This window comes from Carassius auratus, unplaced genomic scaffold, assembly GCF_003368295.1.
Source record: "Carassius auratus strain Wakin unplaced genomic scaffold, ASM336829v1 scaf_tig00028633, whole genome shotgun sequence".
Taxonomy (NCBI): domain Eukaryota; kingdom Metazoa; phylum Chordata; class Actinopteri; order Cypriniformes; family Cyprinidae; genus Carassius; species Carassius auratus.
In genome coordinates this window covers 23,492-94,924 of record NW_020525710.1, presented here as the reverse complement: position 1 = coordinate 94,924, position 71,433 = coordinate 23,492, and the positions used below count along the sequence as shown (strand labels likewise).

General features: G+C 38.0%; 5 protein-coding genes and 1 long non-coding RNA gene across 10 annotated transcripts; 3 read left to right on the top strand and 3 right to left on the bottom strand.

The window, feature by feature from the left end:
* Positions 1-11,541: 11,541 nt before the first annotated feature.
* On the top strand, positions 11,542-13,677 carry LOC113079598 (uncharacterized). The gene is made up of 5 exons (XR_003281729.1): positions 11,542-11,755; positions 11,859-11,906; positions 12,145-12,218; positions 12,297-12,345; positions 12,474-13,677. It is a non-coding gene; the product is annotated as an uncharacterized LOC113079598 (long non-coding RNA).
* Positions 13,678-17,720: 4,043 nt separating this feature from the next.
* LOC113079597 (E3 ubiquitin-protein ligase TRIM39-like) lies at positions 17,721-22,407 on the top strand. Of its 2 annotated transcripts, none has more exons than XM_026251842.1 (8): positions 17,721-17,853; positions 18,421-18,504; positions 18,786-19,339; positions 19,452-19,547; positions 21,078-21,311; positions 21,391-21,529; positions 21,631-21,657; positions 21,794-22,407. In XM_026251842.1, exons 2-8 carry the CDS (start codon positions 18,441-18,443, stop codon positions 22,294-22,296), a joined length of 1,617 nt encoding a protein of 538 aa, XP_026107627.1. In that variant the 5' UTR covers positions 17,721-17,853; positions 18,421-18,440; the 3' UTR covers positions 22,297-22,407. The 2 variants fall into 2 exon arrangements, with proteins under 2 accessions (XP_026107627.1, XP_026107626.1); XM_026251841.1 differs by having other exon boundaries at positions 21,622-21,657.
* A 9,121-nt stretch (positions 22,408-31,528) lies between these two features.
* Positions 31,529-39,461, bottom strand: LOC113079594 (uncharacterized). Of its 3 annotated transcripts, none has more exons than XR_003281728.1 (3): positions 39,267-39,461; positions 31,876-39,056; positions 31,529-31,665 (listed from the first exon to the last, which is right to left on the bottom strand). XR_003281728.1 is itself a non-coding variant. In XM_026251837.1 (3 exons), the coding sequence occupies exon 2, from the start codon at positions 38,243-38,245 to the stop codon at positions 32,285-32,287; it is 5,961 nt and encodes a 1,986-aa protein (XP_026107622.1). In that variant the 5' UTR covers positions 38,246-39,056; positions 39,267-39,461; the 3' UTR covers positions 31,584-32,217; positions 32,251-32,284. The 3 variants fall into 3 exon arrangements, 2 of the variants coding, with proteins under 2 accessions (XP_026107622.1, XP_026107621.1); XM_026251837.1 differs by having other exon boundaries at positions 31,584-32,217; positions 32,251-39,056; XM_026251836.1 differs by having other exon boundaries at positions 31,584-39,056.
* Positions 39,462-49,130: 9,669 nt separating this feature from the next.
* On the bottom strand, positions 49,131-50,767 carry LOC113079593 (uncharacterized). Its single transcript, XM_026251835.1, has 2 exons — positions 49,662-50,767; positions 49,131-49,219 (listed from the first exon to the last, which is right to left on the bottom strand). The coding sequence occupies exon 1, from the start codon at positions 50,682-50,684 to the stop codon at positions 49,863-49,865; it is 822 nt and encodes a 273-aa protein (XP_026107620.1). The 5' UTR covers positions 50,685-50,767; the 3' UTR covers positions 49,131-49,219; positions 49,662-49,862.
* Positions 50,768-52,711: 1,944 nt separating this feature from the next.
* On the bottom strand, positions 52,712-56,448 carry LOC113079592 (uncharacterized). The gene is made up of 2 exons (XM_026251834.1): positions 56,289-56,448; positions 52,712-55,846 (listed from the first exon to the last, which is right to left on the bottom strand). Exon 2 carries the CDS (start codon positions 55,631-55,633, stop codon positions 53,216-53,218), a length of 2,418 nt encoding a protein of 805 aa, XP_026107619.1. The 5' UTR covers positions 55,634-55,846; positions 56,289-56,448; the 3' UTR covers positions 52,712-53,215.
* Positions 56,449-65,306: 8,858 nt separating this feature from the next.
* LOC113079595 (E3 ubiquitin-protein ligase TRIM39-like) lies at positions 65,307-71,176 on the top strand. Of its 2 annotated transcripts, none has more exons than XM_026251839.1 (7): positions 65,307-65,404; positions 68,465-69,018; positions 69,131-69,226; positions 69,580-69,813; positions 69,893-70,031; positions 70,133-70,159; positions 70,296-71,176. In XM_026251839.1, exons 2-7 carry the CDS (start codon positions 68,467-68,469, stop codon positions 70,841-70,843), a joined length of 1,596 nt encoding a protein of 531 aa, XP_026107624.1. In that variant the 5' UTR covers positions 65,307-65,404; positions 68,465-68,466; the 3' UTR covers positions 70,844-71,176. The 2 variants fall into 2 exon arrangements, with proteins under 2 accessions (XP_026107624.1, XP_026107623.1); XM_026251838.1 differs by having other exon boundaries at positions 70,124-70,159.
* Positions 71,177-71,433: the final 257 nt, after the last annotated feature.

Sequence of the window (71,433 nt, the reverse complement as noted above, 5' to 3'; positions counted from 1 at the left end):
ACTGGGTTTCCGATCTATTCGATCTATTACTCATTTTCTAGCTAAACTGACAGAGACATTTACAAGTGAAGAGAAGTTGATTCTGGAGGATTTTTTTTCAGGGAATAATATTCCTGATAGCGAGGACCCTTTCCCCTGTTTGACAGTTCAACCAGTATTTGAAGAATGTTCAGGTATTTTTTTTAAACAAAAGAACATTCCGGTTGATTTTTTTCTTGTAAAGGAAGGGGTTTGTACAAGTTGTGTGTTCTTATCCTTAATAAGAAAATGTTTGACAAAAGAGTTGATACCCCATGGCGTTCAGTTTTTAAATTATGTGACGATGTAAAACCTGAATGGAGAGTGTTATTTAAACCACCATTATCAAAGAAAACAGGAGATTTGCAATGGAGAATTCTCCATGGAGCCATTGCGGTTAATTCTTTTATTTCTGTTTTGGATTCTAATAAGAACCCTGGTTGTCCTTTCTGTTCTCAAAAGGAAACCGTTTTTCATGCTTTCATGTACTGTTTTAGACTTAAACCTTTATTTGTGTTTGTTCAAGAAATGTGTGTCAAGTTCAATGAGATTTTCTTTCCTGAAACTTTTATCTTTGGTTTTAAGTATGCACGGAAAAAATGTATTGTGTTTCAATTATTGAATTTTATTTTTGGGCAAGCGAAATTGGCAATTTATATGAGTCGGAAAAGTAAACTAGAACAAAGGTGTAATGACGATGTGGTTATGGTTTTTAGGTCTTTACTCAAAGCAAGAATACTGATTGATTTTAATTTTTATAATGCCATGAATGATCTTTCCACTTTTAAATTGAAATGGTGCAGTCATGAGGTGTTATGTACAATAACTGAAGATGATTTAGTTTTTTTGTTTTTGAGTGTCTTTACTAAATATTTAGTTGTGGTAAATGTACTTTGATTTGTTTTGGGTTACTTGTAAATAAAGTTTTCTCAATCTAATCTCTCTCTCTCTCTCTCTCTCTCTCTCTTCCGGTGAGGGTGAGGTCCATCGTGTGTGGTGGCGTTGGAGAGCGTCCTTTCCTTTCCTTTTTTACCCTTCTTTTTCTTTGATTTAGTTTCTCTTTTTTGTTTCTTTCCCCCTACGTTAATTGTTAAAAACCGAGTGTCGGTATGGTGTCTGTTCCGGTGCAAGAACGGCCTTCTTCGTAATGGCTGCAGGTGTGTGCCGGAAGCAGGTGTAACGGTTGAAGGTTTGTTGGTGGCGGTAGGACATAAGATTGGGTTTGATAACATCATCTCTGGCTCGCGAATGAACAAAGCGGTCGTAGTATTTTTGAAAGCTGAAGCGTTAGTCAATATTTTGACTGTGGATGGGTTGTGGGTGAAGGAAGCTTTTGTTCCGGTTTCACCGCTGTCTGGCCCAGCTACTAAAATAAATCACAATTTCAAATGTCCCGCCGTTTGTTTCAAACGATGTAATAATAAAATAAGTTATGCGATATGGGAAAATTGCAAGCCCCATGAGATCGATTCCATTGGGGTGCAAAAATTCGGCGCTAAAGCATGTATTGTCTTTTCGACGTAAATTTTTATGTTCTTAAGCGCCCAAGATCGAACCTTAGAAGTTTCTTTTCGAGTCAAACACGAAGATAATTCGTACATGGTGTACGCGAGCACAGAGAGCTTGAAATGTTACGATTGTGGAGTTGTCGGACATAAACGCGACTCGTGTCCGCATAAAGTGCGCGATGAACATCTGCCTTTAACTATTGCATCTAGAGCTGAAGAATCAAATGGAGAACTTCAAGCGACTGAAAGGAATAAAGACACTGCGCAGATTGATAGAGTGACGGAGGAGGTGAAGGAACAAGATGAGGTGAGTGGATTTGTTTCTAAAACTGTGAGTGATGACCAGCCTGGATGCAGTTATACTGTTGGAAAGCCTGCTAGTGCTCGTGGTGCTACGGATAAGATGGTGAATGAATGCAGTGTAGAGGATGTGATACAACGCTCTCTAGTGACTCAAAATGTTCAGAGGAGGATGTAGGAGATGAAATGGATGATTTATCTCAGAGCACTGAAGATAGTGAGAGAGAGGAACAGTGGTCTGAGATGGAAAGAGAAAGTGATTTGTACACTGTTGAACAAATTTATAGTTTTCTCGATGAAACAAAAGGGAAAGCAGGAGTAGAAATTGGTGACTTTTTTCTTGATCTTGAGAAAAATGAGTAATTGTACTGAGCTCTCTCAACAGAAAAGGTTTCGGATTAAGAAACACATCACATCTGCTAGACAAAAAATTAAAACGTTTGGAAAGGAGCAATTAACGAAGGGGAAAGTTAAAGACTCATGATGGGTTTTAATTTTTCTTTAATTTTTCTGTATTGCTTTCTTTCCTCTCTCTTTCTGATGGAGATCTTACGAGTAGGATCACTAAATGTGGGATTTGAAAAAACGTGTATTTCTTTCTGCGATTATTAATTTGAACGAGTTAAATGTTATCTTCTTGCAAGAAACTCCCAGTAACTTAGACAATGAAGTTGAAGGGAGACACTTTCTTAGTCATGGGAATAATCTAAGTACAGGGCTGGGAATTTATTTTGCTCCTTCTCTCAATTTCAATATTTTGTGGAAAAATGAATTGGGACCTGGAAGACTCTTGATTGTTAGAGCTGAAATACATAATATGAATTTTACTTTTGTGAACATTTATGCTCCAAATTTAGTCATTGAGAGAATAAGGCTCTTTTCTAAATTAGAACAGTTTTTAAGACGACAACATGATGGAGATTTTGCTGTTTTCGGTGGAGACTGGAACTGCACTTTAGATTTCGTTTTCGATAGGAATGGAGAAGAACCACATCAAGTGTCAGACACTTGTCTTGCTAGATTGGTAAATAATTTTCACTTATCAGATGTATGGAGAGAAAACAATCCTTTAGTTAAACAGTACTCTTGGGTGAGTTTTAGTAATGACACACTTTCTGCTCGTTTAGACAGGTTTTATCTATCTCATAATATGAGGAACAGGAGCCTGAATTCAACGATTACTCCTGTCTCTTCTTCAGAACACAAACTAAACACAGGTGAATGTAGTCTCATAACAAAAACCTATAAGAGTTCTTATTGGCATTTTAATGTTAAATTGTTGGAAGACACATTCTTTTGTGAAAATTGTAAGAATTGTTGGGAAGTTTGGAAGACTGAGAAAGGAAGATATGACAATATTATTCAGTGGTGGGAGATTGGGGAAGTGTTTATTAAGGAGTATTACCAACAATATTCTTCTCACTCTACCCTGTTTTTGAAGAAAACATTAGAGAGTTTGGAGAAAGAACTTAAGATTATTGAAGGGAATATGATTGTAAACACTTCTCCTAAATTGAAGGATATGTGGACTGAAAAGAAAAACTGTTTGAATTCAATCCTTGATGAAAAAGTCAAAGGAGAACTTATAAAAAATAGTTTTTTAACAAAAAGAGACATAGATGCTCCTACATCCTTCTTTTTTGATTTAGAACGGAAGACTAAACATGGAAAAAAGAAGTTGTTTTTAAAAGATAAGGATGGACACCTTGTTTCAGACACGGAAAGGATGCGTAGGCACTAGGCATGCAGTGGATTTTTATACTCAATTATATTCTGCTGAGTCCTTAAATGAACAATGTAGACATCAACTTTTACAAGATCTTCCTGAGCTATCTATAGAGAAAAAACAACTTTTGGAAGCACAACTTCCTTTTAATGAACTGACCTCAGCAGTAATGGATCTCTCATCAGGACGGGCACCAGGGATTGATGGACTTCCTGCCGAATTTTATAAATGTTTTTGGACTATTATTGGTCCTGATTTTTTTGAAGTTGCTCAGAAATGTATAAGTGAAGGATGTTTAACAAGAAGTTGTCAGCGTGCTATTTTAACATTGCTTCCAAAGAAGGGAGATTTGACGCTACTAAAAAATTGGAGACCTGTAGCTATCCTATGTTCAGAATATAAAATTCTCTCTAAGTGTGTTGCTAAAAGATTAAATGATGTACTGCATGAAATGATTCACAAGGATCAGTCATATTGTGTAAGGGGCAGATCTATTGCAGATCATTTACATTTGATGCGGGATCTGTATGACTATGCTTTTTACAACAATGTTGATGTTGGGTTTTTGTCAATGGACCAAGAAAAAGCCTTTGACAGAGTTGATCATATTTTTCTTTTTGAGACTCTGAAGGCTTTTGGATTTGGAGAAAAAATTATTTCATGTATAAAATTGCTTTATAATGAGGCAACTTGATAAAAATCGGTGGCGGTCTCAGTGTCCCCATAAAGGTTCAGAGGGGTATTAGACAAGGTTGCCCTATCTCAGGGCAGCTTTATAGCATTGCTTTTGAACCGTTACTCTGTAAATTAAGAAGAGAATTAAAGGGACTGCAAATCAGAGAAATAGATTTTTCCCAGTGTATTAAAATTTCTGCATATGCGGATGATCTTACAGTCTTAATAAGAGGCAATCAAGATGTTGATGTTGTCAAAATCGTTTAAAAACATATGAAAAAGCGTCCTCTGCAAAAGTCAATTGGGGCAAAAGTGTGGCAGTATGGTGTGGACAATAATGGTCCCATCCTTCCTGGAGAGCTGAAATGGGGAAGAGAAGGTTTTAAATATTTAGGGGTGTTTTTAGGATCTGAATATTATAGAAAACAGAATTGGGAGGGACTAGTGGAGAAAACATGTGCTCGGTTGTCTCGATGGAAATGGTTGCTCCTTCAGTTATCCTATAGGGGTAGAGTTTTGGTCTGTAATAATCTCATTGCTGCTACTTTATGGCATAAAATGATGATTTTAGAACCTCCAGAAGAAGAACTGATAATGGACATTCAGAAAAAACGAGTTGATTTTTTTTGGTCCGGGTATCACTGGCTAAAAGCACCAGTACTTTATCTCCCCAGGACGGAGGGAGGTCAAGGACTCATTGACATCAGATCTAGAATCGAAGCTTTCAGACTTCAGACAGCACAAAGACTCTTGTATGGTGAAGAAGTGAGCTGGCGTGTGGTAGCCCATGGCCTCCTGAGAAGAGCAGGTAAAATGGGTTATGATCATCAACTGTTCTTAATGGACATCAATAAGCTGGATTTAACTGGTTTGTCTTCATTCTACAAGTCAATGTTGAGAGGGTGGACTCTTTTAAACGTTTGCAGAGATCTAAACGGTGAACAGAGTCAGTGGTTATTGGAAGAACCCTTGATCTTTAACCCAAAAATCAATGTGGATGTTCTAAAATCAACGTCTGTAAGGAATGCTTTACAGTCTGCAAATATTGTAAAAAATTAGAGACTTAATGACTGATGATGGATGGATCTCGGCAGATACTCTGGCTACCAAGCTTGGAATAAGATCAGTCCGAGTTGTGCCAAGGCTGTTGAACCATCTCTATGAGAGCATGCCGTGGACTACAGAGACTCTTTATTTTTACACAAAGAAGAAAATGCTGGCTCTTCTTTCCCAGAACTGGATATTACAGCTGTGACTGGTTTGTGGCAAGAAAGTGAAGGTGGTATTCTATCCTTTAAGACACCTAAACTTGGACGTTTCAGAGACATTGGGAAAAAAGCTACTTATATTTGTTATGCGTAAAAGTTCTTCATTGTTGTGCACCTGAGACTGTAAAAGAGACTAAATGGACAGAATTTTTTTGGATAAGACTCTTCCCCGAAAGGTAGCTGGAGGACCATGTACAAGCCCCCCATTGAAGAAAGGTCTGGAGACCTGCAGTGGCGTGTTGTACATGGTATTATAGCTACAAACAGACACGGAGCACATTTTGATCCACTAGCGGGGATAGGGTGTCCTTTCTGTGAACAGCAGGAGACAGTTTTTCATTTGTTTGCTGACTGTAGCAGGTTATTGCCTCTCTTTCAAATTCCTGGAGGTGGTGTCAGACATTAGGAGAAGTTTTCACACTTGAGTTTTATATCTATGGACCTAAATACAAACGTAGCAACAAGGAGATTTATCATTTTCTCAATTTTATTTTCGGACAAGCAAAGTTAGCTGTTTGGCTCTCTCGTGAAAGTAAAATAGTTGGTGTGGGACAAACTGATGTGGTACTGATTTATGAGGGTTTGATGAAGTCAAGGTTAAGAATAGAATCTGAATATTATCGACTGAATGAGAATATTGAAGATTTTAAGTTTAAGTGGGCTATAAATAACTGTATTTGTGATGTTGACTGCAATGGCAATTTACAAATTCATGTATAATTATATATGATGATAATGGTTGGAAAAAGGGTTATGGGTATTTGATATTTGTTTTTCTTTGTTGGTTAAATAATTGATTGAAGATTGTTTTAAAATTTGTGTAATAAAAGCTGTTCATAGGTCTCTCTCTCTCTCTCTCTTTCTTTCTCTCTCTCTCCCTACCGTTTTGTGCATGGTTTTATTTACTTGTTTTTCCTGACCGAACTACAATCTTTCCAGTGATTAACTGTATATTCACTCGTGCTTTATCAGCTCGCGCACCTCAGCTGTACATTGTCCTTGTACCTTCATATAATTCGTTTTTTTAATTTAATATTAAAATCTGAAAAATGAAAAACAGTAACGCCCCTCTCCGCTGATTGGTCAACCGAACATTACAACATAATAATAGTCCTAAAAACATAATGAGAGTCCTACCTTCTACGGATTCTTAACGTGTTTATTTCTTTACATTTTCTCTTTCTCTTCATTGAACAGCCAGGCCCGGGTTTCCCAAAAGTTTCGTAAGTCTAAGAAGTTCGTAAAAACGATCGTACGACTGATCTTAATATTACGGTCTTTTTCCCAAAAGCTTCTTAACTTAAGTAGCACTTGAAAATCATGGTAGATCTACGAGTGCTCTGGAGTAATCTTGAAGCCCTAAGTGCATCGAAGACAGATTTATGTGATCACAGGACAATCTGCAGATTACACCTTTAACTTGATTCAAGTGCAATGTGATTATAATTAGGGCTTGAAAACGAAAAAAAAATTAAATTGGTTCACTCCGAGCAGAATCGATATTTTAACGTTTCTGTTCTGCGTTCCTCTGATATTATTACCGTTCCGAAACCGGTTCGGGAGGAAGAAATACCGGTTAATAACCTTATTTTAAAAAAACAATATTATTTGCCTATACTTTGCCTAATAATAATTTAATAATAATAATAAAGTATAGAGTTTTCCTTACTCAAAAAAAAAAGGAAAAAATAGAGATCTAACGCTTACAGTTTACAGCTTGCATCAGATTTTGTCTAAATGTAAGCTAGGCCTAGCTACTTAAAAAAAAAAAAAAAATCTATCAACACTCTGTCTATCAAGTATTTTAAGACATTCAGCATCAAATGTTTCCATGTTCCCGATGTATCTGGATGCTAAAATGTTATTTAATATAAAGAATATAGAATAATAGTAAATAATAAGTAACGCTGTATATGCGTCTGACAGTTGGACTCCAAATTTCATTCAATTATTATTTTGAGGTTAATAGCAAATGAAAACTGTTCAGCTTCTGGGAAATTTGTTAGGCTAATTTTAGTTTTTTTTAGAAAAGAACAAGAATTACAAATATAAGAAGCTATAGCAATATTAACGACAAACCAAAACTGATTAATTTAGACTAAAAAGAAACTGAAACCAACGTTGGGTTTCTCATTCGACACCAAATCAAAGTTTCCGTATTCCCGATGTATTTGAATAACAAATGATTATTAAAAGAAAAATAGCCTAATGTTTGTAAACCTTTTGTGTTTGCATTAGGCCTATGTCTATTTTCTATAAAAAACTTATATAGGGACTACTACAAATTTCTCTTTCTCTCTAGGCTATATATATATATATAAACCATGCAGGAAAACATTTTAAAATATTTATACATATTTTAAATACAGAAAATAGTAAGAAATGTAAATATATACATATTAGGCTATAGTATAGCCTAATGAATTATATAATAATAATAAACCTGGATTTATTTAATGTTCAAAGGAAAATTAGCATAAACTGCTTAAGAATGCCTTCTTCAAACATTAAACGAAAAAAATAAAAGATAAAAATCCTCTAACAAAATAGACCCATTTTAAATATTTAGCAAAATAAATAATTAAAAATAAACGGAATTAAAAAATATATATATTGTAGAATAGTCTGAGCAGGAATAGCATGTCGTTCATTGATGAGGGCTTCAGATGAATTCATCTCTGCGCATTTATGCGACCGTAATTACTGAAAGGCCTCTCCAATGGTGCGCTGGGAGCTGGAATGGAGAGTAACCTACATGGCGTGTTACTTTGCTTCATCTCGGCCTTTTCCACCTCTGGATCTCTCGCTATCTCGGAATGGAATTACACGTCGCTGTCCATGGTTTCATCAGCATCCTCTCATTCCGCAAAGTCTATTTTATTTTATTTTAGTCTATTATAAATAAAGGTTTATCTGTTTTTAGTAATCTTATTTTGCTAGATATTTCCACTTTGCGGGAGTCCCGCAAATAACTTTATTTTCCCGCAACCCGCACACAATAATATCCCGCGTCCGCATTCACCGATCAAATATTGTCCCGCGACGCATTCGGTTGCGCTGAGTCCCGCAGGAATGCAGGTCTCTGAGTGTTGAATGCACATGCACCAATGGCTGGAAAAAAAAGGCCCTTTTTGCGCTGCGTCATCAGGCCCAATTTGGTCTTAATCCGGCCCTGAAGGCGGTGCATTGCCATTGAGACTTGACTGTTCACAGCTGAGCGGACATTTCACTCGCTGCTTCAGAGTCACATTTGCGTATGATGTAGGCTACTGCTGGAATTCCTGATTGGTTGACAGCAAATGTCAAATATTAAACGGAACGATAAAATAACGTTATTAACCGGTTTATGTCCATTTCAAATTTTCGATTCTGTTCGGAACTAAAAAAAAAATAATTTCGTTCGTTTCCGGTTTTCGTTTTCGTTCCTTGAACCGGTTCAGAGCCCTGATTATAATATAAGGATTTGATTGTGTTTTATTGCACACTTTATAACTCGTTTTCTTTGCTTTTTTAATTACTGTATAAATTACTTAATTAAAAAAGGAAGGTAAATTAGAAATACACATTTAAATTAAATGACTGAAAAAAAAGACTATATAACTCAACAATAACTTGTTGAAGTGCACAAATCCCAGCTATGTATTGGACCCAGAAATAACGTATCTCTCTCTCTCTCTCTCTCTCTCTCTATACTCTATATAAATGAATAAATGTAAGTAAATTTATGCATATAGCAGATGCTTTTATCCAAAGCGACTTACAGTGCATTAGGGCTAACATTTTTTTCCCTAACATAATATATAAGTATGCAAAGTATATTGTATATTATTATGTAAATTATAATATTGTACACTATAATATAATATTGTTTTATGGTTATTATATCCAAGTTGTCTGTCTGGAACGCAGTATTAGGTTAACTTCAATAAATAATTGTATTCTACAATAAAGAGTCAATCTATAATGTGACATTTCAGCACTTGACAAACGGACAGCGACTCCTGAGCAGCACTTAAAGCACAGCTAAGTGCGACTGTGTTAAGTGCATTGTTAGGAAACACAGGTGAAACAATAACGCACGATTGTAAGATTACTCGTAGAAAAGGCTCTTCAGGTCTAAGATCAATAGTTATTGAGAAACGCAGCCCAGAATAAAGAATGGCTTGACAGAAACCGCACTGAGGCAGAGACTGAAAAGCTTTCTTTTGTGTAAGCATAAATTTTGCAACCTTCCAGTGAAACATTTAGTTTATCTCGTAAATATTAATTAAATTTTCACCTGAACTCACAACTACCTACTAACCAGCCTAGGCCGGGTTTCTCGATAACGATTGATCTCAGCGATTAAGAACGTTTTCTCGAATAACCCCAATAACGCTCACTCTTAACGCGCTAAGAAGACTCGAAAGAAATATCTTACCAAAGTTGTTAATGTTCCTAAGTGTGTTCCCCGAAGTGTCCCTTAGGAAGCTTCTTAACACGCTGTCTCTTACGCCCGACGTCACAAGAGCGCTGTCCCGAGTGAGGGTGCTGAATTAGTTGGCATCGATTGCTCATGAATCGATTTTCCACTTCACGAGAAGGTGCAATACAGCGTTAAGAAAGACAACACGTTCTATGCAAATGATACATTCCTCAAATTATAACAGTAACATTTATTTTAACATCGTTTAAGTTATCAGTAGAATATAGACTATACTTTTAATTATCAAATGGTCAGTAATATGTTCACACGATATGTTGTGACGGTTAGACGAACCGGGGATCCCTCGCTAATCATCCACCCTCATTATCCCGTTGTGCCACTTGTGCCGCTTTTTGACATGGGTTTAACGACTTATAAAATTATATAATACACTTTTATATTAATGTATTGATTGCAATTTGTTTATGTTTTTAATAAAAAAACAAACTATCTACAATGAACAGAGAGAGAGCGAATTAGATACAAAATATGCTGGGGAGGCAACGTAAAAAAGGGCACCAAGCTTCTCGTCAGAGAACTTAAAGTATTGCTGGACCTTGCCACCGGGTCAGATATCACACCCCTGTGGTCCACTATAACCTGCACGTTATTGCCGCGTATCCCTTTCGTGATATGTATGCCTGATCAATCACTGATGGATTGGCGATAGGGATGAGTGTGCCACCAGGATGTAATCCCCGGCATGGCACAGAAGGGCGTTGGTGACAGTGTGAACGCACCTCCACACCGAGGTCTTGATTAGACCGTATCCCTCTCCCACGACCTCGATGAAGCTCCCTGTAGCAAAAAAATAAATAAAATAAAAATAAAAGTAGCGCTGGGCTTCAGGGCTTAAAGCAGAATTCCGCCGCGTTATCCTGACAAGCGCAGGTCTGGGAAGGTCCAGCAGCTACATAATGAGTTGTCTTGGGAGGCGATTTTTTTTTTAATATAGCCACGTCGGGCAAAATGTGAAAAGGGCTTAAGTTTTGCCGAATAAAAATATTGACATGGACTCTGTCCGGCTCCGTCTTTGATTCAATAAAAGGACACGTTGGATCGCTGCTATGGTCGCTTACTGGACACCACCATGCTTACCCATTTATAGATCTTAGCCATTTAGAGCCAAATTGTTTGCCAGATTTTAATTATCAAAAAATTGATTGCCAATTCGCTTTAATTACATTACGAAAAAGCCTAATTACCATATTAGTTCTGATCACACAGATCTAGTCAACTTCATAAATATGCCTGTATCCATTGCGAACATAATTTATTATGAATCTTAAAAATAACAGAAAATCATTGTTGAGCCACAACATTGACAACATACCATAGTTTGACTTGTACTGCGCTGCGCTGGTTTCTAAAGACTGCTGTACAGAGTCTTGAGCTCAAACAACCTTACGAAAGTGTGACTTACAGAAGATATACTTACGAACGTGTCGGGAATCGTGCCATAAGGTTAAGAGAGAAGTTAAGGAATAGATTAAGAACTGCTTAGCGATAAGAACGTTTTGGGGAACCGGGCCCTGACTTTTGAACGAATTGCATGAATGAACGCTAGAAGTGTCTAACTCATTAAAACAGTGAAACGCATACTGGCGGTTTCAATACTTCATTTCTTTCTTTTGATAATCTCTACTATGTTAGAATTTTATGAATGATGATTATACACAAATGTCATAATGTTATGAGGTGTATAATCTCTTAACATGTTTTTATAACAGATTCGAGGTAAATGTAGCAGCAGGGTAGAAAAGTCAGCAGAGAGAGAGGATGAGCAGGTGATCAGGTAAAGAAGATGCCATTAATCAATAAAATTAAATAGGAAACAGTATAGAAAAACAGCAGCTTTGTAAAGTTAGGTTTTACAGTCCTGCTTTTCTCCATCACAGTGAGGAACAGGGAGAAGACAACAGACAGCAGCTCTTTCAGACAAACGGGTAAGAAAACAGAGAAATGTTCAAAAATGTTTGATCATCAGATTATTATACATCTTTAAAAGTATGCTGTGATTTTTATGAGTTTTATTAAATGAGGATTACTTGGTCAATTAAAATAGAATTTTAAATAGAGAATTTTAAATAGATATTAAGAACAGATTGTATACAGTGCGGTTTAATAATTTGTTCGTTTTTGGTGTTTTAGTTGTATGTCTTAGTGGTTTTGTTCTTATATGAGATGATTCAGATCCAATGTGAAAGTAGCAGCAGATGAAACCAATCAAAAGAAGGACGGGAAGAACATCTGATCAGGTAATGACATACAAACACTAATGAAAAGTTCATTCAGTCAATAAAACTGGCTAAAACTGTAATATGTGTACATCACAGTGAGGGACAGGGTGAGGACAATAGTCAAACAGCAGTTTCAGATGAGCAGGTAAGAATAAAACATTTCTGATAGGGAACAGTTTTTGATATGACAAACTAAATGTACAATTTTCTTTACTGTACACAATATACTAGGGAGCTATTTGGTGTGTAACAGTGTTGTAACGTCCGTTTCAGAATGAGCCTAATGTTAGAGACAAACTGAGCACAGAAAACAGAGACAGAGAAGATTCAGAAATCATCACTTGCTTAAATCCTGCACATCCTGATCCCAAGTTTATAAAAGTACAGACGAGAGCAAACTATGTGCTACACTTTCAGCAAAAATGGTTTCAGATGTTCCCATGACTGCATTACTGTACCACATTAAAAGGGGTTTTATGCTTTTATTGTGCAAAAGTCCTCTCAAAGAAGACAATGCTTGTCTCTAAGATGGATCCTGTCTTTGTGAGTACTGGTTTTAGAAACTGGAAAAAGGAGTTGAAAAGTTTACAGCCCATGCTAAAAGCCAATCCCACTGCCATGCAACAACTGTGTATGCTCAGGAAACAAAGAGCATAGTATCACAGCTTTCCTCAGTTGTTTCTAGACAAATGTCAAACAGTAATGCTCCTAGTGCTCCATCGCCAATGGCTTGCACCAACAATTTCTCAAAGGCCAGGTCTTGTGTTGGCAGGAGCTGTGACTGGAGAATTGAAGTGTTTGAATGCTTCTCTCCAAAGAAAGACACAGACTATCTCTGGCATGAAAGCTGCCATTTCTTGTGTTCAGTCTGTCTTGAAAGACAAAAGAGATGAAGTTGCCTTTCAAAGTCTTTTTGAGCAAATGTGATTGTGGATTCTCTAAATCTAGAGTCTATCAAAGTTCCAGAACCAAGGTGACTTCCTAAGCGTTTTAGCACAGATGCAAGCACATACAAGCCAAAAACTGCAACAGAGTATTACAGAGTTGAGTTTTATCAGGTGCTTGATGCGGTTTTCATCAGGAAGATCTGCTGACCTTACAGAAACTAGAGTACACTCTGCTCACTGGACAAACTGATTCAGTGTGTTGTGAGTATCCTGAGATCAGTTCAGTTACCAATGTTTAGGCATAACTACCAATTTGGATCCAGTTTGGAGGCAGCAAACATTCTTAAAGGTTTGTCAGTGGAAGTCCGTGGCCTTTTCAGTGAAGTGGAAACTCTGGTCAGGTTGCTTCTGGTTGTGTGTCAGGAATCAGGACAGCATTTAGTAAAATTGAAAATCAATTGGGAAATCTTTAGGATAAGCAATGCACATGGATTATATAAAACTATACTGTCAGTACATCATAGTGAAATGAAATTGTTAATGAAAAGTCTATTCAGTGACTAACATGGAGTGTCCAAATATATTCACAGTTACAATTTAAATAAAATAATACAGTAATATACAGTAAAATAATATATGCTGATTTTAATCTGAGCACATATTAATTTACTGGTAATAGTTAATCAACACATCTCTAAAGAAAGAAATCACTAGATTAGACCTCATTTCTGAAAACTAGATAATTGTATGATCAGCAGATGTCTATTATTTCAGAGTCCAGGTTTTGTTTTGTTCATGTCATACAGCTGCTTATTACAAGAGCAGTGTCTTGTAGGCTACACTACATGTTCAGATTAATAGTCTATATATTGATAAATAAGTAATATGTTTATACATTTGCCTATTTGAAAATGTTTTGAATCTGGTCTACCCAGACACATTTTAATGTTCAAGTGTTATGTCTATTAAAATAAGTCTGTAACTATATAGTAGTCTACTTTTCATGTGTTGATATCTACAGAACTGAAGCCTTATGATCACAGTCGTAGAAGCTAATGCTTGGAAATTATGTTTAAAGTTTTCAAATCCATCATTATTAATTTTCATAGTCATCATAGTCAATTTTATGATAAAATACAAACAATAAACGTCTTTTTTTACACTTTAATTTGTAGTGAGATAATTCGTTCAGTAGCTCCATATGAATCAGTGATATTTTCCTCTTTAATATTTGCAGTACGAAATAAACATGAATATTTTAATGCATGTTGAAAATAAAAAGTTCGTTCAAAAAAGTTAAAAGAATTATGGATGCCACATACTTTTTTTAACACTTCACAATATAACATAATTTTATTATCGTAATTTTTACTTTATTCTTAAAACATTATGACATTAATCTTATTTATTAGGTTATTTTTCAGCGTGGCACAAAAATGCTGCTTTATATGCTATTGAATGCAAACACAGTTTAAGCATAGTGGTACAAAAACAAACAAACAATAAATAAATAAAAATTAGAGGCGGGATGTTTGTCTTCGGAGTCAATGTTGCAAAAATGAATTTGAAAAAGTTGCCATCTCCTCATTGTACGTGCCTTTAGAGATAAATGCATCTTTCGGATTACATAATGAAAGAGTTTTTGTTTGTTGAGTTATTTCGTTTTAAAATAGTAATTTAAAATGCAAAAAGCATTCTCTAGATATATTTATCATGTCGGTGAAGTGCTCCTGCTCAAGACCAAGAGGACAGAAATCGCATCCTGGGCCGGGTTTCTCAATAACGATTAATCTTAGACCTTAAGAGCGTTTTCTACGAGTAATTTCACGATCGTTCGTTATTTTCACGTGCGTTTCCTAACAATGCACTTAACACAGTCGCATGTAGCTGTGCTTTAAGTGCTGCTTAGGAGTCGCTGTCTGTTTGTCAAGTGCTGAAATGTCACATTATAGAATGACTCTTCATTGTAGTACACGATCGTTTATTGACGTTAACCTAATGCTGTGTTCCAGACAGACAACTTGGATATAATAACTATAATACAATACAATATTATATTATAGTGTATAATATTATACTTTACATAATAAATATACTTTAAATATATATTATGTTAGGTAAAAATGTTAGCCTGAATGCACTGTAAATCGCTTTGGATAAAAGCTTCTTCTAAATGCATACTTTTATTAAAATGTATTTATGTATATACAGTAGGCTATAAAGAAAGAGAGAGATGTTATTTCCAGGTCCAATAGGCTACTTAGTTGGTATTCGTGCACTTCAGCAAGTCATTGACATATTTTCCCCCCAGACTTTGAAGCATTTCCTACATTAGCTACTTCTTTTATTCTTTTTTTTCAGTCATTTAATTTAAATGTGTATTTCTGTTCTTTTTAATTATTTAACTGATCAATTAATAAAAAAATAAAGAAAAATAAAACGAGCCATAAAGTGTACAATAAAGCACAATCAAATCCTTATATTATGATCACACTGCACTTGAATCAAGCTAAAGGTGTAATATGCCGAGTGTCCTGCAGGTGATCAAATAAATCTGTCTTCTTACGATGCACTTAAGTGTTTTATGATTACTCCAGAGCACTCGTAGATCTACAATGATTTTCAAGTGCTAAGTTACGATGCTTTTGGGAAACAGACCGTAACATTAAGATCAGTCGTACAATCATTTTTGCGAACTTCTTAGGCTTGCGAAACTTTTGGGAAACTCAGCCCTGATTGTTTTCCTTATTTTACAAAAGCATAAGGTTTAGTTAATATTGTGAGTGCACACAAATACAAGTAGACCATTTGCAGTTCCGAATGATGCATAGGCTACTCTTACATTTATGAGCAAATATGTCGGCGTATTTATTTTTTATTTTCACTCTCATAAAAAAAATAAAAAATAAATGCAAGCTGACGCCTCCATGAACTGCAAAGCTCTCACTCTCCTCTGTCTGTTTATTTTAGGCAAGTCGGGTTGGTTTGAGAAAAATACAATTGATCAAACATAATGCTCTACCCACTGTCTGCCGTTTGCTCGTTCCTTTAAAAAAACTAAAACTTCAATTTACCAAACACAAAATGTTACAAACATATTTCTAAATTAACTTAATCAACAAACAAAAATAAATACTAGATTAGATTCGATTAAACTTTATTGTCATTGCACATGTAAGGTACAAGGCAAATAAATGCAGTTAGCATCTAACCTGAAGTGCAATAAACAGGATATACAGTGTCTACAATATGTTACAAATGTACAATAAATATACAAATAAGGCAGTATTATGGACATAATTTACAGATTTTAAATACTATCAGCATGATATACAGATAGGTGTACTATGAACATACTATACAGATGGATTATGTAAAAGTGTATGTACACTACAGGCAGAAACTATGAACATATGAACATCATTTACTATAGTGCAGTGGACAGTAAAGTGCATAGAAAATATTTCATTGTGCAAATGGATTACTCATTATTCTGGATGAACAGACAGTAGTGCAAGTAATAACAATTTAACTGTTTTTTGTTTGTTTGTTTGTTTGTTTGTAAATCAGATGTAGTGATGAGGAGGGGTGAGGAGTCTGTGTGTGTGTGTGTGTGGGGGGGGGGGGGTGTTGAGGGGGGTCAGAGGGCAGAGTTCAGCAAGGAGACAGCTGTAGGGAAAAAGCTGTTCCTGTGTTAGAGCAGGAAGTGTTGTCCCTGTGATGCGTTGGGCAGTTTTCATCACCCTCTGCATCGCCTTGTAGTCAGCCACTGAGCAGTTCCCATACCAGACTGTGATGTAACTGGTCAGGATGCTCTCGATCGCACACCAGTAGAAGTTCACCAGGATGGCTGAAGACAGCTGGTTCTTCTTCAGTGTCCTGAGGAAGAAGAGGCGCTGGTGAGCCTTCTTGACCAGACTGGAGGTGTTTGTAGTCCAGGACAGGTCCTCCGAGATGGTGGTTCCCAGGAACTTGAAGCTGGAGACACATTCAACAACCATCCCGTTAGTGTGGATGGGGTCGTGCGTACCTCCTTTCTTCTTCCTTAAGTCTAGAATGAGCTCCTTTGTCTTGCTGGTGTTGAGGAGCAGGTTATTGTCAGCACAGCATGTGGGCAGGTGCTGTACCTCCTCCCTGTAGGCGTCTAATCATTGTCTCTGATGAGGCTAATCACCGTGGTCTCATCTGCAAACTTGATGATGGAGTTGGATCCATGCACAGGCTTGCAGTCGTGGGTGTAAAGGGAGTTGAGGATTGGGCTCAGCACACAGCCCTGTGGTACTCCGGTGTTAAGTGTGATCATAAGATGTTGGACAAGGGCCGGGCCCATGCAGGGGAGACAAATGTGTACTTTAGGTACTGTTATCATGATCATTACAACCTTAAAGCCTTCCTTGGGGAAGAATTTGACAATCCAAATGATTATTAATGTACCTATCATACGTACGTTATCCAGACATTTATCCACACGTATGTTATCAAGACACAAAGTTAAAAAAATGCAAAAAGTTCACCTCTTATCACCTAACAGTGCTCATTTAAATGCTGTTTAAATATTGAATGTGGAAAGCATGTGAATTCTGACCCATTTGGCTTTCCATAGAACACACCCTGAGCAGCTCTGACATCATTGTAGTTCAGTGAGAGACTCCGAGAAAGAGAAACTAACTCGATCAACAACATGGACGCCAGAAACCATCGAACTCTTTAAACAACAGAATATTGAGTCGTTCAGAGACCCTTGTGAACACATCTGATACTCACAGGTAAGTGATAGAAATATAAGAGAGATTGTCCTGAACAGGTTTCTAATGACTGTGGTCTGGTTTAGTAGGGTTTATGTCAGACTGGAATGAGTTGAACAGAAGCAGGGTTAAGCGTGTCAAATACTCCGATACTTTAGTTGTTTACTGCACTGAAATGATTTCAGAATTATATTAACAGTATGTCATTAGATCGGACAAAGTTTGGTGTTTCTGTCATTTTGTCACGCGACATAAAGACAAACAGATAAAACAGGAAGTAAATGACCTGCAGACAAACTGAACACAAACCTGCTTCACTGCAGCTGAAAATCACTTTTACATTACACAATAACTTATGATCATATAATATATTTTGTGGAAATATTAATCAAATTTTGGATAAGGAGATATATATGTTTGTTGGAAAATATAAAGCTTGTACTTTGTACTCTCTTTCAACAGCAGGTCATAGTTCAGATTGCGCAGTAAGTTTACGAGTCTCTCACTTTGTTTCAAACGAATGATTGTGTTTCCATCACTATCAGTTCTCACATTTTAACAAGTTAAACTATCATTTTTCTTTAAAAGGCTTTAAGAGGGAAAGAACAATGGCAGAATCTTCACTAACAGCAAGAAAAACCAGGAGAAAGAGTATTGAACATGATCCTCCATGTAAGTCAATAACCCAGAAAAACACTTTGACTTTGACTTTTCTTTTATAATATTGAATATGTACAGTTCAGGAATGTAAAGATCAAATAATTTAATCTTAACAAGAATAAACCTTATACATATATTTATTTATTTAGGTAAGTGGTTATGTAATGTTTCTTCAGCACTCTTTGTCTCTAAACACTCTTTACATTCAACCAGCTTCATGAGGTGCATCATGGGATTCTTCATAAACAGTATTGAAGGAGTTCACACTAATCCTAAATAATGTCTCTTTCCAGCAATGTCATCCTCCATGAGTTCACTGTCTGAGGAGATTCAGTGCTCTCTATGTCTGGATGTGTTCACTGATCCAGTCTCGACTCCATGTGGACACAACTTCTGCAAGATCTGTCTGAATAAGTGCTGGGACAACAGCCAGACCTGCAGCTGTCCATACTGTAAAGAAACATTCAAGCAAAGACCTGATCTCAAGATTAATACCACACTCCGAGAGCTCGTAGATCACTGTAAGAAGAAAAGTCCTGAGAAAACAACTGAAGTTCTGTGTGACTTCTGTGAGGAAAGAAAGCTGAAAGCGCTGAAGTCGTGTCTGGTGTGTCAGAGCTCTTACTGTGAAACTCACCTGGAGCCTCATTTGAGAGTGACACGTTTGAAGAAACACAAACTGATGAATCCTGTGAGTAATCTGGAGGACTATATATGTCAGAAACACGAGAGACCTCTGGATCTGTTCTGTAGAGATGATCAGACATGTGTGTGTTCAATCTGCTCTGTGAAAGACCACAAGAACCACAACACTGTTCCTATAGAAGAGGAGAGTCAAGAGAAGAAGGTAGACGTTATTATTCTTTTAAAGGACTGATATCATGAGGAATCAGATTTTATTTCATATTGTGAGTTTAATCTGTGTTATGATAAATGTGTCTGTGTTGTTCTCTCTATAGACTGAATTGATGAAGACACAGAAAGACGTGCAGCTGATGATCCAGAACAGAATCAAGAAGATTCAAGACATCAAACACTCAGCAGAAGTCAGAAAAGTGAGTTTAAAATAATAGAATAAAAGTAGATAGTTAAGTTTGTGGAAAGACTTTTAGGTTTGAAAAGGCCTAGCCAGAATGTTTAAGTAGTTTTAAGAAACTTAAAATTTGAGATCTTTCAGTTTAAAGTAGTTTGAAATTTTGAAGGCAATAAAACCTATCAAAAAAATAAATAGAAAAATAGACAGACAAATATCTTTATATAAATAATGACTACCAAGTTACTATCATTTCGTTAACATGTTTCCAGCATTATTATCATTTCACTAGCATGTCATTAGCATGATTAGCGCGTTGTTAGCATAACACTAGCATGTTTCAAGCATGATAAGAAAGTGACTAGCATGTCATTAGCAAATTTCCAGCATGATTAGCAAGCAACTAGCATGTTGTTAGCATGACTAGCAAGTGACTAGCATGTCATTAGCATGATTAGCAAGTGATTAGGATGTATGTAGCATGTTGTTAGCATGTTTAATACGTGACTAGCATTTTATTAGCATGATTAGCAAAGTGACTAACATATTTTTAGTATGATTAGCAAGCGACTAACTTGTCATTAGCATTATTAGTGATTAGCATGTTATAAACATGTTGTTACCATGATAAGCAAGTGGCTAGGATGTTGTTAGCATGTTTAGCAATGAACTAGCATGCTGCTAGCATGACTAGCATGTTGCTAGCATTATCAGCAAAGTGACTAGCATGTTGTTAGCATGACTAACAAGTGGCTAGCTTGTTGTTAGCATGACTAGCAAGTGACTAGCATGTCATTAGCATGATTAACAAGTGACTAGAATGTAATTAGCATGATAAGCAAGTTAATAGCATGTTGCTAGCATGACTAGCAAAGTGATTAGCATAATGTTAACATGACTAACAAGTGACTAGCATGTCATTAACATGATTAACAAGTGACTAGCATGTATTCTCAGTAGAGAGTTTTTAAGCTTTGCTATGGCAGTAGACAGCTAAAATACACCTTAAGTTTTATTGTATAAAATGTTCACCCCCTCAATGAAAGTCTATGGGATTTTAGGTAGTTTTAATAGTCTGGTTTATGAAATCCATAAACCATCCATAAGACCAGTCTGAAGCTCTGACCCGAGTTTGCCGGTTTTAGCTTGAAAGCTCTAGGAGGAGATACATTTTAAAATTTAGTCTCAGAAGAGGATTTCAGTAAGATCAACTTACTTTTTCAATAAATAATGAATTTAAATGTTTTAATAAAGAAAATAAAGAGGCAAGAACTGACAGACATAACAATAACAAAATAAACAAACAATCAAACGAATGACAGATGACTATCAGACTAAAATATCCAGCAACAGCCAATAAAACAAGAACTAAAATGTCCAGGGCTTGTTCTGCTCTCGTCCAGGGTGCAGAGTGAAGTTTAATTCTTCATTTGAGGGATTCTGAAAACACATGTAGCCTATGTATGTGAACAAAAATGTGTGAGCAATAGTTACACAGATTCTTCTGTTAGCAAACACTGCTAATAATGTGTTGTCTGTCCTGGTTGAGCAGAGAAACACACAGAAGGAGAAAGCAGTCCGTGTGGAGCTCTTCACTGATCTCATCCGCTCCATTGAGAGACATCAGACTGAACTGCTGGAGATGATGGAGGAGCAGCAGAAAGCAGCAGAGAAACAGGAGCAAGAGCTGATTGAAGAGCTGGAGCAGGAGATCACTGAGCTAAAGATGAGAAACACTGAGCTGGAGCAGCTCTCACACACTGAAGATCACCTCCACCTCCTACAGGTCAGTCAACATGATCTCTCTGATCAATCATAATGCAGGATATGACATGCTGAAGGATTTCTCCTCTCTCCTGCTGTAGATTCACTCATCCCTGTGCAGCTCTAGAAACACCAGGAACTGGCCTGAGATCAGTATGAAGACTCATGAGAGTCTGGAGACTCTGAGGAGAGCTCTGACTCAACTGAAGGACACTATAGATGAGAAACTCACACTAACTGGTACATCAATACACACTGATCAGATAGAAACATGATAGTGTACTCCGTTCTTTAAATATAAGCTTCAGATCTGATTGTTTTCTTGTCATTAGTCTCTACAGAGCTGAAGTGGATGCAGCAGTATGCAGGTACAGTGTGCTGTCTGCACTACACTAGTTTACATTCATACACTCACTGCTTCATTACTGCACTACAATCTGATTCAACACTGGGTTAACTAAAATCATCAGCATCACAGAATATCTGTATTCTCTGTTTTCTCAGTGGATGTGACTCTGGATCCTGATACAGCTCATCCTAATCTCACTCTGTCTGATGATGGAAAACAAGTGAGATGTGGAGACATTGAGCAGAAACTCCCAGACAAACCAGAGAGATTTGATACATGTCCAGGTGTCTTGGGAAAGGAGGGATTCTCCTCAGGGAGATTTTATTTTGAGGTGCAGGTGAAGGGAAAGACTAATTCGGATTTAGGAGTGGCCAGAGAATCCATTAACAGGAAGGGAGAGATCACACTGAGTCCCAGAGATGGATACTGGAGTGTGCGGCTGGGGAATGGAGATGAATATGAAGCCTGTGAGGATCCTCTCATCTCTCTGTCTCTGAGAGTGAAGCCGCAGCGGATCGGTGTGTTTGTGGATTATGAGGAGGGTCTGGTCTCCTTTTATGATGTGGAGTCCAGCTCTCATATCTACTCTTTCACTGCTCAGTCTTTCACTGAAAAAACTCTATCCATTTTTTGGACCATCCTTAAACTATGGAGGTAAAAACTCAAGCCCACTGATCATCACACCTGTCAGTTATAATAAATGAATTTACTCCGTTATCAAATGAAAGATTAAAATAATGCATTTATAATTAAAAATCTGGAAACATTATGTGCTGCTATTTTTTTTATCATTTGCTTTAGTTTTTTTAAATCCAAAAGATTGTATCACATATTTTAATGTAAATATATAATCCTTGTTCAGTTAATTATTATTTGTTCAACTTTTCATAAATATTCCTGAAATTTTTCTCCCTGACAAAGTGAAATTGCCAAAACAACAAAACTCTGATAATGTCTGTAGAACTGAGATGGCTGTGATCTTTCTGTTATAAGGAGTGAGACAGCAGAACACAATACACAATAAATATCACATAACATCACAAACGAAGGTCATAAAACATTTATTTCATAATATTATACACAATATTTTCATATTATTCTATAGCTTTTGTTTACCACATGTAAATCTGAAAATAATTAGGACAAATCCATTGTCAATGTTTACCACGTGTTTTACACGAATTTGGGCTTCTTTTTTTGTTAAGTCGTGTTAAAAAAATCATTGGTTATGGTTTTGGGATTATTTAAAAAAACATGGTTGCTTGTTAGGAAAACCTGAGAATCAACTTCGTTTTTATTTACATTTCTGGTCACTGTTTTTGGAGGTATTTAGAGGACACAAATGTCAGTGTCAAAAAAAACTTTCATTAAAAATTGGAAGTTTTGAAGCACAGAAATAAGTCCGGCCTCATTTAAAGGACAAACTTTGGCAGTTCATTGTTGAGCTGAAAAAAAAAAAGTTAAAGTGAAACAGAAATGTTATAGAGTTTTTAGTTCATGACAACATGTTTATACTAGAAAATATTTTATAAAACATGTTAAACTTATCTTAAACTGATATCTTCAAAAGCTTTCAGGATTTGTTTAGGTGCAGTTCCTAACTTTGTCCATTAGATGTCAGCAAAGCTCAAGTGAATTGATTAATGGTTGTGGAGTAATTAAATGCACAATGTCTATTACAATAACACACACAGTGTATGTAATGTGTGTGTGTACACTATATATATGTATACACACGTGCACAAACTCAGACTTACCTCATTTATCATATAAAGTCCAGCACAGCAGGATCAAACATGTAACAGGTTCGGCAAGGCTAGGATTTCTCAGAAGATAATAAAAGAAAAAAAGAACAGAAAAACATTTCAGTTATTTCAATGTCAAATAAATAAATACTTACATCGTGCTGCTCTGTGAACCCTTCGAGATTTTAAGAGAACTCGTGTAAGTTATACTGGATGCTCTGAGGAGAGAAAATGATCAAAAAAAAAACAAATGTAATTACTCGAAAACTATGCTAATATCTTACTAGATAACCTCAGTTACATGTAACATGGATGTGTAACTATTAAAAAAATAAATAGACAACAACAAATAGTTCAGAAAAGAAAAAACAGTCATGCATATTTTATTTAGTTCAATAATATTTATATTTTAATGTCTGCTTTAAAGTTTCAGGGTAAACTATTCACCTTCAAATGATTTAACATTTCAATAAAACTATTTTTAGTTATTGCGGTATTTAAGTTATACAACAAAATATATGTAATATCCAACAAAGGCAGATAAAAGCACAATCTGGAGAAAAAAGAATAACTTTTACAATAACCCTTTTTTATAATTTCAGTTCCTCCAGGAACCTCTGGAGCTCTTTGAGTTCTCGTGTAATGAAGGAGTGACTCCAGAAGCTCAGAACTGGAAACAAAGTGCTTCAAACATCCAAAGAGTTCTTACATGAACTGCAAAGACTAGAATGGTTCCTCCAGGAACAATATGATGAGAAAAAGAGCTTCGAGGCACTTAAAATAAATGATGAAGTTCCTCCAGCACTCAAAAGGATTTCTGAGGCACCTTCAGTTTTTAGAGTATTGTTCTTTTCATCTTTTCAGCGAACTATGGTCATTTCCAAGTTAATGATCATTTTTACGTAATAAAAAATCATTAGATTATTAAGTAAAGATCATTTTCCATGAAGATATTTAGTAAATTTTCTACTGTAAATATAACAAAACTTATTTTTTGATTAGTAATATGCATCGCTAAGAATTCATTTGGACAACTTTAGAGATGATTTTCTCAATATTTAGATTTTTTGCTCCCTTGGATTCCAGATTTTCAAAGAGTTGTATCTCAACCTAATATTGTCATATCATAAAAAACCATACATCAATGGAAAGATGATTTATTCAGCTTTGAGATGATGTAAAGATCTCAATTTGGACTGGTTTTGTGCTCCAGGGTCACTTTTTTTTTCAGTCTGAAAAATAGTCCAACAGTGAACTGACTGATGGAATTAAAGTACAGAATCATATTTCACTTCACTGTTCATAATAAAGGCAATCAAAGTTATTTTAACTAAACATTGCAGAAATAGTAGGCTACTTGTTTGCACAGTGTGTATCTGACTCTTAACCAATCATCTTCCTTTGCAGGTTTGGTCATATCTTCCTTTCTATAACCTTCGAATGCATCAGAACAAGCCACACTGACATGTTCCTAGCACTGACTAACAAGAATGAAGATTAAAAAGTAGAGTGGTGTGAAGAAGTGTTCCTGATTTCTTAATTTTTTGCATGTTTGCCACACTTTAATGTTTCAGATCATCAAACAAATTTAAATATAAGTCAAAGACAACACGAGTAAAAACACCATGAAGCTTTTAATTGAAGGTTTTTATTATTAAGCGGAAAAAAATCCAAAACTACATGGTCCTGTGTGAAGAAGTGTTTGCTCCTCTGTTTAAAACTGTGGTTTATCACACCTGAGTTCAGTTTCTCTGGCCACACTCAGACCTGATTACTGTCACACCTGTTCACAATCAACAAATCTCTGAAATAGGACCTGCCTGACAAAGTGAAGTAGACCAAAAGATGCTCAAAAGCTAGAAATCATGCCTAAATTCAAATGAATTCAGAAACAAATGAGAAAGAAAGTAATTGAGATCTATCAGTCTGTAAAAGGTTATAAAGCCATTTCTAAAGATTTGGGACTCCAGCGAACCACAGTGAGAGCCATTATTCACAAATGGAGCTGCTCCACTGCAGCGACTTAAACTGTAATGATGCACTTTGCTGTAATAATGCAATGCCACTCAAATAATGCAGAAACACTCAAGCAAGAAAACATGTGCAAAGAGTGCGTGTGTTTGTACTGTTGCAGAATGAGAGGAACAGTAGTAATGTACTGCTAGATTCACTTTCGCCAGAGAGTCATGTATGCTTAAGGCTGAAAATATATGATGCTTTTAATGATTCTCTCTCTCTCTCTCTCTCTCTCTCTCTCTCTCTCTCTTTCTCTCTTTCTCTTCCGGTGAGGGTGAGGTCCATCGTGTGTGGTGGCGTTGGAGAGCGTTCTTTCCTTTCCTTTCTTCTTTGATTTAGTTTCTCTTTTTTGTTTCTTTCCCCCTACGTTAATTGTTAAAAACCGAGTGTCGGTATGGTGTCTGTTCCGGTGCAAGGAACGGCCTTCTTCGTAATGGCTGCAGGTGTGTGCCGGAAGCAGGTGTAACGGTTGAAGGTTTGTTGGTGGCGGTAGGACATAAGATTGGGTTTGATAACATCATCTCTGGCTCGCGAATGAACAAAGCGGTCGTAGTATTTTTGAAAGCTGAAGCGTTAGTCAATATTTTGACTGTGGATGGGTTGTGGGTGAAGGAAGCTTTTGTTCCGGTTTCACCGCTGTCTGGCCCAGCTACTAAAATAAATCACAATTTCAAATGTCCCGCCGTTTGTTTCAAACGATGTAATAATAAAAGAAGTTATGCGATATGGGAAAATTGCAAGCCCCATGAGATCGATTCCATTGGGGTGCAAAAATTCGGCGCTAAAGCATGTATTGTCTTTTCGACGTAAATTTTTATGTTCTTAAGTGCCCAAGATCGATCCTTAGAAGTTTCTTTTCGAGTCAAACACGAAGATAATTCGTACATGGTGTACGCGAGCACAGAGAGCTTGAAATGTTACGATTGTGGAGTTGTCGGACATAAACGCGACTCGTGTCCGCATAAAGTGCGCGATGAACATCTGCCTTTAACTATTGCATCTAGAGCTGAAGAATCAAATGGAGAACTTCAAGCGACTGAAAGGAATAAAGACACTGCGCAGATTGATAGAGTGACGGAGGAGGTGAAGGAACAAGATGAGGTGAGTGGATTTGTTTCTAAAACTGTGAGTGATGACCAGCCTGGATGCAGTTATACTGTTGGAAAGCCTGCTAGTGCTCGTGGTGCTACGGATAAGATGGTGAATGAATGCAGTGTAGAGGATGTGATACAACACTCTCTAGTGACTCAAAATGTTCAGAGGAGGATGTAGGAGATGAAATGGATGATTTATCTCAGAGCACTGAAGATAGTGAGAGAGAGGAACAGTGGTCTGAGATGGAAAGAGAAAGTGATTTGTACACTGTTGAACAAATTTATAGTTTTTAAAATGAGTAATTGTACTGAGCTCTCTCAACAGAAAAGGTTTCGGCTTAAGAATCACATCACATCTGCTAGACAAAAAAATAAAACGTTTGGAAAGGAGCAATTAACGAAGGGGAAAGTTAAAGACTCATGATGGGTTTTAATTTTTCTTTATTGCTTTCTTTCCTCTCTCTTTCTGATGGAGATCTTACGAGTAGGATCACTAAATGTGGGATATGAAAAAACGTGTATTTCTTTCTGAGATTATTAATTTGAACGAGTTAAATGTTATCTTCTTGCAAGAAACTCCCAGTAACTTAGACAATGAAGTTGAAGGGAGACACTTTCTTAGTCATGGGAATAATCTAAGTGCAGGGCTGGGAATTTTATTTGCTCCTTCTCTCAATTTCAATATTTTGTGGAAAAATGAATTGGGACCTGGAAGACTCTTGATTGTTAGAGCTGAAATACATAATATGAATTTTACTTTTGTGAACATTTATGCTCCAAATTTAGTCATTGAGAGAATAAGGCTCTTTTCTAAGTTAGAACAGTTTTTAAGACGACAACATGATGGAGATTTTGTTGTTTTCGGTGGAGACTGGAACTGCACTTTAGATTTCGTTTTCGATAGGAATGGGGAAGAACCACATCAAGTGTCAGACACTTGTCTTGCTAGATTGGTAAATAATTTTCACTTATCAGATGTATGGAGAGAAAACAATCCTTTAGTTAAACAGTACTCTTGGGTGAGTTTTAGTAATGACACACTTTCTGCTCGTTTAGACAGGTTTTATCTATCTCATAATATGAGGAACAGGAGCCTGAATTCAACGATTACTCCTGTCTCTTCTTCAGAACACAAACTAATCACAGGTGAATGTAGTCTCATAACAAAAACCTATAAGAGTTCTTATTGGCATTTTAATGTTAAATTGTTAGAAGACACATTCTTTTGTGAAAATTGTAAGAATTTTTGGGAAGTTTGGAAGACTGAGAAAGGAAGATATGATAATATTATTCAGTGGTGGGAGATTGGGAAAGTGTTTATTAAGGAGTATTGCCAACAATATTCTTCTCACTCTACCCTGTTTTTGAAGAAAACCTTAGAGAGTTTGGAGAAAGAACTTAAGATTATTGAAGGGAATATGATTGTAAACGCTTCTCCTAAATTGAAGGATATGTGGACTGAAAAGAAAAACTGTTTGAATTCAATCCTTGATGAAAAAGTCAAAGGAGAACTTATAAAAAATAGTTTTTTAACAAAAAGAGACATAGATGCTCCTACATCCTTCTTTTTTGATTTAGAACGGAAGACTAACATGGAAAAAAGAAGTTGTTTTTAAAAGATAAGGATGGACACCTTGTTTCAGACACGGAAAGGATGCGTAGGCACTAGGCATGCAGTGGATTTTTATACTGAATTATATTCTGCTGAGTCCTTAAATGAACAATGTAGACATCAACTTTTACAAGATCTTCCTGAGCTATCCATAGAAAAAAAACAACTTTTGGAAGCACAACTTACTTTTAATGAACTGACCTCAGCAGTAATGGATCTCTCATCAGGACGGGCACCAGGGATTGATGGACTTCCTGCCGAATTTTATAAATGTTTTTGGACTATTATTGGTCCTGATTTTTTTTAAGTTGCTCAGAAATGTATAAGTGAAGGATGTTTAACAAGAAGTTGTCAGCGTGCTATTTTAACATTGCTTCCAAAGAAGGGAGATTTGACGCTACTAAAAAATTGGAGACCTGTAGCTATCCTATGTTCAGAATATAAAATTCTCTCTAAGTGTGTTGCTAAAAGGTTAAATGATGTACTGCATGAAATGATTCACAAGGATCAGTCATATTGTGTAAGGGGCAGATCTATTGCAGATCATTTACATTTGATGCGGGATCTGTATGACTATGCTTTTTACAACAATGTTGATGTTGGGTTTTTGTCAATGGACCAAGAAAAAGCCTTTGACAGAGTTGATCATATTTTTCTTTTTGAGACTCTGAAGGCTTTTGGATTTGGAGAAAAAATTATTTCATGTATAAAATTGCTTTATAATGAGGCAACTTGCTTGATAAAAATCGGTGGCGGTCTCAGTGTCCCCATAAAGGTTCAGAGGGGTATTAGACAAGGTTGCCCTATCTCAGGGCAGCTTTATAGCATTGCTTTTGAACCGTTACTCTGTAAATTAAGAAGAGAATTAATGGGACTGTAAATCAGAGAAATAGATTTTTCACAGTGTATTAAAATGTCTGCATATGCGGATGATCTTACAGTCTTAATAAGAGGCAATCAAGATGTTGATGTTGTCAAAATCGTTTAAAAACATATGAAAAAGCGTCCTCTGCAAAAGTCAATTGGGGCAAAAGTGTGGCAGTATGGTGTGGACAATAATGGTCCCATCCTTCCTGGAGATCTGAAATGGGGAAGAGAAGGTTTTAAATATTTAGGGGTGTTTTTAGGATCTGAAGATTATAGAAAACAGAATTGGGAGGGACTAGTGGAGAAAACATGTGCTCGGTTGTCTCGATGGAAATGGTTGCTCCTTCAGTTATCCTATAGGGGTAGAGTTTTGGTCTGTAATAATCTCATTGCTGCTACTTTATGGCATAAAATGATGATTTTAGAACCTCCAGAAGAAGAACTGATAATGGACATTCAGAAAAAACAAGTTGATTTTTTTTGGTCTGGGTATCACTGGCTAAAAGCACCAGTACTTTATCTCCCCAGGACGGAGGGAGGTCAAGGACTCATTGACATCAGATCTAGAATCGAAGCTTTCAGACTTCAGACAGCACAAAGACTCTTGTATGGTGAAGAAGTGAGCTGGCGTGTGGTAGCCCATGGCCTCCTGAGAAGAGCAGGTAAAATGGGTTCTGATCATCAACTGTTCTTAATGGACATCAATAAGCTGGATTTAACTGGTTTGTCTTCATTCTACAAGTCAATGTTGAGAGGGTGGACTCTTTTAAACGTTTGCAGAGATCTAAACGGTGAACAGAGTCAGTGGTTATTGGAAGAACCCTTGATCTTGAACCCAAAAATCAATGTGGATGTTCTAAAATCAACGTCTGTAAGGAATGCTTTATGGTCTGCAAATATTGTAAAAATTAGAGACATTGACCCTCTCAACATTGACTTGTAGAATGAAGACAAACCAGTTAAATCCAGCTTATTGATGTCCATTAAGAACAGTTGATGATCAGAACCCAACAATCTGCAGATTACACCTTTAACTTGATTCAAGTGCAATGTGATTATAATCAGGGCTTGAAAACGAAAAAAAATTAAATTGGTTCACTCCGAGCAGAATCGATATTTTAACGTTTCTGTTCTGCGTTCCTCTGATATTATTACCGTTCCGAAACCGGTTCGGGAGGAAGAAATACCGGCTAATAACCTTATTTTTAAAAAACAATATTATTTGCCTATACTTTGCCTAATAATAATTTAATAATAATAATAAAGTATAGAGTTTTCCTTATTCAAAAAAAGGAAAAAATAGAGATCTTACGCTTACAGTTTACAGCTTGCATCAGATTTTTGTCCAAATGTAAGCTAGGCCTAGCTACTTAAAAAAAAAAAAAAAAAAAATCTATCAACACTTTCTATCAAGTATTTTAAGACATTCAGCATCAAATGTTTCCATGTTCCCGATGTATCTGGATGCTAAAATGTTATTTAATATAAAGAATATAGAATAATAGTAAATAATAAGTAACGCTGTATATGCGTCCGACAGTTGGACTCCAAATTTCATTCAATAATTATTTTGAGGTTAATAGCAAATGAAAACTGTTCAGCTTCTGGGAAATTTGTGAAGCTTCGCTAGGCTAATTTTAGTTATTTTAGAAAAGAACAAGAATTACAAATATAAGAAGCTATAGCAATATTAAAGACAAACCAAAACTGATTAATTTAGACTAAAAAGAAACTGAAACCAACGTTGGGTTTCTCATTCGACACCAAATCAAAGTTTCCGTATTCCCGATGTATTTGAATAACAAATGATTATTAAAAGAAAAATAGCCTAATATTTCTAAACCTTTTGTGTCTGCATTAGGCCTATGTCTATTTTCTCTAAAAAACTTATATAGGGACTACTACAAATTTCTCTTTCTCTCTAGGCTATATATACACTCTAAAAATGGCTGGGTTAAAAATAACCCAATTGGCAACCCAGCACTGGGTAAATATTGGACAGAACACGTGCTGGGTTAAAGTAACCCAGCATGCTGGTTTACACATTTTAACCCAGCATGCTGGGTTATTTAGAAAACCCAAGTTAGAGTCATTTTTACCATTTGTGGGTTTGCATTTTTATGATTCTGGGTTATTCTCATAATTTCACTTTTGCTTAACAAAGCAATCATGGATTAATAAATAATGAAGAATACAGGTTATTTAGAATGTTAAAACATATTTTTAATGCCATCTGATATTCAAAAATGTGTACCAATGACAAACAACATGGAAAAATAAATAAATAAAATAAAAATCACAGAATTACAGTTGAAATAAATAAGAAAAGTATTTCTAAATGACCTGTCTAGCTGTTTAACTATTACATTTTGACATGTTTAGCTATTTAAATACACAGTGAAATGACATTGACAATTAACATTCTTTAAATTTAAATGTAAAATAATTTAAAGATGTCCTTAAATTTATATCAAGTATATAAAGACTCCTATGTAGGTAGATGTGCACTGCTTAGGGTAGTTCAACATATATAGTTCACCCAAAAATGAAAATTCAAAGATCTACTGTAGCAGCCCCTTGGCGTCGACAAACGAGACAGAGAGTTTCGACGGGTGCTTAATCTTCTTTATTTCGCTCGCTTTGAGCGCCATTAACCGTGACTTCGAGAAACGTTGTGTTGTAGCACCGTGAAACTACATAAAGAAACAATATACTCATAAATAAAAAACGTATGTACAAATGACAGATTACTTAAACAAATACACATTTACAGATACCCAAAAGGCAAATAAATTATTACATACATGAGAAATTAACCAAAAGAGCGACAAATAACACGTGCCATACGAAATTATATATTACTTTAAAATACAACATGCAAAACACACAATAAAGACACATACCTCGCTCCGCTTGCCAAAGGGTACTAGATGAACCAAAACGTAAAGTGCATCCACTTTTTACAATATATATTTCAAACTTTTGTAAACGCCATGTGAGAACCACAATGTGCTCCTCGTCCGCACCTCTTTCTTCTACCTGCGTTACAGCTTACGTTACGTAGAGAGCGTGCGTTACGTAGAGAACACATTTAAAGTGACACACACACATACATATTTTTGCGGTCATTTACACTCCCACCAATTATGAGATGATGAAAGAACAGAACAAACTGTGAATGAATCAGAACATGATTTCTGAACATCAATATGACCGCCTTCACAGTTTTTATGCATGTGAAGTCTAAAATGTTAGGTTTTATAGAACTTAATTACATGGTCTGATGCAATGATATCACAAAGCAGTCGCTGATTACTCATTTTCAATAAGTACCACCAATTTTTGGATGGGCCTTTCAATGACTGTGGGCTTGGAGCATTGATTTTGTTTTCGCTCCCCTAACTGCAACTTGACGCGCCTTACAAGACCATCACTTCCTTCACTGGTTTCCACCACTCGGCCTAATTGCCACTGACCTCTGGGAAGCATATCGTCTTTGATGATTACAACATCATTCACTTGAAGGTTACGGCGAGGAATATGCCATTTCTGACGTGCTGCAATGTTGAGAAGGTATTCCTTCTTCCAACGACTCCAAAATTGTTCGATTAGGTATTGAACTCTGCGCCATCTTTTAGTGGCATACACATCTTGTTTTACAAACTTTCCTGGAGGTGGAAGAGCAACATCAGATTTCATCATTATCAGATGGTTTGGGGTCAATGGTTCGAGTGAATTTGGATCATTAATCCCATCTACCGTTAGAGGGCGGCTGTTTACAATGGCCATTGCTTCATAGAACAGCGTTCTGAGTGATGCGTCATCAAGCCTGCCTGGGCATAAAGCAAGTGTGGCATTGAGTACATTTCGCACAGTACGTATCTGACGCTCCCAGACACCTCCAGCATGGCTTGCAGAAGGAGCATTAAAGACAAACTCGCATTGCCTTTCTGTAAGAAAGATCTCTAAGGCGTTGGTGTCAATCTCTTTCAGTGATTTTGCGAATTCATTTTTAGCTCCAACAAAGTTAGTGCCGTGGTCACACTGAAGTTTGCGAACTGCTCCTCTGAGGCTGATAAAGCACCTTAGGGCATTGATAAAGGAGTCTGTAGATAGGTCCTCAATCATTTCAATATGGACTGCACGAGATGATAGACAAGTGAATAATAGGCCATATCTCTTAAGCTCCTTACGAGCTCTCTTCACAATAAATGGCCCGAAACAGTCCATACCACAGTACGTGAATGGAGCGGAAACCTCAACACGTTCTCTGGGAAGTTCTGCCATACGCTGTTCTTCAGCTGGTCGTCTGAGTTTCCGACATTGCACACACTTGTGTATGAATTTAGCGACGGACTTACTGCCTCCAATGATCCAGAATCCATTCATTCTTAACTCCATTTGAGTTTGGCTTCTTCCCTGGTGACGAACTTTGGTGTGGTAATGCGACAGAATTAGTTTAGTGATGTGGTTACCTTTTGGAAGTATTACAGGATGTTTTAGATCTTGACTGAGAGATGAGTGTTTTAGCCTCCCACCAACACGGAGGATGCCATTGTCCAAAATAGGATCCAGAGGGTACAGTGCGCTTGAATTTGGTAGAGCTTCTCCTCTTTCAATTATTTGCATTTCCTTAGAGAATGCTTGCTGCTGTACAAGCTTGATGACCACCTTAGCAGCTCTCTCACGTTCTTCAATTGTCACATGATCACCGTTGTACATCTGTTTGTGGCCCAATCTGTTTATTCTTGCAACCACCCTTAGAAGCATAGACCAAGAAGAGAATCGACTTAAGCGACTGAGGATGTCTGCTCCGTCTCTGACGGAGGTCACAAAGGTTTGGACTAATTTAACTTCAGGATCACCGACAAGCAGGTTCACAGGTGTGTATGGTGTTGCATTTACTTCCTGTTCCCACAGGAATTTGGGTCCTGATAACCACATTGATGTAGAGATGGCAGACGCATTAAGCCCTCTAGATGCATAATCAGCAGGGTTATCTGTTGTATTTACGTAACACCACTGACTAGGATCTGTGACATCTCGTATCAGCTGCACTCGATTTGCGACAAAAACATGAAACCTACGGGCTTCGTTGTTAATGTATGCTAAAACGACCTGCGAGTCTGTCCAGAAGAACTCTTGGTCAATCTTCATTTCCAGCTCATTTTTCAGCATGACACTCATTCTGGCAGATATGACAGCGGCTGAGAGTTCTAACCTGGGAATGCTTATGACCTTTGTAGGTGAGACCCTGGCTTTAGCCATCACCAGACAGCAGTGGACTTCACTCTTTTCATTTTTGAAGCGGAGGTAGGAACAAGCACCATATCCTACATTACTCGCATCAGAGAAGTGGTGTAACTCTGTTCTGACTATTTCACTGAAGGTATGTGGGTGATAACATCTTGGTATCAATACTTCCTTGAGTTTCAGAAGATCGTTTTTCCAATCCACCCATTGAGGACGCACGTCATCAGGAAGTTCGTTGTCCCATTCAGTACCTCTACGACAAAGTTCTTGTAGGATACACTTTCCCTGTAGAATAAATGGGGCGACAAACCCAAGAGGGTCATATAGAGAGGCTATAACAGACAGAATACCACGGCGAGTCAATGGTTGATCCTTAAGGTCGATGCTGAAACTGAATGTGTCATCCTTTGTTGACCATTGAATGCCGAGTACACGTCCAGCTGGTGTTGCTTCAAGATTAAAGTCAAGAGGCTTTGATGTTGTTGCCTTTTCTAACGGGTTTAAACAACTCAGAACGTCTTCCTTATTTGAGTTAAATTTGTGAAGCCGTAAACCTCCATGTTTACACACTCTTTGAGCTTGCATTATTAGTTCTTTGGCTTCACTGGTTGAGGGAACACTGGTTAACCCATCATCCACATAAAAGTTCTTCTCAATGAATGCTGAGGCTGAAGGATAGTTAACCTTGTGCTGCTGTGCCAGGTACTTTAGGCCGAAATTAGCACACCCAGGTGAAGACGTGGCACCAAAGAGGTGGACTGCCATGCGATATTCTTGAGGCTCTTTCTCCAAGTCTCCACCCTCCCACCATAAGAATCTCAGGTAATTGCGTTCATCAGGTGGGACGAGAAACTGGTGAAACATCTTCTCTATGTCACAGGTAACTGCAACTGGCTCCTTTCTGAAACGGCACAGCACTCCCACCAAGGAATTGGTTAGATCAGGCCCAGTCAGAAGTGTGTCATTTAATGATATACCACGAAACTTTGCTGAACAATCGAATACCACCCTCAGCTTGTTTGGTTTCTGAGGGTGGTACACCCCATGGTGTGGGATGTACCACACTGTCTCTCCACTTAGTATAGCTGGAGCTTGTTCTGCATCACCTTTGATAATCATCTCTTCCATGAAAGCCTTGTAGTGATCATAATACTGTTTATTGGACTTGAGCCGTTTCTTTAGGTGTTGTAGTCGAGCAGTTGCTAGCCCTTTGTTGTTGGGTAGTGAGGGTCGGCTGCTGCACTTAAATGGGAGAGGAAGCTCGTAATGTCCATTATCCTTCTGATGAATATTGGCACTGAGGTGCTGTATGAAACGAACATCCTCTTGTGACACACATTTATCCTCATAAGCTTTTTCATTGAAATCTGACTCAAGAATTTTCAGGATATCATTGGCCGATGGGACAGGTATTTCCTTTACTGCAACACGGTGGACAAAACTCTGATTTCCTTGTCGGTCAAGGTGTGGATTAGACAGGCCTATAATACTCCACCCAAGCACAGTTCTTTGCGCGAAAGGCTCATTTTCACCACCTATAATTGCTTCCAAGGGAGCTAGAGCAGATGGGCAGTCAAATCCAATTAAAAGTCCAACTTCACAGTTCAAAAGTGGTGACAGCTGACTTGCTAAGTGTCTGAGGTGACTCCACTGAAGCGCTGTGTGCTTGGTGGGAATATACGACTTGTCCACTGGAATGAAGTCTCTTGTGTATGCTTGCTGTAGTGGTATAGAACTTGCAGATTGTAGTCCTCTTACTTTAAGTCCACAGACTCTCTTACTGGCAGTGATCGTGTCAGCAGCTGTCATGGTGCTGAGCCTCAATTGCACAGGTTGTGAGACAACATTCAAACTTTCAAGAAGATCTTCCAAGATGAAACTTGAGTCGCTCTGGGTGTCAAGTAGAGCATAAGTTAGTACTTCTCTTTGGGGTTCGTCCACTGTAGAGATGAAAACTGGCACAATGCTGGAAGTAGCAGGAGAACATTGAGTGAGTGCGTGGGTCATGACTTTATGAACTTCCTCACTTGCTTTAACATTCGTAGATGCTCCTTTAGGGTCCTTTGAAGGAGCTTTATCCCTTTCTTCATGTAAGCAGGTAGGATGACTTCGACCACACGTACCACATGTATGTCTTCTTCTACAGTCTTTACTCATGTGTCCCTTTCTGAGACAACCGAAACAGAGGTGAGTTTCGTGAATGAAGGCTTTCTTTTCTTCAATAGTCTTTCCAGCAAATGTAGAGCATTGAGCAATGTGATGTTTTTCATCTTTGCAGAAAAAGCACGATGTCTTTGGCTTAGAGCTGTACGTCTCTGGTCTTTTTGAGCTTAAGTCCTTCACCTGAACCTTTGTACTGAGAGCCTTAGCGCGCTTGGGGAACCTTTCATCTGTGTTCCTTTGATTCACAAATAGTGCAGAGGTTATAGGGTTACAAGCTATTTTTGCTTCCTTTTGCAGAAATTCTGTGAAGCATTTGAAACTTGGATAGTCACCTGATGTGTCTAGCTCTTCCACCACGATTCGGTTCCACTTTCTCACAATCCATTCGGGGAGTTTCTTTAACAGCTTGTGGTTTTCTTCAGAATCATTTAGGATGGCTAATCCTTTTACGTGAGGAATTGCCTCGACACAACCTTGTAGGAAATCTGTGAAGTCTCGTAATGCCAGTGGGTCATTTGCTCCAATTTTGGGCCATCTCATCAGCTTGTCTCGAAACGCTCTTTGGATGACGAACGAGTTCCCGTACCTTTCCTGTAACACTTTCCAGGCACCTTGATACGCATCCTCAGAATTTCTGTAGAAATATCCCTCCACCGCTTTGCGAGCTTCCCCAGCAAGGTAATTCTTCAGGTAGAACATTTTTTCACCAGAAGGAAGAGGTTTTCGATCAATGAGGGCCATGAATGACATCTTCCAATCTATGAATTTTAAAGGGTCACCAACAAAGACAGTGGGTTCTGGAACAGGCAGCCGATGTGTGCTTAGTGAGTTTGCTATTGCTTGAGCTAGATTTGCAGTTTCCTGAGGTGATGTAACTCCATATCCTTCACATGATGCTTGCTGAGGTAGGAACGACTGTGCTTCCGGGTTCAGTTGAGATGTAAGCTCTGTCCCTTGGCAGCCAGTGTGAATGCTAGGGCCTTCGTCATCTTCACAGCGATGAAGGTTGCCTTCCAAATCGTTATACACTTTGACACGAGCTGCTGCTACTTTAACTTCTTTGTCAACTTGTAGCTGTTGTAGCCGTTTCTTTTCCTCAACTAGCCTTAACTGCATTTCAGCCTCCTTCTGCTTTATCTCCGCTAACATTCTCGATTCACAAAGCTTCCAGTCATGCTCCATCTTATCAAGCTTAGCTTGTTGATTGTGAATTTCTTGTAAAGCTTTAGCTTGTTCCAGTTTCGCTGCAAATTCTGCCTGTGCATCAGCACGCTTACTTGAGACTTTAGAAGTCTTGGATTGGTTATCGGATCCCAGTGATGACTCTGAAACGACGGTGTTTGTTACTGTACATCCAAAGACGGATCCATATTCATCCTTATTCAGCACTTGCCTTACTCTTTCCTTCACAAGTTCTTCATTGTAACTTTCATTAAATGTTTCCAGTCGTTTACTGACAAGATCAGTGATCTCTGCAGTTAGTGCAGCGCAGGCATCCATACGTTTAACAATGTCTGGAGTAGTAGTGTGGTTACGCAGAATTGCTTCATAACGCTGATAGACTGAATCATGTCTGCCTTGAATGTCCTGCTGTATTTGATCCAGGTCTTCACGTGTACAGAATGTTTTCAAATTTGATCTAGCCTCTCTTGCAGCCTGCTTCCAGGACTCATAAGTCTTATGGAAGGACTTTTCCTGTTTCTTTGCTTCGAGCTCATGCATCTCTCGACCTTTCTCTGTTAAGCTTCTTTCACGTGAGCTTGCTCTGAGCTGTTGCACTGGTGGGTTACTTATTTCTTCAGCTGGAAGTGGTATCTCCTCAACTGGTTCAACTTCCTTTTCAGGTGGGTTTTCCATGGCCTCTTTAATGTTGTTTACTTCTTTAAACTGGGCAACTTAAGCTATAAGTGATACCATTTCCATCAGACCTCTAAAATGTAAGCACTCAAAATATTAGCAAGGAGAATCAACACAAATGCACAACTGTAAACACTTTTAACATTTAAATATTTCCCTTGTAATAGATCAGAAATGTCAGTTTACAAACAGTAATAAAGTTAACTGTACTCTTTGTGTATGACTTTTTAAATGTCCAAGATAAATCTTCAACAATCAACGTTCAAATTTAACACACAAGTTTTTATAGTCTTTAAATAATCAAGCAAACTTGAATATTTTCTTGTGATTTGACTTATTCAATTTAAATGTCTCTTGTAGTTTTATCCTTCAATTTAATAGTCCAAAAAATATTCTCCTTTTCATTTGAACATGTCAACTTACAGAGTTCCAATGAATGGATGCAGCTCACGTGGGAATACGATTTAACTCACAGTCTCGATCTCATCTGTAGTGTTAAACGGTGCTTTGTTACCACCTTGCGATCTTTCCCTTTAAGCAGTTATAATGACGTCACGATCCGCTGTGACTGCGCAAACGTCCGCAGCGCCGTGCTGATTGATCCTCTTGCGGCGTTGTGATGAACTCTCTCGAACCGGGCAGCAGCGAAGTAATGCAGAGTCCCGATAAGCGTCGAGTTTCACTGTAGCAGCCCCTTGGCGTCGACAAACGAGACAGAGAGTTTCGACGGGTGCTTAATCTTCTTTATTTCGCTCGCTTTGAGCGCCATTAACCGTGACTTCGAGAAACGTTGTGTTGTAGCACCGTGAAACTACATAAAGAAACAATATACTCATAAATAAAAAACGTATGTACAAATGACAGATTACTTAAACAAATACACATTTACAGATACCCAAAAGGCAAATAAATTATTACATACATGAGAAATTAACCAAAAGAGCGACAAATAACACGTGCCATACGAAATTATATATTACTTTAAAATACAACATGCAAAACACACAATAAAGACACATACCTCGCTCCGCTTGCCAAAGGGTACTAGATGAACCAAAACGTAAAGTGCATCCACTTTTTACAATATATATTTCAAACTTTTGTAAACGCCATGTGAGAACCACAATGTGCTCCTCGTCCGCACCTCTTTCTTCTACCTGCGTTACAGCTTACGTTACGTAGAGAGCGTGCGTTACGTAGAGAACACATTTAAAGTGACACACACACATACATATTTTTGCGGTCATTTACATCTACTGTACACCTGAGAGCAGTGTACTCTGCTTTAGAGCCTGTCAACGGAAGGACAATTTTCAAAAGGAATTGCAAATTATGTTTTCAATTGCGTTTTCCACATGTGACAAATTGTGACAAAATCCAAACAAACTGCAAATCTTGAACAAAAACACTTTCAGAAACAACGAACAAAAATTACCTTTTCAGTTTTCATGAATGCACAGTGACTGCCAAATTTCAAATGGAAAAGCAAAGTCCGTTTGCAGCTGTATTTTCCATTTATTATGAGTAATAAGCCTCTCATATTGATCAAATACTGCATCATAGCAGCTTTACAGTATTAAATAGGAAAGTAGTGTGTAATAATGCAAAGGGACAACAGTCAACACTCAGTTTTCAGTTAAAGTCAGTTCATCATTGATTCAGTGATGTATCGTCCCTCTGTGCGATCAAGTCGATGCTATGGCTTGATATTAATTGTCCCCAACTAAGGAAAACCAAGGAACCAAAACTCCATCTGTGCAGAATGGAGAAAAAAACCTTGGGAGAAACCAGGCTCAGTTGGGGGGCCAGTTCTCCTCTGACCAGACGAAACCAGTAGTTCAATTCCAGGCTGCAGCAAAGTCAGATTGTGCAGAAGAATCATCTGTTTCCTGTGGTCTTGTCCTGGTGGTCCTCTGAGACAAGGTCTTTACAGGGGATCTGTATCTGGGGCTCTAGTTGTCCTGGTCTCCGCTGTCTTTCAGGGATGTAGAGGTCCTTTCTAGGTGCTGATCCACCATCTGATCTGGATGTGTACTGGATACGGGTGGCTACGGTGACCTCGGAATAAGAGAGAAACAGACTAATGTTAGCATAGATGCAACATAAGAACAAGTACATGAGGTGTTACTAATTACCATGTCTGTTTTTTCACTGTGTTGCACGTTACCTGCCAAAACTCAAAGGGAATCGCAATTACTTTAGCAATTTACTTTAGCCTCACATGGAAAACTGTCAATTTTTGCCAGAGGTGGGACCATACTATGGAGAGTGTTTGTATTGGGAGGTGATGTCACTCAAAGACAATTGTGCCAAATGCTTTGAACAATGGAGGTTAAGGCACTACTAAAGGCAGCTGCCGCTCCGAGAGATGCGTGTTAAAGAACAGGCAGAGCAACCCGGATCTCCCTATATTCTTGGCACCTCACACAATAAATAATTCTGTCATTTTTACCCCAAATGCAACTACTATCCCCTGCTAACAGTTAGAGCCACATGGTACTATTGGTCAATATTCACCATTAACCAAATGCTTTTCACCTGATGAATAAAATATAGGGTAAATAAGAGTAGAACGGCAATGTTGTTTTGCTGATGTGCATCAGAGTGCAAACAGTGGGAGATTTGGGGTAAAAACTACAGAATATATCCCAATAAAAAACATGCCCCATAGTATAGTCCCACCCTTGACACAAATTGACAGCTTTCTGTGTAAAGCATCTGTAATTCAAATGCTTTTCAATTGCGTTTGGACTATGTCACAATGTATGCGTCCACATATGGAAAAATGCAATTAAATATACAATTTGCAATTTATTTGGAAAATAGTCCAGAATATCCTTACCTGTCCATTGATTATGATCAATTCCTGAAAGATCTGCTGGCATTTTTAAATCGCCATGACAATTGGATGGGGTTTTGTGGACTCTGCTCGGTTAAGGAATTACATGTTTGTTCCAACCTTTAAAATAAAGTAAAAAAACAACAACAACAACAAAAAATTGTTATATCTAAGCAGAATGTGATATAGTGATTGGCTGAAAGGTGTGCTTTCAAACTGTCTAATCAATGGGATGTTCCAGTTATTATAAATCACAGTTTTATGTTAATATGCTGGCTATATCAAACACACACAGTCACTGGCACAGATAAGGGAGAACACACTGAATGCGTGCACACAGACATTTCTATGACAAGTCACGCAGGTACTGGGTTACTCTGCAGCTTTAAAACAGTCCATATATAAACACTTATAGGTGTACCAAAGTGATAAGGACAAGTCAAAAACACGAGCTGGAAAATTGGAATAATATGATGTTTACGCTGCTAAATTAGGTACATTCTGAACACAAAGTTAGCTTTAACTAAAGCACGAAATACAAATATATGTGCGTTTAAGTTACGTGAGGGTTAACGTTAGTTGATTATAACAGACAAGCAATTATGTAAAATGTATAATAAACACGAACTTACCGTTAGACGCATCAATAAGACTGCACTCGACGAGTTATTCTCTCACAAATGTATCCATGTGCTTTTCTGACAGGAAAAAACACATTTTGAATTATAATTTGTATGTAGAAAGACTTTATAAACCACAAAAGCATCAAAACACCTCACTAACGCGTCCTTAGTCAATCGCTGTGCGTGCGCGCGCACTTTGAAATGCCCTGAGACGTCGATTCTTTTCCGGGAAATTTGTTCGAGAATTAACTTACTGAACCGGTTTATTTGAACTGGATCGTCGGTTCTTTTAGACCTGCAGTCCGACTATATTGTACGTAATTTGTATGATTTACATGTCGATATGGACAACTGCAGGCGTTTACATTAGAGCAGAAAGTCGTATTCACTTTTTGAACTCATTTGACTCACTTAAATGTTAAATTCGCTTTTCAGTGTCAGAAACGACTTTTTCCTCTATTTTCACAGGTATTCGCATATTTCAACCATCCGTCACTGTCTGAAACTTAATAAAACTATTAATCTGTCGTCTCACGATTATGCGAGTCACGTAACGTAGGTTGGCCATTTGAGGTAAGTTACGTTACGTTAAACAGTTCATCATTTAACGTAAATAATGTTGGCCTGTAGACGTTTAACAGTATTGTTCCCGCAAAAAAAGTTATAATTCTGCCAATTTAAAATAATTATTAATGAAAACATTAAATAAACTTACCTTAAAACAGTTGAAAGCCGTGGCTTTGCCCCGTTGTTCTTCCAAAATGACAGTTGGGGAGCGATTTAAACATCTTCAAGGCGGGTTAAATAACCCAGCGCTGACCTGAAACAACCCAGCGACGCAACCCAGCAGGTTTAACCCAACACGTGGTAAATTGAAACTACCCAAAAGTGTTTAAAAAGAAATAAAATAACCCAACAAAATGACCCAACAGACTCAACCCAGCATTTTGGGTTAAAAAATAACCCAGCCGTTTTTAGAGTGTATATATATATATATAAACCATGCAGGAAAACCTTTTAAAATATTTTATACATATTTTAAATACAGAAAATAGTAAGAAATGTAAAATATATATATATATATATATATATATATATATATATATATATATATATATATATATATATATATATATATATATATATATATTAGGCTATAGTATAGCCTAATGAATTATATAATAATAATAAACCTGGATTTACTTCATGTTCAAAGGAAAATTAGCCTAAACTGCTTAAGAATGTCTTCTTCAAACATTAAACGAAAAAAATATAAAAAATAAAAATCCTCTAACAAAATAGACCCATTTTAAATATTTAGCAAAATAAATAATTAAAAATAAACGGAATTAAAAATATATATATTGTAGAATAGTCTGAGCAGGAATAGCATGTCGTTCATTGATGAGGGCTTCAGATTAATTCATCTCTGCGCATTTATGCGACCGTCATTACTGAAAGGCATCTCCAATGGTGCGCTGGGAGCTGGAATGGAGAGTAACCTACATGGCGTGTTACTTTGCTTCATCTCGGCCTTTTCCACCTCTGGATCTCTCGCTATCTCGGAATGGAATTACACGTCGCTGTCCATGGTTTCATCAGCATCCTCCCATTCCGCAAAGTCTATTTTATTTCATTTTAGTCTATTATAAATAAAGGTTTATCTGTTTTTAGTAATCTTATTTTGCTAGATATTTCCACTTTGCGGGAGTCCCGCAAATAACTTTATTTTCCCGCAACCCGCACACAATAATATCTTGCCACCCGCGTCCGCATTCACCGATCAAATATTGTCCCGCGACGCACTCGGATGCGCTGGGTCCCGCAGGAATGCAGGTCTCTGAGTGTTGAATGCACATGCACCAATGGCTGGAAAAAATAGGCCCTTTTTGCGCTGCGTCATCAGGCCCAATCTGGTCTTAATCCGGCCCTGAAGGCGGTGCATTGCCATTGAGACTTGACTGTTCACAGCTGAGCGGACATTTCACTCGCTGCTTCAGAGTCACATTTGCGTATGATGTAGGCTACTGCTGGAATTCGTGATTGGTTGACAGCAAATGTCAAATATTAAACGGAATGATGAAATAACGTTATTAACCGGTTTATGTCCATTTCAAATTTTCGATTCTGTTCGGAACTAAAAAAAAATTCATTTCGTTTCTGGTTCTGTTCCTGTCAAAATTTCGTTCATTTCGGGTTTTCGTTTTCGTTCCTTGAACCGGTTCAGAGCCCTGATTATAATATAAGGATTTGATTGTGTTTTATTGCACACTTTATAACTCGTTTTCTTTGCTTTTTTAATTACTGTATAAATTACTTAATTAAAAAAGGAAGGTACATTAGAAATACACATTTAAATTAAATGACTGAAAAAAAAAGACTATATAACTCAACAATAACTTGCTGAAGTGCACGAATCCCAGCTATGTATTGGACCCAGAAATAACGTATCACTCTCTCTCTCTATACTGTATATAAATGAATAAATGTAAGTAAATTTATGCATATAGCAGATGCTTTTATCCAAAGCAACTTACAGTGCATTAGGGCTAACATTTTTTCCCTAACATAATATATAAGTATGCAAAGTATATTGTATATTATTATGCAAATTATAATATTGTACACTATAATATAATATTGTTTTATGGTTATTATATCCAAGTTGTCTGTCTGGAACGCAGCATTAGGTTAACGTCAATAAATAATTGTATTCTACAATAAAGAGTCAATCTATAATGTGACATTTCAGCACTTGACAAACGGACAGCGACTCCTGAGCAGCACTTAAAGCACAGCTACGTGCGACTGTGTTAAGTGCATTGTTAGGAAACACACGTGAAACAATAACGGACGATTGTAAAATTACTCGTAGAAAAGGCTCTTCAGGTCTAAGATCAATAGTTATTGAGAAACACAGCCCAGATTAAAGAATGGCTTGACAGAAACCGCACTGAGGCAGAGACTGAAAAGCTTTCTTTTGTGTAAGCATACATTTTGCAACCTACCAGTGAAACATTTAGTTTATCTCGTAAATATTAATTTAATTTTCACCTGAACTCACAACTACCTACTAACCAGCCTAGGCCGGGTTTCTCGATAACGATTGATCTCAGCGATTAAGAGCGTTTTCTCGAATAACCCCAATAACGCTCACTCTTAACGCGCTAAGAAGACTCGAAAGAAATATCTTACCAAAGTTGTTTATGTTCCTAAGTGTGTTCCCCGAAGTGTCCCCTAGGAAGCTTCTTAGCACGCTGTCTCTTACGCCCGACGTCACAAGAGCGCTGTCCCGAATGAAGGTGCTGAATTAGTTGGCATCAATTGCTCAGGAATCAATTTTCCACTTCACGCGAAGGTGCAATACAGCGTTAAGAAAGACAACACGTTCTATGCAAATGATACATTCCTCAAATTATTACAGTAACATTTATTTTAACATCGTTTAAGTTATCAGTAGAATATAGACTATACATTTAATGATCAAATGGTCAGTAATATGTTCACACGATATGTTGTGACGGTTAGACGAACCGGGGATCCCTCGCTGATCATCCACCCTCCTTATCCCGTTGTGCCACTTGTGCCGCTTCTTGACATGGGTTTAACGACTTATAAAATTATATAATACACTTTTATATTAATGTATTGATTGCAATTTGTTTATGTTTTTAATAAAAAAACAAACTATCTACAATGAACAGAGAGAGAGCGAATTAGATACAAAATATGCTGGGGAGGCAACGTAAAAAAGGGCACCAAGCTTCTCGTCAGAGAACTTGAAGTTTTGCTGGACCTTGCCACCGGGTCAGAGATCACACCCCTGTGGTCCACTATAACCTGCACGTTATTGCCGCGTATCCCTTTCGTGATATGTACGCCTGATCAATCACTGATGGATTGGTGATAGGGATGAGTGTGCCATCCACCAGGATGTAATCCCCGGCATGGCGCAGAAGGGCGTTGGTGACAGTGTGAACGCACCTCCACACCGAGGTCTTGATTAGACCGTAGCCCTCTCCCACGACCTCGATGAATCTCTCTGTAGCAAAAAAATAAATAAAATAAAAATAAAAGTAGCGCTGGGCTTCAGGGCTTAAAGCAGAATTCCGCCGCGTTATCCTGACAAGCGCAGGTCTGGGAAGGTCCAGCAGCTACATAATGAGTTGTCTTGGGAGGCGATTTTTTTTAATATAGCCACGTCAGGCAAATGTCAAAAGGGCTTAAGTTTTGCCGAATAAAAATATTGACATGGACTCTGTCCGGCTCCGTCTTTGATTCAATAAAAGGATATGTGTACATCACAGTGAGGGACAGGGTGAGGACAATAGTCAAACAGCAGTTTCAGATGAGCAGGTAAGAATAAAACATTTCTGATAGGGAACAGTTTTTGATATGACAAACTAAATGTACAATTTTCTTTACTGTACACAATATACTAGGGAGCTATTTGGTGTGTAACAGTGTTGTAACGTCCATTTCAGAATGAGCCTAATGTTAGCGACAAACTGAGCAAAGAAAACAGAGACAGAGAAGATTCAGAAATCATCACTTGCTTAAATCCTGCACATCCTGATCCCAAGTTTATAAAAGTACAGACGAGAGCAAACTATGTGCTACACTTTCAGCAAACATGTGTTCAGATGTTCCCATGACTGCATTACTGTACCACAGTAAAAGGGGTTTTATGCTTTTATTGTGCAAAAGTCCTCTCAAAGAAGACAATGCTTGTCTCTAAGATGGATCCTGCCTTTGTGAGTACTGGTTTTAGAAACTGGAAAAAGGAGTTGAAAAGTTTACAGCCCATGCTAAAAGCCAATCCCACTGCCATGCGACAACTGTGTATGCTCAGGAAACAAACAGCATTGCATAACAGCTCTCCTCAGTTGTTTCTAGATAAATGTCAAACAGTAATGCTCCTAGTGCTCCACCACCAATGGCTTGCACCAACAATTTCTCAAAGGCCAGATCTTACTGGGTCTTGTGTTAGCAGGAGCTGTGATTGGAGAATTGAAGTGTTTGAATGCTTCTCTCCAAAGACACAGACTATCTCTGGCATGAAAGCTGCCATTTCCTGTGTTCAGTCTGTCTTGAAAGACCAAAGAGATGAAGATGCCTTTCAAAGTGTTTTTGAGCAAATGTGATTGTGGATTCTCTAAATTTAGAGTCTATCAAAGTCCCAGAACCAAGGTGACTTCCTAAGCGTTTTAGCACAGATGCAAGCACATGTGTGCACTTTTTAGGCACGATTTGTTTAGTTTTTGAATACACTTAATACTGTTAAAAGGCCCATCATTAAAACAAAAAATACAGTTCACATATCACACCTAAACATGCGCGGAAAACGTAATTATAACTAGCTACTAAATTAGTTAAAAATGCCTATCCATATACAGCTATGATTCCCGAACCCCAAACTGACTCAAATGATTCGCGAACCAGCTCCGAACTCCCGAAATGACTCAAATGATTCACGATCCAAACTCCCAAAGGACTCAAATGATTCGTGATCCTGCTACGAACTCCCGCACTAACTCAAATGATTCGTGAAACCGCTACGAACTCCCGCACTGATTCAAATGATTCGTGAAACCGCTACGAACTCCCGCACTGATTCAAATGATTCGAGATCCCGCTATGAACTCCCGCACTGACTCAAATGATTCGCGAAACCGCTACTAACTCCCGCACTAACTCAAATGATTCGTGAAACCGCTACGAACTCCCGAACTGATTCAAATGATTCGAGATCCCGCTATGAACTCCCGCACTGACTCAAATGATTCGTGAAACCGCTATGAACTCCCGCACTGACTCAAATGATTCGCGAAACCGCTACTAACTCCCGCACTGACTCAAATGATTTGCGAAACCTCAACGAACTCCCGAACTGATTCAAATGATTTGCGAAACCGCTACTAACTCCCGCACTGACTCAAATGATTTGCGAAACCGCAACGAACTCCCGAACTGATTCAAATGATTTGCGAAACCGCAACGAACTCCCGAACTGATTCAAATGATTTGCGAAACCGCAACGAACTCCCGAACTGACTCAAATGATTTGCGAAACCGCTACTAACTCCCGCACTGACTCAAATGATTTGCGAAACTGCTACGAACTCCCGAACTGATTCAAATGATTCTCGATCCCGCTACTAACTCCCGCACTTACTCAAATGATTCGCGAAACCGGTAAGAACTCCCGAACTGATTCTAATGATTTGCGAACCCGCTCAGAATTCCCAAACTGATTCAAATGATTCGCGATCCCCAAACTGTCTCAAATGATTCTGGAACAATGAGCACGGGTCTCTTCCATTAGGAGCGCATACTGTGCGCCTACATTTTTAATAACGAACTTGAGCTCAAAAAGATGCAATATGTAAAGGGTCCCTTACTTAAAGCCTTGTTTGCTGCTCTTTAATTTCATTCTTTGTCATTTATGTGAAATTATGACGTACCACAATTTAACAATTTTGCTTTATGGATAAATTTGTTTTTATCTGTTGAACACCAAACATAAACAAAAAGAAGTAATAAACTCATTATTTTCTTTAATTTTACAAAGTAAACAATTTGTTTGCATTTGCACAAGCATTTACGCAGTGCTGTCTCGCGAGTGCAGTGCACGTTTTTGAATTCCAGCAGTTGAGAAGAGATTGATCCTCGTCTGCTGATTTAAACTGATGGTCTGACGAAAATAGTGTTGTGGTAAGTCAGAGAAATATTTTTTTCAAGTAATTTACTTTTTATAAGCTTTAAACCCATTAGTAATTAAGTTGTCAATGTTTCTACAGCGGATTTACACTAAAACACGAAAGAGCCTGAACCGACCGTGTCACAAGTTGCCTTACATCGGTAAGTTTTGTTGTGCTTGTTGCAAACTGTTAAATTTTGTGTTTTCTGATCCTAATCTTAGTTTTTAATCTGCAGTATGAGTCATACGGCCAAATCAAGTTTTTTATTATTCTTGACATCCATGAATAAAAGTCATGTGGGTTTGGAACAACAAAGGTAAACCAGTAAATGGAGACAGAATGTTTTTTTGGGTGAATGAATGCTTTAATTCTACTGATAATTGATTTTCAGTTATTTGTGCTATATGTTCCTTCTAAATATTTTCCTTATATGAACTGTCTTTTGCTCATTTCAGCAAACAAAAAGATGCAAGACTGCAAACTTTCCAGTTCTCCTGTGTACTGATAATCCGGTTTCCACCCAGTCCCAGGAGGTTCGTCTGTTTTATCCTTCTTCACTCAAATGTGTTAAAATTGCTTGGTTATTGACCAGTAATGCAAGGAGATTGTAGATAAACAATAGGAATTGTGTTATTTACTGTTAATTAGTTTTATGGACTGTATTGCTTGGTTCTGACTTAGTTGGGATCATCACGGGGCATCGGTAAGAATGCACAAAAGTCCAAAGTCCAATCACAGTTTTAATAGAAGGATCAAGCCATCAACATACTCAGGGTATTGCATGAACATTAAGGTTGTGTGAGTGTGGTTTCTATAATAAAACAGAAATATAAATAATCAGTTTACAGTAATAAATGATATACATTTTACTCAAAATAATAGATGCGTGAGGATACATGACTATAAAATGTAACAATTGACTATAAATAGACACGTGACTATCGTCTTATAACCATATCTCAATCCAGTGTAATCTTCACAATCCACATAAATATGGCTTAATAACATTTGTAAATTGTAGAGACTAAATTAAACATATGGAGAAATATGAGTCGTTATGATTATTCACGTTATGATTATTCACATATACAGCGCGCATCGGAACACACGTGCAAAGATAATGCACACAGTCTACCGCTAACATTAGCCTCACGGCAATCCAAAAACACTCAACATCTGAACGTTTCAACCCATAATACAACAAATAGCAATATAACAAGATTAAAGATAGTATGAGTGGAAATTAAACTTACTTTCAAAGTTACGCACACTCATCTATGGCTTGAATACACGCGAGCCCTCCACAGCCTTCAAGCGAAACATAAGTTGCGTCAGACTCTGGGGGCGGGACTAAGTTGCGACTGTCAATCATTCACAACGCACCAATAAGAATTAACCTAGAGCCTTTTCAACAGCCGCCCCAATTTACATTGTAAATTCTACTTAGAAAAGGCTTACGAGTCTTTGTTATCCTCAGGTAGAGGTGGCAAACAGATAAGTTTACTCACTGGTCGGATGTATTTCCGACCCTGCACTTGTACTTCAGCAGTTCTAATTTTCCCATCAGCACCGGGTACTGTGGCTGAGACCTTGCCCACTGGCCAGAGGGCTCGAGGCAATTGGTGATCCACGATCATCACTACTGTCCCGGTCTTTAGATCTTTGCCAGTCTCAGTAATCCACTTTGCACGAGTTTGCAGTTCAGGCAAGTATCTCTTGATGAAGTGGGCCCAAAAATGGTCGGCAAGGACCTGGCTATGTCTCCAGCGTTTTCTGCTTAGTAATTCGGACTCAGGGTATACAATTTGGGGTAAATCAGGGTCTGGCCGCCCCAATAACAGGCTGTTTGGTGTGATGGGGTCAACATCTGCTACATCCGATGACACGTAGCCCAGGGGTTTGGAGTTTAACATGCCTTCGATCTCTGTAAGCACTGTGCTAAGCACTTCCTCAGTTACATGTTGGGCTCCAAGGGTAACATTGAGAGCAGATTTTAGAGACCTGATCTCCCTCTCCCATAGTCCACCAAAATGAGGAGCTCCAGGGGGATTGAATTTGAACTGAATTTTCTGCTTTGCAAGCTGACTTTGCAGATTGGGTTGCATGGCCGCAAATGCTTCTGATAGTTCCCTTTCTCCTCCCTTGAAGTTGGTTCCCTGGTCAGAATAGAGTTCATGGGGAGTTCCTCTGCGTGCAGTGAATCTGCGTAGGGCCATGAGGAATGAATCAGTATCAATTTTAGGAAGTAAATCAATGTAGACTCCTCTGGTCGTCATACATTTAAATATGATCCCCCACCGTTTCTCATTGCGGCGGCCTACTTTGATTGTATAAGGCCCAAAACAGTCAACACCTGTCGAATAAAAGCTGGGCGGTGGAGACGGAGTCGGGCTGGTGGTAAATCAGCCATTTTTGGCACTTCAGGCTTTCCACGCCATTTTTTGCATTCACGACACTGATGTTGGTGCCGCCGTACTGCTTCTCGCCCTCTGATGATCCAATATTTACGGCGTAACTCAGCAAATACTCTTTCTGGGCCAGGATGATGAAGTTTTTCATCATAATGTTGGATCAGGAGTTGACTGAGTGGGTGTTTGGGATCAATGACAATTGGATGGACAGTATCTGGCCTAAGTAGCTCACTACGTCGCAAACGGCCACCAACTCTTATGAGCCCAGTAGATTGGTCAATCTCCGGTGCAAGTGAGACTAATCTGCTGTTGGGAGGCAAAGATTTACCACATGTTAATGTATCAAGTTCAACTGGGAAACACATAGATTGGGCTTGTTTCAAGAGTGATATCTCAGCAGCTACGTAGTCTTGGGCGGATAAATCTCTTGTCTGATTGGCTTGTTTTAATTGTTTCTGTGCTTCATGTTCCACCAATTGATCAAAACTGTGGTATGATGAGAATTCTTTAATGATGTCGGAGAAATCTACTGTGGTCAGGCTGCAGAAAGTGACTTTCTCCTCTTCATCTGTACTGTCTGTGACCAATTCCTCCGTGTCATTAGACCAAGTACTTGGGTCTTGCCACAAAAAATGTGGTCCTTGTTTCCAGTGACTTGGCACTGAGAGTTGGTGAAGTGTTTTACCATGGGTAATGTCATCTGCAGGATTGTTTTCAGACTTCACATACTGCCATGACTGAGAAGCAGTCAGTTCCTGAATTTCTGCAATCCTTGTGCCCACAAACACTTTATATCTGCATGAATCTGATTGAATCCAAGATAAAACTGTCTTTGAGTCACTCCATAATGTCACCTGTTGAATGTTCAGGGTGAGTTCCTTTTCCAGAAGTCTTGCCAATTGGGCCCCGCTAAGTGCTGCACAGAGTTCTAGCCGAGGAACAGATAACTGCCGCTTTGGTGCCACCCTTGATCTTGCTGTGATAAATGCAACCTCGACTTGGCCTTGAGGACTCTCTGTTCTAAGATACGCCACTGACCCATAAGCATTATTAGAAGCATCGCAGAATATGTGGATGTCTCTTTTGCACACTTTAGAATCCAGTTCTGCACTAGTGTAGCATCGTGGTATAGCAATCTTGTTCAGGTACTGCAATTCTGCTTCCCATTCAAGCCAGGCTTGCAAGAGGTCACTTGGTAGCAATGGGTCATCCCACTCTCGTTTTTTATCCCACAGTCTTTGTATCAGTACTTTGGCTCTAGTTGTGAAGGGAATAATGTAGCCTAGTGGGTCATACTGACTAGCTACGACCTGATAGATATACCTCATTGTTGGAACTTGTGGTTCCTTCAGACGAGCTTTGTAACCAAGTGTGTCTGCTTTGCAGAGCCAATGTAGACCCAAGGTGGATACAGAAACATCCCATTGCTTTTCAGTAAGCCAAAGCTCATTTCGCTCAGATCTGGATTCTTCAGGAAGGTGTGCAACGACAGAAGGAATGTTGCTAGCCCATTGTCTTAACTCGAACCCACCAGAAACTAAAAGAGCTTGAATCTTATTCACCAGTTCAGTCGCTTTGTCAGTAGAAGTTACACTCTGCAGGAAATTGTCCACATAGAAATGGTTTTCTACAGCCACACGTGTCTCTTCCCCTGGAACAGTGTTCTCTTGGACATGTTTTAGGACGGCAAATGTTGCACAGCAGGGGCTGCATGTAGTCCCAAAAGGCAAAACCTGCCATTCATAGACACTGACTGGTGTATCACGCTGCATGTTTCTCCACAGAAATCTGAGAAGTGGTTTATCCTCTGGGAGCAGAAGAATCTGGTGAAACATGCCCTTGATATCGCTTGTGATGGCAATTGCATGCTCTCTGAATCGGAAGTAACACTCCTAGTAAAGTGGAGGTGAGGGTAGGCCCAGCTAGGAGGTACTCATTGAGGTTATGGCCTTGGTACTGAAAGGAACAGTTGTACACCACTCTGTGCTTTCCATTATGGTGTACCATGTGATGTGGTATGTACCATGATTCAGGGCTGTGATCAACTGCTTCAGCAGCCAGCTTGACAACATAACCAGATTGATCCAGCCTTTCAATTTCCTGGTTATATGCCTCTGCATGTTCAGGACTTTTGCTGAGACGCCTTTCTAATGCTCTTAGGTTGGGGAGAACAGACTCTTTAGGCGCTTTCAATTCGGGCATGTCCCTTTTTCGCAGAAGTGGTGTAGCATAACGAAACACTCCATTTACATTTACCCTTACAGTCTTGGTCTCAAGCAGAGTGATGGCCTCCTGATCACAACGTGAGCGTGTCACCACCTTCTCATTGCGATATGGTAGTATGTCAAGCTGCCAGAGTCTCTCAACATGTTGCAACAGCTCTGATGAGGTGGAAGTCACCGATGTGAAAGGCATTGATGCTCTGGGATTTGGTGCTGGAGTACATTGGCTGGCCCTTGCAGTGTCCAGCCTAATCTGGTCCTTATAGCAGCTGGCCCGCCTGGTGGGCCAAAGTGAACTGGCTCCATGGGGATGATTAAATGGTGATGATCAGAGCCTATAAGCAACAATGGCTGAACCTGAGAAAAGGCATGAAGAGGCAGCCCTTTGAGATGCTGGTATTTCCTTTGCAGAAGGGTAACTGGATGTGAATGCTTGGCCAAGCCGAAATTCTCAGCTGTAAAGGCACCAGTTATCTTGAACCTTTTGCTTGGCTGAAATGCTGGGGACAGAGTGAAAGATACTTTTGCACCTTGTATGACTTGGGTGTCATGTCGAACTGTTCTCAAAGAGAGGGTTTCAGTCTGTCCATTAAGTTTAAGCTGCTGTGCTGCACCATGAAGCAGGATTGTACGTTCAGAGCCATCGTCCAAAATAGCATAAGTCATAATTGAATTTTTGCCATTACGCAACAGCACTTTACAAATTTTCAGAAGGACTTGGCTGCCACCTGCTGGACGATCTAGGTATAGCATCTGACTCTCTTGGGATCTTTCATGGTTGTGCTTCATCTCTGTTGATTTGCTGTTGATGTCATGCAAAACAGTTAGATGTTTGCCATTGCAAGTTTTACATGTGGCTTTCAATCTGCACTGAGCTGCCTGATGTTTCCGTCCACACCTCCAACATCTCTTATTTGACTTAATCCAGTTAGTTTTGAGCTCACTGGTTAGCTGTGTGAAGTTATTGCACTGGTTAAGATAGTGGTGATTATTGTCACAGTAATGACAGTACACAATTTTGCCAGGGTTTTGAAATTCTGATGATTTTGCAGCTGGAGGGTCTGCTGACTGATCCACACCATGCAAAATGGCTGTTGTCTGAAAAGTGTGCTTACGCTGTCGCGGAGCTTCTTTGTGCTGACTAATTTGTCCCCTCATTTCACTAGTATTGAGTTTACAGTCAGTGGGCTGCACCTGCAGCTCAAACTCAAGCCAGTGTGAAAAGTCGAGCAGGTTTGGAATTGGGTTTCTGAGGGGGTGAACATACCTCTTGAAGTTAGCCTTGAGATCATGAGGGAGTTTAGACATGAGTCTTGCCACGTGTGAACCACACTGCAATTCAATAGCTCCCTTCTCATCCAGCTGGTCAAGCATACCCACTAATGCTCGAACTCTGAGGGCAAACTTACGAAAGGCCTGAGTGTCACCACTGCGAATATTTGGTCCGTCCATCAAGTCAGCAATTTTCTGCAACGCCAATTGATGCGGCTGTCCATAATGTTCAGTCAGCGATTGCATTGTTTGGGTGTATGGATAACGAGAGTTGCTGTAGGAATCAGCAATTAAAAGGGCCTCTTCAAATTTCAAATGCTCAAGCAGAATTTGATATTTAAACTGTTCAGTAGCATCGTACGGCAACAAATTGTCAAGAGATATTTTGAGTCTAGCAAACTGTCGTGGGTCTTCCACTGTGAAATCTGGTATTGAAGGGCTCGGACCTCTGTAAATGCTCTCTCTGGTGGGAGGAGAATGAGTGCGCGGAACGAAGTCTCTAGGATGATAATGTTGTCTTGGGTGGTAATCAATTTGTTCTCTGAATCTGAAGTCAGCTGCAGGGGAAGGATCACGTATTTGTGGCTTTGGTGGGATATGTCTTTGGTCATGTGCATAGCTTGTGCTTTGTGCAGCGTGTACACTCATCTTGTGCTGAGATTGCAATGTACATGGATTTGGTGAATTTGGTTGATATCGCACATGCCTGTTCTTTGATGTGGGCTGCAGTTTCATTTCTGAAAGTTCACCTGACAAATTAATTTCACAGTCTCGCTCCTCATCTTCTGACTCTTCCTTTCCATCATCCATAACTGGTTTTCCAGTCTCTTTAGAAATCTGATCACTCATTTGAGCTACTGCTACCTTGCTTAGACGTGGAGTTGGGACAGGAGAAGGTTTCTTTGCTGCCTTTGTCGATGAGTGAGTGCGAGGAAAAGGCACAGGACACTGTGATGAGTCTGTTTCCTCCCTTTCAGAGGTGTGTTGCAGGTCCTCAATGGTTTTATGCAGGCGTCTGTTCTCTTCTCGTAGCTGCCAAATCACTGTTTGAGCATCTTGTGGTTCATACTGATCTCCAGTATCCTCAGTAACATCACCGCGGTGAGTAGCATGCCAACTGGTGAAGGGTGTCATCCCGACAGCACCCTCATTTCCTGACTCCCGGCTGTGGCACTCTGTTTGCATCCTGGAAGTAGGTGAATATGTATGCTGGAAGCCTCTGTAATCCACCTCATAATCTCCCAAGTGGCGTGGGGGGCGTGATAATCGTTTACTACGGACTTGAGGCTCATACTGTGACTCTGAATGGGCTTTGGACATCTTAACCTGTGGCAATCACCTCTCCGGCTCGAAGGACCAATGTTAATTAGTTTTATGGACTGTATTGCTTGGTTCTGACTTAGTTGGGATCATCACGGGGCATCGGTAAGAATGCACAAAAGTCCAAAGTCCAATCACAGTTTTAATAGAAGGATCAAGCCATCAACATACTCAGGGTATTGCATGAACATTAAGGTTGTGTGAGTGTGGTTTCTATAATAAAACAGAAATATAAATAATCAGTTTACAGTAATAAATGATATACATTTTACTCAAAATAATAGATGCGTGAGGATACATGACTATAAAATGTAACAATTGACTATAAATAGACACGTGACTATCGTCTTATAACCATATCTCAATCCAGTGTAATCTTCACAATCCACATAAATATGGCTTAATAACATTTGTAAATTGTAGAGACTAAATTAAACATATGGAGAAATATGAGTCGTTATGATTATTCACGTTATGATTATTCACATATACAGCGCGCATCGGAACACACGTGCAAAGATAATGCACACAGTCTACCGCTAACATTAGCCTCACGGCAATCCAAAAACACTCAACATCTGAACGTTTCAACCCATAATACAACAAATAGCAATATAACAAGATTAAAGATAGTATGAGTGGAAATTAAACTTACTTTCAAAGTTACGCACACTCATCTATGGCTTGAATACACGCGAGCCCTCCACAGCCTTCAAGCGAAACATAAGTTGCGTCAGACTCTGGGGGCGGGACTAAGTTGCGACTGTCAATCATTCACAACGCACCAATAAGAATTAACCTAGAGCCTTTTCAACATTTACTACTTTTTTTCAGATTATATTAAACCTGGAAAATACTGGAGAAGATCAATTAAGTTTTCAGGAGCACATTACTGTGATTAATGCTGAACTATGTAAAAGACAACCTGACTACACCAACATATCAAAAATCTAATGAGATGCGCTCTTTTTAAAAGAGTTGATTTAATGACAAAATCAACATGAGAGGTCATGGACATGTTCCCATTTCTTCAGGTTCCACAACTTGTGAGTATTTGTTTTTAGTGTTGTTTCCTTTGAGTTTAGTATTTCCACTGCATTTTCAATTTTTTTTGTCAAAATTGATCTTAATGAATTTTTCTTTCTTTCTTTTTTTGGTAGCTGCTGAAGGACCTTCATCTTAATCTAGAGACTGCTCTTCAAGTCCTGAACAGTTTAAATTAAATTTATGCATTTAGCAGACAGGACTTACAGTGCATTCAGACTATCGATTTTTTTACCTATCATGTGTTCCCGGGCAATCGAACCCCTGACCTTGCGTTTAATAGCACAATGCTCTACCAATTGAGCTACAGGAACACTACTCTTTACTTCAGCAAACTGACAAAAACACAAAAACTGTTCTTTTTTTCCTTAACACAACCATTAGTTGCTTGGTTTGTTGAATGGTTGCTCTAATAAATCTATTTATACCATGGTTTGTCTGAATATTTGATTCTGATTGGCTAAAAGGTGTGCATTAAAATAATTAGATTCACAGATAGTTCCAGTCAGTTTAATTACAATTTAAGTTTAATGTGCTGCTGCAGTGACAAACATGCAAACAAAACACTTGCACACAGAGATCGGAGATTAAAGTAATGTGAACTGAGACATTTTGCATTTATTTTTTTTTTATTTTTTTTTACAACCTCAGTTGCATTGCTTCCCTGCCATTCATAAATCCTCTCCTGTGTTCTCATGGAGTAGTAAAGTGTCGATTGTAAGCATACTTCAGAATCTCATCTCTTCAGAAAATGATCTGAACTTGAGTTCCAAACTGTATGACGTTCATTGTGATGAGTAGATATTTGAGATGCCATCATTTTAAAGAATTGCCAGCCATGATCACTTGATTGCATGTAGCTCTGTGAATGTGATAACAAAATTAAATAAAAATGTCTTGCTCTTGTAGAATACTCTTATTGACAGTTGTTTTGTAATATCAGGAGAAATACAAAGATGTTAAAATTGAGAGAGTGCTGCTCAGTTTCTCACAAAAACATTTGCACAATTGAAATGAAAGACTGGAGGCAAAAAAAGCACTGATACATTTTTTTTTTAGCAACCGGCCTTTAGATCTAGCATTCTGCATGCTTTAAATCAGATACAGAAATAATGTAGCTTGAACAAAAGCATTTTTATTTAAATGAACAACAGAGAGAAAGTGAGGAACTGCATGTGTGAATAATGTTTGTGTAGTGTCTCTTCAATAATCAAGCTGCAAGTTTAGTTAAATCAAAAACAGATACATTGATGCTTTTGAGTTTTTCAGTATGCTATCCAAGCTATTTTATTAATGAATATTGAATTGATCACAAAGTTTCTGTGGTCATGATTGTTTGTGAGTTGCGTGTGTAACCTAGCCAGTGAATTGGACCTTTCCACCGTGGTAAAACATGGTCCGTCACATCCCTAATCGTTTGGAAGAAAGTATGCAAGATTCTAAGTTATTTCACAAATAATTTATAGGTTTTTCCAACTTGCAGGAATCAGTAAAGCCAACTCCGACTTATTTTGTAATATGTAGATGTAGATGAAACTCTATTTTCATTATTTGAGATTTTTTTTTAAATGGTTGGTGTTTTAAGGTTGATTTGTACATTTAAAGCCTTGAATATTTGAAATTACAGTAGCATTCTTTCAGTAATAGTAATTATTTTTATTAATATAAATAAATGACTAGTTTTATGCACTTTGGGTGAGCTTTTTTCAGTATTCATGGGTGAATTTTTTTATGTGAATTATATTTTTACATTTTAGGGTCTTGATGTTTGTCAATTATATGAAATATTTAATCCGGAAAGGACAAAATAAATAATCATGAATGAACCCCTAAAAGGTTCCAAATAAATCCTTTTTGGTTACAAAGAACCCTTAAGGGTTCTATATAGAACCTTTTAGGGGTTCCAAATACATAGCGCCTGATAGAACCTTTTAAGGTTGTGTATATAGAACCTGTTCTTCTAAGAGTGTTCCTGCAGACTGAGCTCGTGCGTCATCTTCACGCCAGTTATTCAGCCAATAAAGTGTAGCCTATGTATTTCAACACTGTGTCTAGTACTATAGAAATTACAAAGGTATGATTGGCATCTTTATTTTAAACGAAATATTATATAAAGAAAAAAATATATAACAAATCTAATTTTGGATCAACCCGCACATCACTGATAGGTGTTACACCAAATTCTGTGACCATCGTATTCTGTGACCCTAGTGGGCGCTGTTGTCACAGTTTGGCTTGAACTCAGAATTGGGTAAGAAAACAGCATCTCTGGATGAATGAACGATAGAAGTGTCTAGGAGGTAGATAGAAGGACACTCTGCTCACTGGACAAACTGATTCAGTGTGTTGTGAGTATCCTGAGATCAGTTCAGTTACCAATGTTTAGGCATAACTACCAATTTGGATCCAGTTTGGAGGCAGCAAACATTCTTAAAGGTTTGTCAGTGGAAGTCCGTGGCCTTTTCAGTGAAGTGGAAACTCTGGTCAGGTTGCTTCTGGTTGTGTGTCAGGAATCAAGAAAAACTAAGACAGCATTTAGTAAAATTGAAAATCAATTGGGAAATCTTTAGGATAAGCAATGCACACGGATTATATAAAACTATACTGTCAGTACATCATAATTAAATGAAATTGTTAATGAAAAGTCTATTCAGTGACTAACATGGAGTGTCCAAATAAATTCACAGTTACAATTTAAATAAAATAATAGTGATAATATATGCTAATTTTAATCTGAGCACATACGAATTTACTGGTAATAGTTAATCAACACATCTCTAAAGAAAGAAATCACTAGATTAGACCTCATTTCTGAAAACTAGATAATTGTATGATCAGCAGATGTCTATTATTTCAGAGTCCAGGTTTTGTTTTGTTCATGTCATACAGCTGCTTATTACAAGAGCAGTGTCTTGTAGGCTACACTACATGTTCAGATTAATAGTCTATATATTGATAAATAATTAATATGTTTATACATTTGCCTATTTGAAAATGTTTTGAATCTGGTCTACCCAGACACATTTTAATGTTCAAGTGTTATGTCTATTAAAATAAGTCTGTAACTATATAGTAGTCTACTTTTCATGTGTTGATATCTACAGAACTGAAGCCTTATGATCACAGTCGTAGAAGCTAATGCTTGGAAATTATGTTTAAAGTTTTCAAGTCCATCATTATTAGTAGCACGCAAGCACCCAATAATCACCTTCGTGCTTTGTTACAAAGTTTTAACCTTCTGTCAATTTTATGATAAAATACAAACAATAAACGTCTATTTTACGATTTTTTAATTTGTAGTGAGATAATTCGTTCAGTAGCTGCATATGAATCAGTGATGTTTTCCTCTTTCATATTTGCATCACGAAATAAACATCAATATTTTAATGTTGAAAAAAAATCTGAACAATTTAATACAAACAAATTTCTAATGAATCGATAAATCAGAGTTAGTTCAAAAAAAGTTAAAAGAATTTTGTATTTTTTTACTTCACAATATAACATAATTTTATTATCGTAATTTTGACTTTATTCTTAACATATTATGACCTTAATGTTATTTATTAGGTTATTTTTCAGCGTGGCACAAAAATGCTGCATTATAGGCTACAGAATGCAAACACAATTTTAGCAGAGCGGCCAAAAAACAAACAAACAGAAAATAAAAAATATAAAACAAACAAAAAGGAAAAATAGAGGCAGGATGTTTGGGCCGGTTTACCGATAACGATTGATCTTAGAGCTTAAGAGCGTTTTCTACGAGAAATTTAACTATCTTTCGTTATTGTTTCACGAGTTTTTCCCAAAGCATAGGAGTTTTTAAAGGTTTATGATGACCAAGCCATAAAATAAAGGCTTTTTCTTTTTTTTCTTAAAGAGAGTGCCTTGGAGTTTCCTATTTGTTCTATATTATGATTATCCCATCCAAAGAGCACCTCAAGCTAACATTTTGAGTCCTGGAAGCGCCCCTCTATAGACATTTAATGCACTTAACACAGTCGCACGTAGCTGTGCTTTAAGTGCTGCTTAGGAGTCGCTGTCCGTTTGTCAAGTGCTGAAATGTCACATTATAGAATGACTCTTCATTGTAGTACACAATCCTTTATTGACCTTAACTTAATGCTGCGTTCCAGACAGACAACTTGGATATAATAACTATAATACAATACAATATTATATTATAGTGTATAATATTATACTTGACATAATAAATATACTTTAAATATTTATATATATATATTATGTTAGGTAAAAAAATGTAGGCTGAAGAACTGTAAGTCGCTTTGGATAAAAGCGTCTGCTAAATGCATACTTTTATAAAAATGTATTTATTTAGTATAGTAGGCTATAGAGAAAGAGAGACACATTATTTCCGGGTCTTTCATTCTTTTTTTTTTTCAGTCATTTAATTTAAATGTGTATTTCTATTCTTTCTGCCATTTTTTATTAATTTATCAATTAATAAAAAATTCAGAAAACGAGTCATAAAGTGTACAATAAAGCACAATCAAATCCTTATATTATAATCACATTGCCCTTGAATCAAGTCAAAGGTGTAATCTGCAGATTGTCCTGTGATCACACAAATCTGTCTTCGATGCACTTAGGGCTTTATGATTACTCCAGAGCACTCGTAGATCTACGATGATTTTCAAGTGCTACTTAAGTTAAGAAGCTTTTGGGAAACAGACCGAATATTAAGATCTGTCTAACGATCGTTTTTACGAACTTCTTAGGCTTACGAAGCTTTTGGGAAACTCAACCCTGATTGTTTTCCTTATTTTACAAAAGCATAACGTTTTGTTAATATTGTGAGTGCACACAAATAGAAGTAGACCATTTGCAGTTCTAAATAATGCATAGGCTACTATTACATTTATGAGCAAATGTGACGGCGTATTTTTAGGTTTTTACTATCATTAAAAAATAAAAATAAATGCGAGCTGACGCCTCCATGTCCTGCAAAGCGCTCACTCTCCGCACAAACGATTGGATATGTGCCTAACAGCGCTCATTTATCTAGGTTAAATGTTTAAATTAATGCTGTGGAATGCATGAAGTGTATTATGTCTGTTTATTTTAGGCAAGTTGTGTTGGTTTGAGAAGAATACAATTGATCAAACATAATGCTCAACTCACTGTCTGCTGTTTGCTCGTTCCTTTAATAAACAAAAACTTAAAACACAAAATGTTCCAAACATATTTAGATTAGATTAAATATTAAGTATTAGATTAGATTACATTAGATTACATTATATTCAACTTTATTGTCATTGCACATAAGGTACAAGGCAACGAAATGCAGTTAGCAGTAGTGCAATAAGCAGTGTACAGAATATACAGTGTTTACAATATGTAACAAATGTACAATAAATATACAAATAAGGCAGTGCAAGTAATATATATATATATATTTTTTTTGCTTGTTTGTAAATCAGATGAATCAGGTGATCAGGAGTGGTGAGGAGTCTGTGTGTGTGTGGTGTGTGTGTGTGTGGGGGGGGGGAGTGTTGAGGGGTGTCAGAGGGCAGAGTTCAGTAAGGAGACAGCTGTAGGGAAAAAGTTGTTCCTGAATCTGCTGGTCCTTGTCCAGAGGTTCCTGAAGCGCTTCCCGGAGGGCAGGAGGTTAAACAGTCTGTGGTCAGGGTGAGAGGAGTTCTTGAAAATGCTGCGAGCTCGTCGTAGACAGTGTCCTCCTCTGCATTTGGCAGTTTTCACCACCCTCTGCAGTGCCTTGTGGTCAGTAATTGAGCAGTTCCCATAACAGACTGTGATGCAACTGGTCAGGATGCTCTCGATCGCACACAAGATGGTGGTTACCAGGAACTTGAAGCTGAAGACACGTTCAACAACCATCCCGTTAGTGTGGATGGGGTCTTGCATGCTTCCTATCTTCTTCCTGAAGTCTACAATGAGCTCCTTTGTCTTGCTGGTGTTAAGGAGCAGGTTATTGTCAGCGCACCATGTGGGCAGGTGCTGTACCTCCTCCTTCTAGGCAGTGTCATCATTGTTTCTGATGAGGCCAATCACCGTGGTGTCATCTGCAAACTTGATGATGGAGTTGGATCCATGCACAGGCTTGCAGTCATGGGTCTAAAAGGAGTAGAGGATTGGGCTCAGCACACAGCCCTGTGGTACTCCGGTGTTAAGTGTGATCATAAGGTGTTGAACAAGGGCTGGGCCCATGCAGGGCTCTATCCATACCGCTGTTTTAATTAGAAGCCCCCCCCCCACACACACACACTCGGAATGCTTCTAAACTGCCCGGGCCCATATGCACCTGTATATCCTGCACACTCAGACTATGCCACTGAGGAGACAGATGTGTACTTTAGGTATTGTTATCATGATCATTACCACCTTAAAGCCTTCCTTGGGGCAAAATAGGACAAAACCAAATTATTCTGAATGTATTTATTCACAGGTATGCTTATCCATGCGTACATTATAAAAAAAATTCACAAATTACACCTCATATAAGTCACACCTCATAAGTGCATGTTACAATGTCATATTAATGAGCTCATCCGAATGCCATATGGTGGCATCTGGCGTAACTTGCCAATAGTATCCAGCTGCAGACCCACAGCACCACCAGCACTGCCAGGACCCCGCCGCCAGGACCGGAAGTGAGGGGCGGAGTTATAATTGTCAGAGACCTATGATAAAGACACAAACACAGAAACACAGGGTCGGAGTTTACTGCCTAGTAGCGCCACTTAAGGTTTTGGAGTTTTTATTACACACGAAACGTCATACTTTGTTATAATGATGTATTAAGGTATGGTTACAGTACAATAAGCATTTTAAAACATGAATATTGTGTAACATTATTGTATAGTTATCCGTTTCATTGTATGATGAGAGTTCCTTCCTGATCATGAGGTTGAAAAAAGTAATGCTTGAAACTTATGTTGGGTTTTTATATAAAACATCCTTTATTTTTTCAAGAACATATGTGCAGCATGCAATTTTTATTTTAAAAATATAAAAAATGAAATTGAAAAAAAAAAGAAGCCAACTATTCTTTTAATCGTTTTAAAAGAAAGAAAAATGTAAATAAACTTCAAAATATGTCAAATGCAGAATTTACTCTGAGGCCCATTTTGTCATGGCAAAAACCTTCCGTCTCTTCCCAGAGTTTGTTGAGGGCTTTCTCCTTCTGAGCTTCATCCATCCGGATGAAAAGAGGCTCCTCCACTGGACCCTTGAACAGATGGCTGTTGGAATGGAGCCATTTCAGTGCTTTATTCATGTGCCAGATTACTGGGTGCTCCTTTATTACAGAAAGTTAAAGGAAAATGTGACTTTAATATTTCTTGTAAAAGTTAAGATATATTATAATTATAAATATAATTATATAAATATATATACACACTGCTTCACTGCTGCTAAGCGTAGCTTGTTCTCTTCTTTCGAGTCTTGTAGGGATTTCTGCACTGGAATATACATATCTTGATTAATTTAAAATTAATCATAAGAGGGTAAAAATGTAACAGTGGGCTGGAGTAAATGTCCAGTATCTACCTTTCAGAGAAACCCCCAAAGTTTTCTAGAAGAATTAGACTACACCTCCGAATGTTTGGAAAGTCGCACTGGAAGACAAAAGTAAAATCTTGATATTTCAAATGCTACAACATCATAAAGGTCAATTACTTGAACTGGTAATTACTTACAGATGTAAAATCAAAGGGTGCTCCCATGAAAAGATGTAGAGCATACTGGAAAGCAGCAAAAGTTAAGAAACATTATCATAAAATTTTTTTTAAAAAATCAAACCAGAATATCTCACCATCAACATGAAGTCTCCACAGTCAACACCCCCAATCTGTTGTGGGATATCCTGAAAAAAAAAAGGTAATTAAGGGTTTAACACTTCAGTCCAATCTTTAGCCGACTTCTTTATAACCAACCTTGTTTTTCAATAGCAGCCATTAGCCAGGTGAAATGCTGCATTTTTTGGATTACTTTTATTTTGGCTTATGAGGACACAGATGTCCTTATAAACCATGTTTATGTTCTAACACCTATATCATTATACACACGAACACACACACACACACACAATAATTATTCTTTTTTTTTTTTTTTTTTTTGATAAACCTACAGACCCAAATACCATACAAGGGTTAAAACGTCACTGCAAGGCCCATTTACAACATGCAAAAATGAATCGAACCATCCGTAGAATTTTTTTTTATATATAAACAATAGAGAAGGGATCCTCAAATCTGGACCTCAAGATCCACTTTCCAGCAGAGTTTAGATCTTACCCTAATCAAACACACCTGAGCATGCTAATCAATGCCAATCAATGTCTTTGGGATCATTAGAAAATCACAGGCAGGTGAGTTTGATCAGGGTTGGAGCTAAACTCTGCAGTGCATTGGACCTCCAGGGCAAGATTTGAGGAAGGGGACAATAGAGTATGACTACATATTCATGCTTCAGTAAGATGATAAATCCTAACACAAATTAAACATTTAACAGATAAACGCTGAACTTTAAATATGCAATAATTTTTCACAAGATGTCCAAAAATTTGGCCATTTGGCTTTCCATAGAATACACCCTGAGCAGCTCTGACATCACTGTAGTTCAGTGAGAGACTCCGAGAAAGTGAAACTAACTTGATCTACAACATGGACGCCAGAAACCATCGAACTCTTTAAACAACTGAATATTGAGTCGTTCAGAGACCCTTGTGAACACATCTGATACTCACAGGTAAGTGATAGAAATATAAGAGAGATTGTCCTGAACAGGTTTCTAATGACAGTGGTCTGGTTTAGTAGGGTTTATGCAGAGTCGGCGTCAGAGCAGATGTACTGGAGGGGCGTTGGATCATCGCTGGGGGGGGGGGGGCACTGTCATTTGATAAATATTTTTTGACGCATTGGCAACATCATAGTAGCATGGAAATCCAGACCTAAATCTGAAAGATCTATATAGAATGACAATTAACGATTTAGACTTGGGTTTTGATCTAAAAGAGGAACAGAAGACAGCTGTTTTGCCGACCGGATACGGCAAGAGTCAGTTAGCTTCAATGATCTATATAGAATGACATTCCCTAGAATATTAGCTCCAATTATCTATCTATATAGAATGTCATTATATAATTTATTTTTTATTTTCACCTGTCTTGATTCCTAATACACAACAGATGACGATTGTTTGAATACGATTCCATATCAGGTTAGTATGGCCTAGTTCAGCACTTTGCGAATGGACAGCGACTCAAGTTGCACGTAGCCTATTCTCGCGTTCTACGAGTTCAGTAGCCTACATTTTTTTGGAAACGCGCGAGGAATTGCGGCTCATAACCTTGCACGTATGAGCACTTTTAAGAGCTGAGACAGGATAGGCTACATCGTTATCGGGAAACCTGACCCAGGACAGATAGCCTAAACAACAGAAAAGGACAGAAAATAATAGTATAAATATAATATAGGCTAAATAAAAAACATAAAATAGGTCTACAATAAATAGCTATATATTTTTGATACTTAAATAATTAACAGATTACGACGACAAAAATAAAACACTGAATCAGTCTGAAGCTTTGAAAAATCGGCAAAAAACAATGTCCCCATCAGACAAAGTTTTTTCGTAAAGATGTTTCTGAAAACTTAAGGCTTTTTTCTTCATAAAACGAGTTGGACATCATCACACAAATGTCTGCGTATGGACCAGTTAAATCAGAAGACTAAAATTCGCCTGCAGAGAATAAGGATGTCACAACAATAATGAGGCACTCACACAAGGTATAAGGTTTAACTGATTTTTTTAGTTTTTGATTTGCGTAGAATGCAAATTTTGGTAGAACTTGAAAAATAGATAAAGTAAAAATAAAAAATAAAAAAATAAAATAAAATACAGAAAATACAAAGTGTGCTTCAACAAATAAAATAATTTCTTTAAACACCCTTTTTTCTTAGGGTTTCAAGCAGGGGCCTAGCCATCTTTTCAGAAGTGAGGGGGACATAAATTATAATATATATATGTATTACAATATAATATAAAACATTACAATAGAACATTAGCGACAACGATAGCTGGACGCTAGTGTCCATATTAGGAGTTTCCTTTTATGACTTTCTGCGCGAGAGCGCGCTCCGGCTTCGAGGATGAATGAAACACACACTGCAGGAGTTTTTAGCCTATGGGTCCGAAAAAAATATCAGGTCATGCGCAGACTATCTTGTCTCTTTGAGTTTAAATCTATATTTATTCACACCAGCTCTTGAAAACATCTATGCGAACACATTTGACTGAAAAAGTGCGGGGGACGAATTTCCATGATATTAAAAGTGGAATTACGCGTCCACCGCGTAATCTACGCCCCTGGTTTCAAGGACTTTAAATACTCTAAAGGACAAATTTTCTAAACAAAATAAATAATGGACAAAAATAAATGTATATTCTGCTATTACTTCATGGTAATACTTGTTTTTTACCTGGTTACACACCTCCCAGCAGTTCATGCACGCACCAAGCAGACATAAGCCTATATATCTTTACAGACAGCCAAGTATAAAACACAAATGCAGTTAGAACCCACAAACATTCATCAACAATTCACCTGCCTAGTAGGCCTTATGGAAGCCAGGGCTGTCTTCAATAAGTGAATTGAACAAACGAGTTACCCTCAGAAGAGTTGCAGGCGACGAGTGTTGCTACTGAACCGTCTAAGTACTGTGTCCCTCCATTCGCTTGTGCATTTGCTAGCATTCGCAGAAGGGCCAGTTTGGCTTTCATAGACCGTGGTGGTCGTGGCCGGAGTATCTAAGTCTGCTGATTGACGAGGCTGCGGAGGTCTAAATCATTTTCGTAAACCCAATAAAAAATTTAAAAAAAAAAAACCTGCTAACAACTGTCTATTATATAGACGGACAAACTGTTCTTCGACTTGAAATGGATTTTGCTCACGCGCTGCAAATCAAATAGAAAAAGTTTACTCGGCGACCAATAAGCATTCACCATGACGAAGCCTAACGTGCCATAAACAACCAAAATTATGCATTTCCCCCCATTCTTTTTATTTCATTTAATTTAAGTTAAAGTTTGAACATTTAATATTAAAATAATAACTAAAAGCAGGTTTAAGCGTGTAAAATACTCAGATACTTTAGATGTTTACTGCACTGAAATGATATCAGAATTGTACTAACAGTATGTCATTAGATCGAACAAAGTTTAGTGTTTCTGTCGTTTTGTCACGTGACATAAAGACAAACAGATAAAACAGGAAGTAAATGACCTGCAGACAAACTGAACACAAACCTGCTTCACTGCAGCTGAAAATCACTTTAACATTACACAATAACTTATGATCGTTTAATATATTTTGTGGAAAGATTAATCAAATTTTTGATAAGGAGATTTATATGTTTGTTGGAAAATATAAAGCTTGTACTTTGTACTTTCTTTAAACAGCAGGTCATAGTTCAGATTGCTCAGTAAGTTTACGAGTCTCTCACTTTGTTTCAAACGAATGATTGTGTTTCCATCACTATCAGTTCTCACATTTTAACCAGTTAAACTATCATTTTTCTTTAAAAGGCTTTAAGAGGGAAAGAACAATGGCAGAATATTCACTAACAGCAAGAAAAACCAGGAGACAGAGTGGCTGACTGTACATGATCTCTTTATATTTGAGTTTCTTCAGCACTCTTTGTCTCTAAACACTCTTTCATTCAACCAGCTTCATGAGGTGCATCATGGGATTCTTCATAAACAGTATTGAAGGAGTTCACACTAATCCTAAATAATGTCTCTTTCCAGCAATGTCATCCTCCATGAGTTCACTGTCTGAGGAGATTCAGTGCTCTGTATGTCTGGATGTGTTCACTGATCCAGTCACGACTCCATGTGGACACAACTTCTGCAAGATCTGTCTGAATAAGTGCTGGGACAACAGCCAGACCTGCAGCTGTCCAAACTGTAACGAAACATTCAAGCAAAGACCTGATCTCAAGATTAATACCACACTCCGAGAGCTCGTAGATCACTATAAGACGAAAAGTCCTGAGAAAACAACTGAAGTTCTGTGTGACTTCTGTGAGGAAAGAAAGCTGAAAGCGCTGAAGTCGTGTCTGGTGTGTCAGAGCTCTTACTGTGAAACTCACCTGGAGCCTCATTTGAGAGTAACAGGTTTGAAGAAACACAAACTGATGGATCCTGTGAGTAATCTGGAGGACTATATATGTCAAAAACACGAGAGACCTCTGGATCTGTTCTGTAGAGATGATCAGACATGTGTGTGTTCAATCTGCTCTGTGAAAGACCACAAGAACCACAACACTGTTCCTATAGAAGAGGAGAGTCAAGAGAAGAAGGTAGACGTTATTATTCTTTTAAAGGACTGATATCATGAGGAATCAGATTTTATTTCATATTGTGAGTTTAATCTGTGTTATGATAAATGTGTCTGTGTTGTTCTCTCTATAGACTGAACTGATGAAGACACAGAAAGACGTGCAGCTGATGATCCAGAACAGAATCAAGAAGATTCAAGACATCAAACACTCAGCAGAAGTCAGAAAAGTGAGTTTAAAATAATAGAATAAAAAATATATAAATATTTACTATTGCAACCAACTTCAATGTTTAGAAACATTGAGAAGACATAACAATAACAAAATAAACAAACAATCAAACGAATGACAGATGACTCTCAGACTAAAATATCCAGCAACAGCCAATAAAACAAGAAGTAAAATGTCCAGGGCTTGTTCTGTTCTCGTCCAGGGTGCAGAGTGAAGTTCAATTCTTCATTTGAGGGATTCTGAAAACACATGTAGCCTATGTATGTGAACAAAAATGTATGAACAATAGTTACACAGATTCTTCTGTTAGCAAACACTGCTAATAATGTGTTGCCTGTCCTGGTTGAGCAGAGAAACACAGAGAAGGAGAAAGCAGTCCGTGTGGAGCTCTTCACTGATCTCATCCGCTCCATTGAGAGACATCAGACTGAACTGCTGGAGATGATGGAGGAGCAGCAGAAAGCAGCAGAGAAACAGGAGCAAGAGCTGATTGAAGAGCTGGAGCAGGAGATCACTGAGCTAAAGATGAGAAACACTGAGCTGGAGCAGCTCTCACACACTGAAGATCACCTCCACCTCCTACAGGTCAGTCAACATGATCTCTCTGATCAATCATAATGCAGGATATTACATGCTGAAGGATTTCTCCTCTCTCCTGCTGTAGATTCACTCATCCCTGTGCAGCTCTAGAAACACCAGGAACTGGCCTGAGATCAGTATGAAGACTCATGAGAGTCTGGAGACTCTGAGGAGAGCTCTGACTCAACTGAAGGACACTATAGATGAGAAACTCACACTAACTGGTACATCAATACACACTGATCAGATAGAAACATGATAGTGTACTCTGTTCTTTAAATATAAGCTTCAGATCTGATTGTTTTCTTGTCATTAGTCTCTACAGAGCTGAAGTGGATGCAGCAGTATGCAGGTACAGTGTGCTGTCTGCACTACACTAGTTTACATTCATACACTCACTGCTTCATTACTGCACTACAATCTGATTAAACACTGGGTTAACTAAAAACATCAGCATCACAGAATATCTGTATTCTCTGTTTTCTCAGTGGATGTGACTCTGGATCCTGATACAGCTCATCCTGATCTCATTCTGTCTGATGATGGAAAACAAGTGAGATGTGGAGACATTAGACAGAAACTCCCAGACAAACCAGAGAGATTTGATTACTGTGCCTGTGTCCAGGGAAAGGAGGGATACTCCTCAGGGAGATTTTATTTTGAGGTGCAGGTGAAGGGAAAGACTGAATGGGATTTAGGAGTGGCCAGAGAATCCATTAACAGGAAGGGACTGATCACACTGAGACCCAGAGATGGATACTGGATTGTGTGGCTGAGGAATGGAGATGAATATAAAGCCTGTGATGATCCTCGTGTCTCTCTGTCTCTGAGAGTGAAGCCGCAACGGGTCGGTGTGTTTGTGGATTATGAGGAGGGTCTGGTCTCCTTTTATGATGTGGAGTCCAGCTCTCATATCTACTCTTTCACTGCTCAGTCTTTCACTGAAAAACTCTATCCATTATTTAGCCCAAGCCTTAATGATGGAGGTAAAAACTCAAGCCCACTGATCATCACACCTGTCAGTTATAATAAATGAATTTACTCAGTTATCAAATGAAAGATTAAAATAATGCATTTATAATTAAAAATCTGGAAACATTATGTGCTGCTATTTTTTTATCATTTGCTTTAGTTTTTTTAAATCCAAAAGTTTGTATCACATATTTTTAATGTTAATATAATGCTTGTTCAGTAAATTATTATTTGTTCAACTTTTCATAAATATTCCTGAAATTTTTCTCCCTGACAAAGTGAAATTGCCAAAACAACAAAACTCTGATAATGTCTGTAGAACTGAGATGGCTGTGATCTTTCTGTTATAAGGAGTGAGACAGCAGAACACAATACACAATAAATATCACATAACATCACAAACGAAGGTCATAAAACATTTATTAAGTTGGCTTGCAGAAGCCGACTTACTGATCTACTATTTAATCTTATTATTATGTTGGCTTGTTGCCAACATACTGTTATGCTATTTAAACTTCTTCTTCTTCTTCTTTTTCTTATTATTATTTTTCTGACAGAAATTCTGAACGCTACTCCTCCTAGGGCTTTAAAGCCACAAGCTCCAAACTCGGCAGACACCTGCGGGATAGAGCGGTGCTGGTTGCTATATCTTTT

What these genes read in the sequence shown, in the direction of transcription:
- LOC113079597 (XM_026251841.1), top strand. Translation starts at nt 18,441, where the DNA reads ATGGCAGAATCTTCACTAACAGCAAGAAAAACCAGGAGAAAGAGTATT. An exon ending in AGGAGAGTCAAGAGAAGAAG is followed by an intron (nt 19,340 to 19,451) that starts GTAGACGTTATT and finishes TTCTCTCTATAG; the next exon opens with ACTGAATTGATGAAGACACA. An exon ending in TGAGAAACTCACACTAACTG is followed by an intron (nt 21,530 to 21,621) that starts GTACATCAATAC and finishes TCTTGTCATTAG; the next exon opens with TCTCTACAGAGCTGAAGTGG.
- LOC113079594 (XM_026251836.1), bottom strand. Translation starts at nt 38,245, where the DNA reads ATGGAAAACCCACCTGAAAAGGAAGTTGAACCAGTTGAGGAGATACCA.
- LOC113079593 (XM_026251835.1), bottom strand. Translation starts at nt 50,684, where the DNA reads ATGACGACCAGAGGAGTCTACATTGATTTACTTCCTAAAATTGATACT.
- LOC113079592 (XM_026251834.1), bottom strand. Translation starts at nt 55,633, where the DNA reads ATGTCCAAAGCCCATTCAGAGTCACAGTATGAGCCTCAAGTCCGTAGT.
- LOC113079595 (XM_026251838.1), top strand. Translation starts at nt 68,467, where the DNA reads ATGTCATCCTCCATGAGTTCACTGTCTGAGGAGATTCAGTGCTCTGTA. An exon ending in AGGAGAGTCAAGAGAAGAAG is followed by an intron (nt 69,019 to 69,130) that starts GTAGACGTTATT and finishes TTCTCTCTATAG; the next exon opens with ACTGAACTGATGAAGACACA. An exon ending in ATCACCTCCACCTCCTACAG is followed by an intron (nt 69,814 to 69,892) that starts GTCAGTCAACAT and finishes CTCCTGCTGTAG; the next exon opens with ATTCACTCATCCCTGTGCAG.